The sequence below is a fragment of the Pan troglodytes genome, chromosome 10 (genome assembly GCF_028858775.2).
Source record: "Pan troglodytes isolate AG18354 chromosome 10, NHGRI_mPanTro3-v2.0_pri, whole genome shotgun sequence".
NCBI lineage: Eukaryota > Metazoa > Chordata > Mammalia > Primates > Hominidae > Pan > Pan troglodytes.
Genome location: NC_072408.2, coordinates 127,426,318 through 127,496,959, shown reverse-complemented (window position 1 = coordinate 127,496,959; position 70,642 = coordinate 127,426,318). Strand labels below are relative to the sequence as shown.

General features: G+C 49.4%; 2 protein-coding genes and 1 pseudogene across 5 annotated transcripts; 2 read left to right on the top strand and 1 right to left on the bottom strand.

The window, feature by feature from the left end:
- Window positions 1-14,869: 14,869 nt before the first annotated feature.
- Window positions 14,870-41,508, bottom strand: CABP1 (calcium binding protein 1). 4 transcript variants are annotated; one of them, XM_009426403.4, is made up of 7 exons: window positions 40,775-41,508; window positions 25,908-26,087; window positions 22,285-22,315; window positions 21,854-21,997; window positions 21,353-21,462; window positions 20,975-21,122; window positions 14,870-15,319 (listed from the first exon to the last, which is right to left on the bottom strand). In XM_009426403.4, exons 1-7 carry the CDS (start codon window positions 41,426-41,428, stop codon window positions 15,294-15,296), a joined length of 1,293 nt encoding a protein of 430 aa, XP_009424678.2. In that variant the 5' UTR covers window positions 41,429-41,508; the 3' UTR covers window positions 14,870-15,293. The 4 variants fall into 4 exon arrangements, with proteins under 4 accessions (XP_009424678.2, XP_003314020.1, XP_016779877.1 ...); XM_003313972.6 differs by lacking the exon at window positions 40,775-41,508 and adding an exon at window positions 31,428-33,232; XM_016924388.3 differs by lacking the exon at window positions 25,908-26,087 and having other exon boundaries at window positions 40,775-41,503.
- Window positions 41,336-52,497, top strand: LOC134807412 (uncharacterized). Its single transcript, XM_063785113.1, has 2 exons — window positions 41,336-42,064; window positions 51,612-52,497. Exon 1 carries the CDS (start codon window positions 41,404-41,406, stop codon window positions 41,809-41,811), a length of 408 nt encoding a protein of 135 aa, XP_063641183.1. The 5' UTR covers window positions 41,336-41,403; the 3' UTR covers window positions 41,812-42,064; window positions 51,612-52,497.
- Window positions 52,498-69,547: 17,050 nt separating this feature from the next.
- Window positions 69,548-70,642, top strand: part of LOC101058439 (large ribosomal subunit protein uL5-like) — an 18,621-nt pseudogene continuing 17,526 nt past the window's right edge.

Here is a 70,642-nt window from a genome sequence, read left to right as displayed (position 1 = left end):
TGTAATCCCAGCACTTCGGGGGGCCAAGGCAGGTGAATCACCTGAGGTCAGGAGTTCAAGACTAGCCTGGCCAACATGTCGAGACCCCACCTCTACAAAAATATAAAAATTAGCCAGGCGTGGTAGCATGCGTTTGTAGTCCCAGCTACTTGGGAGGCTGAGGCAGGAGAATCGCTTGAACCCAGGAGGTGGAGGTTGCAGTGAGCCAAGATCATGCCACTGCACTCCAGCCTGGGCGACAGAGTGAGATTCTGTCTCAAACATATATATATATATATATATAGACTCCTCAGAAGAATTCAACTAAGGGGCAAAAGGCAGAGAAAGAGAGAGACAGAGACAAGTTTTAGAGCAGGAATAAAAGGAAGTAAAAGGCCAGGCACAGTGGCTCATGCCTGTAATCCCAGCACTTTGGGAGGCCAAAGCAGGCAGATCACCCTGAGGTCAGGAGTTTTGAGACCAGCCTGGCCAACATGGAGAAACCCCGTCTCTACTAAAAATACAAAAATTAGCCAGGCGTGGTGGCGTGCGCCTGTAGTCTCAGCTACTAGGGAGGCTGAGGCAGGAGAATCGCTTGAACTCGGGAGGCAGAGGTTGCAGTGAGCTGAGATTGCACCACTGTACTCCAGCCTGGGTGACAGAGCAAGAACCCGTCTCAAAAAAAAAAAAAATTGCGCACCTGAGGTGGTATCAGGAGTAGGACCCCCATCTTGTACTGTAGAAGGCTACTAGATCTATGCCTTTTTTTTTTTTTTTTTGAGGCAAAGTCTGTCTCTGTTGCCCAGGCTGGAGTGCAGTGGCGCAAACTCGGCTCACTGCAACCTCTCCCTCCTGGGTTCAAGCAATTCTCCAGCCTCAGCATCCCGAGTAGCTGGGACTACAGGCATGCTACCACATCCAGCTAATTTTGGAATTTTTAGTAGAGACAGGGTTTCACCATGTTGGCCAGGCTGGTCTCAAACTCTTGCCCTCAGGTGATCCACCCACTTTGGCCTCCCAAAGTGCTGGGATTACAGGAGTGAGCCACTGCGCCCGGTCCTTTTTTTTTTTTTTTTTTTTTTTTTTTTGAGACAGGGTTTCCCTCTGTTGCCCAGGCTGGAGTACAGTGACATAATCCTGGGTCACTGCAGCCTCTACCTCCCGGGCTCAAGGGATCCTCCCACCTTAGTCTCCCTAGTAACTGGGACTAGATGCATGTGCCACCATGCCCCACTGAATTTTTTTTTCTTTTTTTTGTAGAGATGAGGTCTTTTGCTATATTGCCCAGGCTGGTCTCAAACTCCTGGGCTCTCCTCCTGCCTCGGCCTCCCAAAGTGCTGGGATTACAGGCATGAGCCTTGATAGGGTTGGGGGCAGAAGACAAAAAGGTCAGAGTCAGGCTAGAGGGCCTGAACCCAGGGCAGGATTATATCCAAAAGCACTGACCCAGAGGGGTCCCCAGATAACCCCAGGTTTGCTCTCAGGATGGACCATGCAGAAGGCATGGAGTCTGAGCCCTGGGAAAGCTGAGAAGAGTGTCAGTCCCCAGGTGGCCCTGGACCCAGGCCATTTCTCTGTAGACAATGAGGAATTTGGGCTCCAGTCTCCCATTTCCCCTCCCTGCTGTGGAAGGTCATCCCCATCTGAGAGCCCAGAAACACTTGGGGCGGCTGCATTCCCACCTCTTTCAGCTGGGGCTGGTTTGCTGCAAACATTTCTGCAAATCCTCCAGCACTCTCTCAGGATGGAGGACTTGCCCTCGTTAGAGTAACAGGAACCAAGATTTGGGGGACAGACAGAGCTGGGTTCAGTTCCTTCCTCAGCGGCTTCCCGGTCACATCACTTCCTTTCTTGCTGAGTCTCCTTTCTCCTGAAACGCACACCACATTGATGTAAGGACTAAATAGGTAGTTCTTAAATGGGCAGCAGTTATTTCTCTCTGTGGAAGAAAGATACACTTTTTGTAGAAAATGCAGACGACATGGAAGAGAATTTTTCTTTTTCCCATACAGAGTCTTACTCTGTTGCCCAGGTTGGAGTGCAGTGGTGTGATTTCTGCTCACTGCAGCCTCTGCCTCCCGGATTCAAGCAATTCTCCTGCCCCAGCCTCCTTGAGTAGCTGGGATTACAGGTATGTGCCACCACATCTGGCTAATTTTTGTACTTCTAGTAGAGATGGGGTTTCACCATGTTGGCCAGGCTGGTCTCAAACTCCAGACCTCAAGTGATCCGCCCACCTCAGTCTCCCCAAGTATTGGGATTTCAGGCATGAGCTACCATGCTGGCCAGAAGAGACTTTTTTAAAGATAAAATTTGCCATAATTTCTTTTTTCTTTTTTTTTTCTTGCTTTGAGACAGAGTTTCGCTCTTGTTGCCCAGGCTGGAGTGCAATGGCGCGATCTCAACTCACCGCAACCTCCACCTCCCGGGTTCAAGTGATTCTCCTGCCTCAGCGTCCCTAGTAGCTGGGATTACAGGCATGCACCACCATGCCCAGGTAATTTTGTATTTTTAGTAGAGACGGGGTTTCTCCATGTTGGTCTTACTGGTCTTGAACTCCCGACCTCAGGTGATCCGCCCACCTCGGCTTCTCAAAGTGCTGAGATTACAGGCATGAGCCACTGCGCCCAGCCCAAAATTCACCAAAATTTCATCCAAAACTGATATAAGGCATATAAACCCAGGTTCTGACAGAGCAGCTTCTCAATAATCATTGGTTCCTACTTATCCGATGCTCTTAATGACCTCAAAATGTTGGAAAACTAGGTCATGTTCCCTTTTTTGCAGATGAGAAGCTAAAGCTCAGAGAGTTGAGGGATTTGTCCAAAGTCACACAATGAACAGCCAGAATCCAATGTTTTGGCATCTAATATACTTCTTTTCCTTTGAGCCTGGCTATGTAGCAAACATAGTTTGGTGCAAATCACAGCTCTGCCATTAGTCACTGTGTGACTTTGGGTAAATGAATTCACCTCTTTGATCCTTAGTTTCTTCATTTGTGGGATGGAGAGAATAATTGTGCCCACCTTGTAGGACTGTTAAAAATAAGAAAACATATTTTAAATAAACAAAAAATTAAAGTTTTTTTTTTTTTTTTTTTTCTTTTTGGAGATGGTGTCTCACTCTGTCACCCAGGCTGGAGTGCAGTGGCGTGATCTCATCTCACTGCAACCTTGGCCTCCTCAGTTCAAGTGATTCTCCTGTCTCAGCCTCCCAAGTAGCTGTGACTACAGGCGTACACCACCACGCCTGGCTACTTTTTGTATTTTAGTAGAGACAAGGTTTCACCATGTTGGCCAGGCTGGTCTCGAACCCCTGACCTCAAGTGATCTGCCCCCCCCCCCCTCAGCATCCCAAAGTACTGGGATTACAGGCATGTGTCACCACGCCCGTCCAGGATGTGGTTTTTAAAATTAGCATTGTGGGACCATTGAGCACGTAGCTAAGTGATCAGTAAATCATAGTCGTGGGTGTTTGGGGCATAGAGACCTGGATTTAAAGCCTAGCTCCACTTCTTAGAGCTGTGTGGCCCTTGGAAAGTCGTTTCTCCTCTCTGGGCCTCAGTTGTCTCACTTGTACAATGGATATAATTAGAAGACCTACCATGTGGGGCTGTTAGGAGCCATTCACAGCGTGCCTGGCCCATAGAAGTCCTCAGTGCACAGAAGCTATTAATTACGTATGAAGAAATAATTATAACAGGTACCGCTGGCAATCTGATAAATAGAAAAGACCTTGATGAAGTGCTGAGGCTAAGGAGAGGGAAATACCCTTCTCCCCAAGGGAGAAAAAACCAAAGGGAACCAGAGTTCAAAAGGGGAAGGTGCAGCAGCTGTGTTTGAGCCCCGAGAGGCAATTTCACCTTGACCCATAAAACTGAAAAGGGTTGTGTCTTCCTGTCCAGATAAGGATCAGAAGAACAAAGCGTACTATTAATTAAGTCCTGCCTATTTTTAAGTTTATGGGATATTTTTCCCCCTTAAAGATAAACTCACAACAAAAGTTCAAAAGGCAAACACAAGGCAGGGGTGGGAGCCAGTCCTGCCAGCCCTGAAACTCTGAGGTGGGTGGTTTGGTCCCAAGACCAAGTTTGCTCACCTTGGGCCTCTGGGAGTTAGACCACAGAGGGACCAGAGCCATCCAGAGAGGTGGGGAGCCAGCCCACCATGTCTGCTGGTCCTGGCCCCCAGGGTGCAACTCGAACTGAGAAACCTGGCCGGGTCCCCAACTTCACAGGAGGGAGAATGGACTTGGTGTGTCTTCATGTCCCCCAAGAGGATATGAGTCACAGCGAAGAAGCCAGCCAGGCCCAGTGTGCTCATTGTCTAGGCAGAGAACAGAAAAAACAAGTGCCTTCCCTTCTGGGTGGCCTTGGACAAGTCATTTCCCTTCTGCACCTTGGTTTCCTCATCTGTGAATGAGATGGTGATAACTTTCAGCCTCCTAGGGTTGCAATGAGTACGATAGAAAGCAACTTCAGCTGGGCGCTGTGGCTCACGCCTATAATTCCAACACTTCAGGAGGCTGAGGCAGGTGGATCGCTTGAGCCCAGGAGTTCAATACTAGCCTGGGCAACATCGTGAGACACCCCCCACTCCCATCTCTACAAAAAATAAAAACAATAGCTGAGCATTGTGGTGCATGCCAGTAGTCCCAACTACTTGGGAGGCTGAGGTGGGAGGATCACTTGAGCCCAGGAGGCAGAGGCTTCAGTGAGCCAAGATCGTGCCACTGTACTCCAGCCTGGGCAACAGAGTGAGACTCTGTCTCAAAAAAAAAAAAAAAAAAAAAAAAGAAGGCTGGGCATAGTGGCTCATGCCTGTAATCCCAGCACTTTAGGAGGCCAAGGCAGGCAGATCACTTGAGATCAGGAGTTCAAGACCAGCCTGGTCAACATGGTGAAACTTTGTCTCTACCAAAAATACGAAAATTAGCCAGGCATGGTGGCAGGCGCCTGTGGTCCCAGCTACTTGGGAGGCTGAGGCAGGAGAATCGCTTGAGCCTGGGAGGCGGAGGTTGCCGTAAGCTGAGATCATGCCACTGCACTCCAGCCTGGGCAACAGAGTGAGACTCTATCTCAGGAAAAAAAAAAAAAACCCACAAACTTCAAGAGAATGCCTTACAGACTTACAGAGTCTCACTATGTTGCCCAGGCTGCACTCAAACTCCTGGCCTTAACTGATCCCAAGTAGCTAGGATTACAGACGTGTACCACTGCACTCGGCTTGTTAGCTGCCTATATCATCATCTCCCAGACTTTTTACATTGTGTTAAGGACACAATTGTTGAGTCAGGAATGCCAGGAGGGTCTTTACTATCCACTGTCAGTGTAAGCTTGGCAAGTCACATTCCTTCTCTGAACCTAAGTTTCCTCACCTGGAAATGAGGTGTAAAGACAGAGTGAGATGGTGAATAAAAAGGACTAAAGTACACATACTCAGAAATAAATAAAGCTGACCGGGTGCGGTGGCTGATGCCTATAATCCCAACACTTTGGGAGGCTGAGGCAGGCGGATCACCTGAAGTCAGGAGTTCAAGGCCAGCCTGACCAACATGGAGAGACCCCCATCTTTACTAAAAATACAAAATTAGCCGGGTGTGGTGGCGCATGCCTGTAATCCCAGCTACTCAGGAGGCTGAGGCAAGAGAATCGCTTCAACCCGGGAGGCGGAGGTTGTGATGAGCCGAGATCACATCATCATGCTCCAGCCTGGGCAACAAGAGCAAAACTCTGTCTCAAAAAAAAAAAAAAAAAAAAGAAGAAGAAGAAAGAAAGAAAGCAGCTGTTTTATTCTTTTCAGTTTCTTTCCTAGATCCAGACACATTAGGGAGGTAACGAGTCCTATAGCCACACCTGCACGTTGGATTATAAATGGCCAGGTTACTTGTCAGCTGCCCCTCCAGACAAGAGCATTCTGCCATGATGGGAAGGTAGTCTATCCACACCGCATGTGCCTATTGAACAGGTGATATGTGACTGGTATGTCTGGGGAACTAATTCTTTGTTTAATTTTAATTCATTTAAATAGTCACATATGGCTAGTGGCTACCATATTGGACAGCAGAGTCTAGACTATTATCTCCATGAGACTAGGAATCAAGGCTGTTTTTTATTTTTTGAGATGGAGTCTCCCTCCCATCATGCAGACTGGAGTGCAGTGGTGTGATCTCAGTTCACTGCAACCTCCACCTCCCAGGTTCAAGCGATTCCCCTGCCTCAGCCTCCCAAGTAGCTGGGATTACAGGTGCCCACCACCACGCCCAGCTAATTTTTGTATTTTTAGTAGAGATGGGGTTTCGTCATTTTGGCCAGGCTGGTCTCGAACTCCTGACCTCAGGTGATCAGCCTGCCTTGGTCTCCCAAAGTGCCGGGATTACAGGTGTGAGCCACTGTGCCTGCCTGATACAATAAATCATTGCTAAGTGCCTACTAGACACTGAAGACGCTATGCTGGACAAGGTAGAAATGGTCTCTACCAACATGGAGCTTACATTCTAGTGAGGGGGAGGGAGCCTCAAACAATAAGCAGATACAAACATATTGTCGTATAATAAATATGTCAGGCCAGAGATTTCATGTGTGCTCTGAAGAATACAAATGAGCTGTGGTGGTGACTTCTGTCCTTCCTTCAAAAGATAAGTCAAGAAAAAGACATTTAAGTTCAACCCCAGAAATGAGAAGGATCTAGCTATTCAAAGAGTGCAAGGAAAAGCACTCCAGGCAGAGGGAACAGCATGTGTGAGGGCTCTGAGCCAGGCCCTCCACTAAGCATTATGCAAGGGTTAATTTCTTCACATCCACCCCACAGGGTAGATAATTTATTATCATTAATAACAGATAATGGCCGGGGGCAGTGGCTTACGCCTGTAATCCCAACACTTTGGGAGGTCAAGGCGGGTGGATCAATTGAGGTCAGGAGTTTGAGTCCAGCCTGGCTAATAGGGTAAAACCTCATCTCTACTAAAAATACAGAATTTAGCTGGGCGTGGCGGTGCACACCTGTAATCCCAGCTACTTGGGAGGCTGAGGTGGGAGAATCACTTGAACCCAGGAAGCAGAGGCTGCAGTGAGCCGAGATCACACCACTGCACTCCAGCAGGAGTGACAGAGTGAGATTTTGCCTCAAAAAACAAAAATCTAATGTTTAAAAAAACTAAAACTAAAAATAAACAGTGAGGGACTCCCTTCACACATACATCCTATACATGTACATCCCTTAACTCCCTTAAGTGGCAGAGCTGGGGTCAGAAACCAGATGCTTGGTATTTTTGGTGTTTTTTTTTTGGCGGAGGGGGGTGTTGGCAGAGAGAGTCTCTCTCTGTTGTCCAGGCTGGAGCACAGTGGCGGGATCTTGGCTCACTGCAACCTCTGCCTCCTGGGTTCAAGCGATTCTCCTGCCTCAGCCTCCCGAGTAGCTGGGACTGCAGGTGCGCACCACCATGCCCAGCTAATTTTTGTTGTATTTTTAGTAGAGACGGGGTTTCACCATGTTGGCCAGGCTGGTCTGAACTCCTGACCTCAGGTGATCCACCCGCCTTGGCCTCCCAAAGTGCTGAGATTACAGGCGTGGCTACCCCGCCCTGCCAAAAAACATGTGCTTGTTAACACCAGAGCTCATCCCTCAATCATGATACTCAGACCCCTGTCCCCTCTGTAGGAAAGACAACCATTAGCTGGAGTGCAGAAGCAGGCAGCAGGCACCTCCAGGGAGATGAAAGGATACTCCAGCCCTGCAGTTCCTGCTACAGGCACAGCAGGATCAGGGCTGCCTTGCAGATAGCCCCTCCCTGGTCTAGAGCCAGATCCCAGATTTAAGCTGTGATTATCTTGTCACTGTCAATAAGAGGTTCTGCCATAGCCATTCAAGAATGCCATGCCCAACTTTCTCTTCTCCTTTTCTTGAGAAGGAATCGCTGAGGCGTGATGACACATGGGAGAGAGTGGTAGGCAACTGGAGAATAACAACCGACAAGAATGATAGTGAATACTTCTATTGAATTTTTTGTTTTGAGATATGGCCTCGTTCCATCATCCAGGTTGGAGTGCAGTGGCATGAACATGGTTCACTGCAGCCTCAACTTCCTGGGCTCAAGTGATCCCTGTGCCTCAGCCTCCTGAGTAGCTGGGACCACAGATTCCCACCACCATCCCTGGCTAATTTTTAATTTTTTAAAATAGAGATGGGGTCTTGCTGTGTTGCCCAGGCTGGTCTCAAACTCCTGGGCTCAAACAGTCCTCTCACTTTGGCCTTCCAAAGTGCTGGAATTACAGGCATGAGCCACCACACCAGGCAGCAAAAACATTTACGATGCTTACTGCGTGCCAGGCACTATTCCAAAGGCTTCACATAGAATAATTTGTTTCATCTTCAGAACAACCCTATCACATCATCCCCCTGGTCAGGAAGCACTGGTGGTTTAGTAGTAGAATTTCTGCCTCCCTATAACATCATCTCCATTTTACAGATGAGGAAGCTGAGACCTCAAGAGTCTTATAACCTACCCAAGATGACGCGGCTGATAAGTAGTAGAGCTCAGATTGGAAACCAGATAGCTGGCTCCTGAACCTACACTTGGTTTTTTTTAGACTTTTTTTTCTTTTTTTTGAGATGGAGTCTCGCCCTGTCACCCAGGCTGGAGTGCAGTGAGTGGCACGATCTCGGCTCACTGTAAACTCCGCCTCCCGGGTTCAAGCGATTCTCCTGCCTCAGCCTCCCGCGTAGCTAGGACTGCAGGTGCCTGCCACCATGCCCGGCTAATTTTTTGTATTCTTAGTAGAGACGGGGTTTCACCATGTTAGCCAGGATGGTCTCGATCTCCTGACCTCGTGATCCTCCCACCTCGGCCTCCCAAAGTGCTGGGATTACAGGTGTGAGCCACCACGCCAGGCCTTTTTAGATATTTTTTTATTGTAAAATAAGACACAGAAAACCACACAGAACAATTGTACAACTTGATGAATTATCATGAAGCAAGCACTCTTGTAATCACCTTACTTGTTAAGAAATAGAACTTTGTCAGACACCCCAGAAGCTCCTCTCTGTGCCCCTTTGCAATCATAGCTTTTTCCCTCCTTCTCTCTAAAAGCAACCACTTTCCTGACTTTTATAGTAATAATTCCCTTGGGTTTCTTTTTAAAAATCTTTTTCTTTTTTTCTCTTTTGCAATGGAATCTCGCTCTATCGCCCAGGCTGGAGTGCAATGGCACGATCTCGGATCACTGTAACTTCTGCCTCCGAGGTTCAAGCTATTCTCGTTCCTCAGCCTCCTGAGTAGCTGAGATTGCAGGCGCACACCACCATGCCTGGCTAGTTTTTGTGTTTTTAGTAGAGACGGGTTTTCGCCACATTGGCCCGGCTGGTCTTGAACTCATGACCTCAAGTGATCCACCCACCTCAGCCTCCCAAAGTACTGGGATTACAGACGTGAGCCACTGCGCCTGGCCTCCCTTGGGTTTCTTTGTGGGTTTTTTTTTTTTTTTCACCCAAGTGCACATCCCTAGATACTATCATTTAGTCAGGCCCACTTTTTAAAACACGATACTTTTTAGTCTCTTTTGATCTATAAGTTCACTTTTTTTTTTTTTTTTGGAGTGCAATGGCGCTATCTTGACTCACTGCAGCCTCCGCCTCCTGGGTTCAAGCAATTCTCCTGCCTCAGCCTTCCAAGTAGCTGAGATTACAGGCCTGTGCTACCACGCCTGGCTAATTTTGTATTTTTAGTAGAGACAGGGTTTCTCCATGTTGGTCAGGCTGGTCTCGAACTCCCGACCTCAGGTGATCCACCCACTTCGGCCTCCCAAAGTGCTAGAATTACAGGCGTGAGCCACCACGCCCGGCCCATCTCTTTCTTTTTCTTATAATTTGCTTTGAAGAATATGAGCCATTTGACCTGTATTGTTTTTCCCAGTTTGGAGTTTGTGGATGTCAAAAACTGATGTCCTCCTCATGGTACAGCTCAACATGTTTCTCTGCCCCTGGATTTTTTGCAAATTGCTGGCTGGATCTCAAGGCATGATCAGATTCAGATTTGATCCCTTCAGCAACCCCAGGGGCTGGTGTTGTGTTCTCTCATCAGTGGTATCTAATGTCTGGCTTTCTGGTATTTTTGTTTGTCTGTCTTTGAGATGGGGTCTCACTCGGTTGTCCAGGCTGGAATACAGTGGCGTGATCATAGCTCACTGCAGACTCAAACTCCTGGGCTCAAGCAGTTCTCCCACCTCAGCCTCCCAAGTAGCTGGGACTATAGGTACATGCGACCACATCTGGCTAATTTTTAAAATTTTTTGTGGAGATGAGGTCTCACTATGTTGCCCAACCTGGTCTTGAACCCCTGGCTTCAAGTGATCCTCCCACCTCAGCCTCCCAAAGCACTGGGATTACAGGTGCAATCCACTGCACCCAGCCTAGCTCTCTGCTTTTTGATCAGAGCTCATGCTTTTAACCACACTGCTATGGGGACGCCTCCTGGCTACCCTCAGCTGCCTGGGTTTTCTTCTATCTTCTGGACAGATTTGTCCCCAAAGGCGAGCCCTTCATAGCACCAGCGTTTCTGTGGCCGTGGGCCTGGCTAATGCCAGAAGGCAGCCCCTCAGAGTTCCCATCTGAGCCTCTCCACACTCCAAGGTCTGCGGAGGGATGGGGTCCTGCCTCCCTGTTGAGCGTCACCTCTCTGCTCCTCTCTCCAGCCCAGTACATCAGTTAGACAAAATTCCACTTAGTTTCCCAAAAGGGCCACACTCTCCCTTACCTCGGGGCCTTTGCATATGCTGTTCCCAGACCAGAAATAGTGGTTGCTATTTCTTGCTCTGTTGCCCAGGCTGGAGTGCAGTGGCACAATCTCGGCTCACTGCAGCCTCTGCCTCCCAAGTGATTCTCCTGCCTCAGCCTCCCGAGTAGCTGGGATTGCAGGCACACACCACCATGCCTGGCTAATTTTTGTATTTTTAGTAGAGACGGTGTTTCACCATTTGGCCAGGCTGGTCTCGAACTCCTGACCTCAAGTGATCCGCCCGCCTTGGCCTCCCGAAGTGCTGGGATTGCAGGCATGAACCACCATGCCCACCCCACCTGCCCACCTCTCCTAACTAAGCACTGCTGATCCTTGAGGTCCTAGTAGATCTGTCCATTCCTCCCCACACCCACCCACCAGATTGAATCGGGTGCCTTTTACGTACCTCCAGGGCTCTAGGCTAACCTAGTGGGTACTACTAATATGTAGCACTTAGGCCACTAGATTACATTTGTGTGGTTTCTGATCTGTTTGCCCTGCTAGAGTCTGAACTCCTTGAGGACAGGAAGTCTTGCATGGGGCCTGGCACATAGTAGGAGCTCAATAAACATCAAGTGCATGTGTGCATGAATGAGCAGACAAATTGGCCTTTATGAGTCAGCAGGAGGCAAATCCAGGTGCAATAGAAGAGCTTTCAGACAAAGAGCTTTTCTTTTTGGTTTTTGAGACAAAAGTCTCACTCTGTCACCCAGGCTGAGTGCAGCGGTGCAATCTCCGCTCACTGCAATCTCCGCTCACTGCAACCTGTGCCTCCCGAGTTCAAGTGATTCTCGTCCTTCAGCCTCCCATATAGCTGGGATTACAGGCATGAACCGCCACATCTGGCTAATTTTTGTATTTTTAGTAGAGACGGAGTTTCACCATGTTGGCCAGGCTGGTCTCAGACTCCTGACCTCAAGTGATCCACCCATCTCGGCCTCCCAAAGTGCTGGGATTACAGGTATGAGCCACCTCGCTCGGCCTTAGACAAAGAGCTTTTCTAAGGTGACACACCCAGAGCTCCCCAGCAGGGAAGGTAGTGGTGCGGGTTGCAGAAAGAACTCTTGGCTAGGAAAGTGCATCTCAGTCCTTGAAAAGTCTCAGAGCCCTTTCTTCAAACAGTCATACTAGGAACCCCAAAATATAAGACAAGTTGCTGGGCACTGTGGCTCACGCCTGTAATCCCAGCACTTTGGGAAGCTGAGATGGAAGGATCCCTTGAGGCCAGGAGTTCAAGACAGCCTGGACAACAGATTGAGACCCTGTCTCTACAAAAAAATTTAAAAATCAGCTAGTGTGCATCTGTAGTCCTAGTTATGCAGGAGGCTGAGGCAGGAGGATCGCTTGAGCCCAGGAGTTCAAGACTGCAGTGAGCTATGATCCCACCACTGCACTCCAGCCTGGGTGCCAGAGTGAGACCCTGTCTCTAAAACAAAGAAAGAAAGAAAGAAAAAAATCGTTTCCTGGCGGGAGCCAAAACCAAAAGCAAATAAAAATAATTTTAAAATGAACAAACCAACAAAAAGACAAATTACTGGGGAGGAGTCCTAGCTTCAGCAGGGGAGGAGGCAGGAGGCCTGCCCTGGGCCTCCCCTTACCCTGAGCGTTAAGGGGCATCTGAACAGTAGCCTGGCTACATTCTCCATTTCCTTTATCACAACTGGCATATCTATGATTCTTTTTTTTTTTTTAGACAGAGTCTCACTGTGTCACCCAGGCTGGGGTGAAGTGGCGTGATCTCGGCTCACTGCAACCTCCGCCTCCCGTGTTCAAGCAATTCTCTTGCCTCAGACTCCCTAATAGCTGAGATTGCAGTCATGCCCCACTACGCCTGGCTAATTTTTGTATTTTTAGTACAGACGGGGTTTCACCATGTTGGCCAGGCTTGCCACTTCTTTGATTTTAGGCAGCCACACACTGGGGACAAAGAAGTCCTAGTTTATCCCTAAGTCTATCCTGAGTGGTGTTCCTCGGGGCTCACGCTGCCAGCCGATAGAGATGTCTACAGAAGCCCTCTTCCCGCAGGTTGCCCTCCAAGGCCACTGTGTTTCTGAAACAGTGAAACTCTGGAGTCTCTGGGCGGAGCCAAGCTAGTACAGAGGCAGGCAGGGCTGCAGGCTTGCCTAGCAGGGCACAGAGCCAAGGGCTTAGTCTCAGAATTGGATTATTAGAGTGAATTTGGAGCTCCCAGCCCCACTGACCTCGGGAACGTGAGGATTACCCGGGCCTCTGGCTGGGGCCCACGATCCTGCACATTCCCTGCCAGGTCTGAGAATAAGGATCCTCCCTCTGCGGCAGCACAGCGGGCAGCGGATGCTCTGCCCACCTCCCACCCCCAGCCATCAACCCCGCAGCCTCCCCTGGCTGCCTGGAGGCACACCAGCCTCCCTTGTGTCTGGGGTTTACAGCAGTGCTATTCAGGTTGTTGTCCATGGACTGGCAGCATCAGCATCCTCTGGGAACTTGTAAGAGATGCAAATTCATGGACTGCACCCCAGACATGGGATCAGAATCACTGCGGGGGTGGCCCAGATCTGGGCTTCACAAATGCTCCAGGCAATTCTGCTGTATGCTAAGATTTGGGAACCAATGGCTTGAGGTACACCAGCCACCCCAGACACCTGCCCAAGTACGCTCCAAGCCTGTCTAAGACTCGACGACTTCTACCCACAAATTTCTCCTTTGGGCTGCTTTAAGACTTCACTTATAGAAACGAATTACAATGGGTCTTTTCAATTGCATGATTCCACTGCAGTCTGAATAGCAGTCCCTGGGGTGTGCCGTGTGATGCAATGCCCTGAGGGCACTTGCTATGCACTGACCCCCATCCTTTATCATCCCCACATTACACAGGAGGAAACTGAGCTTCAGAAAGGGGACGCGACTGGCCCTAAGTCACACAGCAAGCAAACCCTGGGCCTATTGGCTACACATCTTCCTCCCACTCAGCAGAGAGGATGGCAGCTATTTCTTTCTTTTTTTAGACGGAGTCTCACTCCGTCACCCAGTGGCGTGATCTCGGCCCACTGCAGCCTCTACCTCCTGGGTTCAAGCGATTCTCCTGAAGCTGGGACTCTAGGTGCATGCCGCCACGCCCGGCTAATTTTTCTATTTTTGTAGAGACAGGCCACGTTGGTCAGGTTAGTCTTGAACTCCTGAACTCAAGTGATCCTCCCGCCTCGGCCTCCCCAAAGTGCTGGGATTACAGGCATGAGCCACGGCGCGCAGCCAGTGGCAGCTGTGTCTATATCTGTCTGTCCGCACACACTGGGACTTCCTCCAGAGCAAAACCCTTGACATCACTTCACTGGGCAAGCCTTTTCTGACCTCCCTACAGGAGGCCAGGCCTCCTTAGTATATCCTGCCAAAGGTCCCTATATTTTTCCTCAATAGCAGTATCACAATTTGTAATCCTATATGATGTGTTTCTCTCATGCCTGTCTCTCCAACCAGTATGAAAGTTCCACAAAGTCAGAAGTGATACAGACTCTGCTGGATGCTTCTCTTCTTATAGAACCTGATTTTGTTTGGGGAAGCTGAGTACCCAGCTAAATAACTAACTACATTCTTCAGTCTCCCTTAGCAGTCCCAGGTTCTGGCCCAAGGATGAGAATGGAAGTCACTGAGTACATAATAGGTACTCAATAAATGCATGTTGGCCAGGCATGGAGACTCATGCCTGGAATCCCAGCACTTTGGGAGGCCAAGGCAGGCAGATCACTTGAGGTCAGGAGTTTGAGACCAGCCTGCCCAACATGTGAAACCCCATCTCTACTAAAAATACAAAAATTAGCCAGGCGTGGTGGTGGGCGCCTGTAATCCCAGCTACTCGGGAGGCTGAGGCAGGAGAATCGCTTGAACCTGGGAAGCAGATGTTACAGTGAGCTGAGATCACGCCACTGCACTCCAGCCTGGGTGACGGAGCTAGACCCTGTCTCAAAACAGAAAACATAGGAAGGTCAAAAGAACCCTCATTTGACTTCGTCTCGAAATAAATAAATAAACAAATAAAAAATGCTGAATGCAAAAATGATCAGCAGGTTCTGGGCATGCAGTTGGTACTCAGGAAATGTGAGGGTCATCTAACCAGGCCCAAGGAGGAAAGACCATCACGGCTGTCTTGCTCTTGGAAATATTTTTATTGGTTCTGAGATAACAGGGCTGAGGCGAGCTGGGACGGGCGCAGAGCGAAGGTGGGAGGCTTTGCCCTGGGGCGGACATGCTGTGTGGGGTCTGCTGGCGGGCTCCCTGGCCCACCCAGCCAGCAGCAGCTGGGCACATGGCCCTTGGCGCCTGGCATGACCTCTGCCGGCTTGGCGCGGTGGCCTCCTCGTCGGCGGGCGCCCCCGCTTTCCAGTTGCAGGAGTTAGTCTTTCACAGTGCGGAGGGGTGGGGGTCCGGGGTGGGCGCCTCCCCGGGGTGCAGGCAGGCCCCATCCGCCAGTACATCCTGGGCTCTCGGCGGCTACAGCGGGTGAGGCAAGCTCTAGCTCCTCTTAGCCCCGCCTTTGGGAGCTTGGCAGTCCTGGAGGGGCCCTCGCGGCCTCAGCGGGACATCATCCGGACAAACTCTAGAAGGGTAGAGGAGCAGCTGGGGAGCAAGCAGCAGCCAGAGGCCTCCCCAGGTGGCTGCCTTCAGACCCCACCCCATTGCCACTGCCCCAACTCTGTGCTGGTCCCCCATCCATTCTGCCCTCTCCAATCCATGGACACAGCAGCCAGCGAGAGTGTTCTAATCTGCGGATCTGACCGCTGCGGAAACCTCCCACAGCTCTCCACTGGAAAATCTCCAATATCCTGACACAGCCTCATGGCCCTCCCTGATCTGGCCCCAGCTGACATCTCCAGCCATATCTCTCGGGCTAACTCCCAACCTCTGTGTTCCAACTACACAGATCTTCTTTTCAGCCCCTCAAGTGCAGCTGGCGCACTCCCTCTCTCACCTCTCAGCTTTTTTTTTTTTTTTTTTTTTGAGATGGAGTCTTGCTCTGTCACCCAGGCTGGAGTGCAGTGATGCGATCTCAGCTCACTGAAGCCTCCACCTCCTGGGTTCAAGCGATTCTCCTGCCTCAGCCTCCCTAGTAGCTGGGATTACAGGTGTGCACTACCACGCTTGGCTAATTTTTGTACTTTTAGTAGAGACGGGGTTTCACCATGTTGGCCAGGCTGGTCTCCTCTCAGCTTTTCTGAAAGCAACCTGTACCCCCTCCTTTCTTCTTCCTTTTTTTTTTTTTTTTTTTTTAAATGTAGAGACAGAGTCTCCCTCTGTCGCCCAGGCTGAAGTGCAGTGGCATGATTATAGCTCACTGTAAGGTCAAACTCCTGGGCTCTAGCAATCCTCCTGCCTTGGCCTCCCTAAGTGCTGGGATTACAAGTGTGGCCACCGTGCCCATCCCCTTCTCTCTCTCTCTTTTCTTTTCTTTTTTTTTTTTTTTGAGACGGAGTCTCGCTCTGTCACCTAAGCTGGAGTGCAGTGGCATGATCTTGGCTCACTGCAAGCTCTGCCTCCCGGGTTCACGCCATTCTCCTGCCTCAGCCTCCCGAGTAGCTGGGACCAGGAGCCCGCCACCATGTCCAGCTAATTTTTTGTATTTTTATAGAGATGGGGTTTCACCATGTTAGCCAGGATGGTCTCGATCTCCTGACCTCGTGATCCGCCCACCTCGGCTTCCCAAAGTGCTGGGATTACAGGCGTGAGCCACCGCGCCGGGCCTCTCTCTCTCTTTTTTTAAGGGCAATTTTAGGTTTATGGCAAAGCGGATTAGAAAGTATGGAGATTTTTTTCTGCAACCCCTGTCCCCGCATACGCATAGCCTCCCACACCAACCACATTCCACACAGAGTGGTGCATTTGTTGTAAGTGAGAAACCGACACCGACACGTCGTTATCACCTGGAGACCACAGTTTACATCAGGGTTCATTGTTGGCGATGTACATTCTATGGGTTCGGACAAATGTATAATGACATGCATCCTCTGCTGTTGTATCATACAGAATCGTTTATTTTTATTTATTTATTTATTTTTGAGACAGGGTCTCACTTTGTCACCCAGGCTGGAGTACAGTGGCACAATCTCGGCTCACTGCAGCCTTGACCTCCCGGGCTCAAGCGATCCTCCCACCTCAGCTCTCCAGGTAGCTGGGACTACAGGCATGCGCCACCAAGCCTGGCTAATTTTTTTTGTATTTTTAGTAGAGACGGGGTTTCGCCATGTTGCCCAGGCTGGTCTCGAGCTCCTGACCTCAAGTGCTCCTCCTGCCTCAGCCTCCCAAAATACTAGGATTACGGGCATGTGCCACTGTACCTGGCCTCATACAGAATAGTGTCACTGCCCTAAAAATCTTCTCTTCTCTGCCTATTCATCCCTCCCTCCCCCCAACCCCTTGCACCCACTGATCTTTTTACTGTCTCCATAGTTTTGCCTTTTCCAGAATGTCATATAGATCAAATCATATGGTATGCAGTGTTTTCAGATTGGCTTTTCACTTAGTAATATGCATGTGTGTCCCCTCTTCACCATGTCTTTTCATGACTAGATAGCTCATCTCTCTCTCTCTCTTTTTTTTTTTTTCTTTTTGAGACAGAGTCTTGCTCTGTTGCCCAGGCTGGAGTGCAGCAGTACCATCTCAGCTCACTACAACCTCCGCCTCCTGGGTTCAAGCGATTCTGTGTCTCAGCCTCCCAAGTGCTGGGATTACAGGTGTGCGCCACCACACCCCGCTAATTTTTTTTGTATTTTTAATAGAGACAGGGTTTCACCATGTTGATCAGGCTGGTCTCAAACTCCTGGCATCAAGTGATCTGCCCACCTTGGCCTCCCATAGTGCTGGGATTACAGGCATGAGCCACAGCGCCCAGCCTAGCTCATCTCTTTTTAGCACTGAGCAATATCCCATTGTCTGGATGTGCCCCCGTTTATTTATCCATCACTTACTGAAAGGACACCTTGGTTGTTTCCAAGTTTGGACAATTATGAATAAAGCTGCTATAAGCATCTATGTACAGATTTGTGTGGACATAGGTTTTCAACTCATTTGGGTAAATACCTGCCCTTCCCTCTCACCTGGTGGCTCTTCCCATTTTGGGGGGCTCTAATTATTTATAACCTCCTCCAGGAAGTCTTCCCTAATCCCTCCCTGCAACTTGGCACAGGCGCCCCCTCTATAGCAGCCCCCTGTGCTTCCGCCAGCACACATGGATTATGCTATTGTTTTCTCTGGTTTTCTTGCTGGTCTTGAGCTCTTCGAGGCAGAGACCAGATCTTAGCACACAGCAGATGTACAATGCATCCTCGTAGGATGAATGGGGGATGCCAGGCTTTCAAGAGCAAGGCTGTCATCTGTGGTGGGCGCTACCTGGATACAGGGAGACCTGAGATTTCCAGATCTGGTGATAACAAAGCCTTCTCTCCAACTATCCACGCTCCCTGGCCTTGAAGGCCGACTGCTTCTGAGAGAAAACCTCCCAGCCTTTGTGTTCTGGACACTCACGGTCTCTGGCACATGCTTATCTTGTCTTTCTGCTCAGAATGCAAGTTCCTGGTGTGCAGAGTCAACATTTTACCCTTTCCCTGTATCACGTAGTGCCTCACATGGCGTCATGCACAAGACTGCATTCTGCTGTGATTTCAGGCCTGGGGCTGTGCCCCAGCTCTGCCTCTTAGTAGGCAGGCAATCTTGAGCTAGTTATATTACTTCTCTGAGCCTCAGTTTCCTCATCTGTAACATAAGGTTATAATAATGCAATCCATAGAGTCATTCTGAGAATTAAATGTAAGAATATGTGTAAAGCTACTTAGTACAATGACTGCACATAAGTGTACAGTAAATTATAACTATTATGATTACTATTGATTCTTTAAAAAGAAAGTCTTTGAGGCTGGGCGCGGTGGCTCACGACTGTAATCCCAGCACTTTGGGAGGCCAAGGCGGGTGGATCACTTGAGGCCAGGAGTTCAAGAGCAGCCTGGCCAACATGGTGAAACCCTGTCTCTATTAAAAATACAAAAAATTAGCCAGGCATGGTGGCGCACCCCTATAGTCCCAGCTACTCGGGAGGCTGAGCCACAAGAATCACTTGAACCCGGGAGGCGGAGGTTGCAGCGAGCCGAGATTACGCCACTGCACTCCAGCCTGGGCGACAGAGCAAGACCCTGTCTTAAAATAAATAAATAAATAAATAACCTTTCACTGAGCACTAGCTGTGTTATGCAAGAAATGCAGTGATTAAGAAAATAGGGTTCTTCTTTCAAAGTTCAGAGTCAACTGGGAAGACAACTCTAACCAGCAGTTAGGGGACAGTGTGAAGAACAGGTGAGCCTGACGTGCTGTGAAAACCCAGAAAAGAGGAAGTTCAGTTTGAGGAACCAGGGAAGGGTGCTAGAAGGAGTCCCACTGTCGAGTCATGAAGAATGTCCCTTGGGCTAACAGAACTTAGCCCAAGTAAAAAACAGGATAGGCCAGGTGCAGTGGCTCACACCTATAATCCCAGCACTTTGGGAGGCCAAGGCGGGCGGATCACCTGAGTTCAGGAGTTCCAGACCAGCCTGGCCAACATAGTGAAACCCATCTCTACTGAAAATACAAAAATTAGCTGGACGTGGTGGTAGGCGCCTGTAATCCCAGCTATTCGGGAGGCTGAGGCAGGAGAATCGCTTGAATCCAGGAGGCAGAGGTTGCAGTGAGCTGAGATCATGCCATTGCACTCCAGCCTGGAGTACAAGAGCGAGACTTTGTCTCAAAAAAAAAAAAAAAAAAAAAAAGAACAGGATAAAAGCCCTCCTGGTGGCCAGGCACAGTGGCTCACGCCTGTAATCCCAGCACTTTGGGAGGCCGAGGCGAGTGGATCACTTGAGGTCAGGAGTTCAAGACTAGCCTGGTCAACATGGTGAAACCCCGTCTCAACTGAAAATACAAAAATTAGCCGGGCATGGTGGTGGGCGCCTGTAATCCCAGCTACTTGGGAAGCTGAGGCAGGAGAATCGCTTGAATCTGGGAGGCGCAGTTTGCAGTGAGCCAAGATCCTGCCACCACACTCCAGCCTGCGCAACAGAGTGAGACTCTGTCTCAAACAAACAAACAAACAACAACAAAAAAGCCCTCCTGGCAAAAAGATCAGTGTATTCAAGAGGGAGCCTAGCAGCTTCACTGATCACAAATATTTTGGTGGAGTGTGAATGAAGGACTGTTGAGTTGTGGCTGGGGAGGTGAGCTGTGGTCAGATCTTAGGGAGCCTGAGTGTCCATTTGAGGAATGTAACTTTCAGAAAACACCTACCGTGGATGGATGCATGCGTGGGTAGACAGATAAATGGTTAGAGAAGGATGGGTGCAGATGGACACAGGGATGGGTGAATGGATGAGTAGATGGATATAGATGAGGAAATGACTGAACAGATAGATGGATAGATCAATGCAAGTATGGGTAGAAGTATATGCAGACAAAGAGACATGAATGTGTGAATGGAAGTATAGAAGTGTGAACACATAGAGAGATCTATATGAGTAGATGAATACATAGATAGATTCATGGGTGAATGTAGAGAAGAATAAATAGATGCACGAATGGACAGATAAATGCATGGATAAATTGCTATAGGAATGATTGCTTAGAGGTGGAGGAATGGATAAATAGGCATCTGGACAGATAAGGAGATAAACAGATGAAAAAATGGAGAGATAGATATGGAAAGATGGACAGATAGATGAATAGGTAGATGAATGGATGGACAGATGGATGGATAGGTGGATGGATGGATGGATGGATGGATGGATAGATATGTAGACGAATGGAAGGATGGATGGATGAATGGATAAATGGATGGATGGATGATGGACAGATAGATAGGTAGATGAATGGATGAATGGATACATGGACAGATGGATGGATAGGTAGAGGATGGATGGATGGATAGATGGGTAGATAAATGGATGGATGGATGGATGATGGACAGATGGATAGATAGGTAGATGAATGGATGGATAAATGGACAGATGAATGGAAAGGTAGAGGATGGATAGATGGATGGACAGATGCATGAATAGATGCATGGGGAAGGGATGGGAGATGGATTAGACAGGGGCATGGACGGAGGGATAGGAGGATGAAAGGGCTGGGGGTTGGAAAATTAGGGCGGATTGATGGTTGCATGATGGATACACAATTGGAGGGCTCCATGGATGGCCACTGCTGGCTTGCTTCTCTCCCACTTTCAAGCCCCACTTACCTTCAAAGTCCACTCGTCCATCCCCATTGAGGTCCACATCTCGGATAATTTCCTCTATGTCTCGGTGTCCCACCTGATGACCCAGGAGCTTCCTCATAGCCTCTCGCAGCTCACTGGTGCTTATTTCCCCATCACCATTGGTGTCAAACTAGAGAAGGCAGGAAGGAAGGAGAGGTCGCCCCAGCATGGCGATTGGCAGCAGCAGATCCCAAAGTTGAGCTCCTTCTCCAGTGTCATTGCCCCCCTTTACCAGAGACCTTTCTCTGTCCAAGCTCCCTCCCCTGATCTGGGACTTGAGGCTCAGGCTTCTTTTGAAGTATTTATACTGCAGATAGGATTCCAATAGCCGCCCCATGCCTGCCTGCCTCTGTCTGTTACCTCTCGGAAAGCATCTCGCAGTTCCTTTACACCAATCATATCTGCTGTCTCTGCCAGGAGTTTAGGCCCCATTAGCTCCACGAAGTCATCAAAATCTACATGGCCACCCACTGGAAAAAGAGGAAAGGGCTAGGTCATCCCCGATATACCCATTCCCTGTCTCCAACTAGACAACTGACAGAATGGACAACCCCTCCTTGACCTGCTCATCAGATAGAGACAAACTTAATAATAACAAGAGCCCTCTGTTCAGTTCTTCCTGTGAGCCAGTTATTGGGCTGTTTTACAGATATTCCCTAATCTACTTTCTGGGCTCCACTCCTCCAATTCGGCCCTCATTTTACAGGTGAGGAAACTGAGGCTCAGAGAGGGTAAGTGGTTGGCCCCAGATCACAGAGCTGGTAAGAGGTGGATGCAGAATTTGAAGCCAGTCCTGTCTGACTGCAGAGGATGGCAAGGGTGAGGACCGAAGGGACGCAGATGCCTGGTAGAGGGACTCACGGTTCATGTTGATCTGCTGGGACAGTTCGATGAGCTCCATCTCGGTGGGCATGTAGCCCATGGTGCGCATGCAGTTGCCCAGATCCCGGCAGTTGATGTAGCCATCCTTGTCCTTGTCGAATTCTCTGAAGGCCTCTCGGAGCTCTGGGGAAGTGAGCAAAGGTGGATGTGGTCAGGGGTAGGACCCGCAGAGCCTCTGTGGGCAAAGGCAGCCCAAAGGCCCACCGGCATGGAAAGAGAGGCCCAGGAGCTTCCCAGGATGCTGGGGCATTTCTCTTGCCTCCTGTGCACACCTTCAGCAGCTGGTTTCACAGAAGATACCCCGCGTTGCACCAGGCCCCATTCCCAGGGGCCTCTCTTCCCATCAACCTCCCTTCCCACACCTTCCTAGAGGGCTAGGCAGTCCTTTCCCCCAAGGGGCCAAGTTTTACCTTCAATTTCCTCTGGTCGCAGTGATCTATCCTGAAACAAAAGAACATGTCCTATTAGCCGCAACAAGGGACCTGGAAGTCACAAAATATCTAACCTGGGGGCCATCCACGTGGCAGCAGGCACTGGGTAGGAGGTGACGAGGATGCAGCACAGGTGTGCCTGGATCAGGTCCTTGAGGGGAGAAGAAAGCCCCACATCTCCCTTAGACATAGAAGCTCCTGGGCCCCTAACAGGAGGTGCCCAAGAAGCCACCAGCCCCACCAGCCTGGGCACAGAACCTCTGTGCCTCCAGCCCCTTGTTCCAGATACAAGAATGGGTCAGCAGGAGTTTGAGGCTGTAGTGAGCTATGATGGTGCCATTGCACTCTGTCACCCTGGGCAACAGAGTGAGACCCTGTCTCAAAAAAAAAAAACAAAAAAAGAATGAGTCAGAGAACAGAGCTTGCCTGGTGGCAAAAACCTGCAAATAAAACAGAGTCCACGGAGGTCACAACAGGGAAAAGACAGCACCACCCAATGAAACAGGAAGAGCAGGGCGACAGAGGCTGCAAGACAACAGAAGAGGCGCAGGAGGGGAGGGAAGGCAGGGCCATCCTGAAGCGGGGGTAGGAGGACAGGGAGGAGTCAGGAGGAGACGTGGCAACAGAATGGGGCTGTGACTGCTTCGCAGGCACTGCCCCACCTTCTCCAATTTGACCCCCATCCCTGTACGTTCCCCTGTCACAGGATCACAGGATACCACATAGGACCCCGGGGGCCACCAGTGCTTCTGGCTGCAGCCAGGGTCCAAAAAGCACGTCTCCAGCCTCAAGCAGTGCCCAGGTGTCCTGGGCAATCAAGGCAACCCTGAATCTAGGCGTCAGAACAGATGGCAGAGACATCTCCAAGGAGCAGGCCTGGAGGAAGCTCAGGTTGGTGAGCTGCCAGTTGCCCTGGGCCTGCCCAGGAGGGAGACAGACTGGCATGAAATGGATACAGGTGCCCAGCTGGACCTGGTTAGTAGACTCCAAAAGTGGTCTTCAGCGTCCAGCCTCCCGCATGTTGCAGCTCTTTGCCTTTGGGCAGGGAGGACACCAGGCAGTGCCCATCCTGAAGAGGCTCACACAGGTATGGCCATACCTCCCATGAACACAGACACGCAGGCATGCCACAGTGAGCGTGTGGCACCTCCACTGTGCATGCAGGCCGTTCCAGCCAACGGGGCCAGGATGAGTAGAGACAGCCACTCCAAACTGGCCCCAGGACAAAAGACGACAACACCAGAAAATCTGCAGATCATCTAGAAAGGGAAGGGCTGCTGAGTCACATCTCACGGGACAACCAGGTGCATAGGACCAAGAGCTCAGAGGTAGCTCTGTGTGGCAGGACAGCGTTGAGAGTGTGTGTGAGCTTGGAGGGAGCAGGCTGCAAGCTCCCAGCTCCGCCAGGCTGGGGGTAGGAGTCACCCATAGGGAGGCGTGTCTCTGAGATGACTGCATGGACGTTCACCTAAAAAGCTCGCCATTGGCCAGGCACGGTGGTCCACGCCTATAATCCTAGCACTTTACGAGGCCAAGGCGAGGGGATCACTTGAAGCCAGGAGTTCGAGACCAGCCTGGGCGATATAGTGAGACCTCGTCTCTACCAAAAAACCTTGTTTTAGTTAGCCAAGCATGGTGGTGCACGCCTGTAGTCCCAGCTACTCGGGAGGCTGAGGCAGGAGAATCACTAGAGCCTGGGAGGCAGAGATTGCAGTGAGCCAAGACTGCACCACTGCACTTCCACCTGGACAAGAGAGTGAGACTCTGTCTCAAAAAAAAAAAAAAAAAATGCTGGTGATGGTGCCTGGCTTAAGGGTAGGTCACAGCCATTCCAACACAAACCCATATGTTCGTAGACGTTTTTGGGTGACCAAAAAGGATGTTTTGTGCAATGGGTCATACCAGCAGTCTGTGAAAGCGAGTAAGCACACGTGTGTACACATACATGCAGAGCACACGCCCTAGGACCAGCTACTGAGACCCAATAAATCCTTTCCCACGCATCAGGCCTTAAGCAGCCTCCCACTTCTCCAAGGCCCAGTTCTGCAGGACTCGGGAGGAACAGGCATTGCTGACCCCATGGCAGCCCCTTCCGTTCCTCCTGTACACCCAAAGCCCCAGGGGCAGCAAAGCCAGATGCCCCTTCACGGAGTGTGCCCGCCACCAGAGCTGGTCTGCTGAGCACTGATGGCTGGTCCTTGGATCACACTCCCCGTGCACAGCAGTAGCTATGTGTGTTCTCTGCCCTGGAGTAGAGCCAGGGATGCCCACTAATGTGCCAGGAAGATCACGTGCAGCAACTCAGGGTCAGGTGGAATGGGGTGCAGGAACACGCCTTTCTCCCCAATACATGTGGCTGGGGAGACGCACTTGGGCTCTAGAGGCAGACAGACCTGAGTATGAAGCTCAGATCTACTTCCTCAGGCAGGTCACTCTGCTGTTTGAGCCACAGTCTCCTCATCTGTAAAATGGGTTAATACCAGTACCCACCTCACAGGGCCTTAGTGTGCATTCAGTGAGACAAGATATTAAAGTGTTTAGCATGTGGCATTCAATAAATGCAACCTACAAATGTTTACCTCTATAACATCCTCATTAGTCCTCTCCTCTCTTTGAACTATTTAGCTACTTGTGGAAAGCTGGCCAATTCACTAGCCGCTAGCCACATGTGGCTATGTAAATTTGAGTAAGAATAACATAAAATCCATAATTCAGTTCCTTAGTTGCACTAGCCACATTTCAAGTGGTCAATAGCCACACGTGGCTAGTGGCTACTGTATCGGACAGCACGGAATTTAGAATATTTCCATCATTGTAGAAAGTTCTACCGGATAGTGCCATGTATACAGAGTTGTCATTAGGAGCACAAGAGGCTCTTGAGTCAGACTATCCAAGTGTGAATCCTACCTCTACCACCAACAAGCTGTTACCTCGAGCATGTGACCTCTGCACGCCAGTTTTCTTTCTTTCTTTCTTTTTTGAGTTGGAGTCTTACTCTGTCACCCAGGCTGGAGTGCCATGGCGTGACCTTGGCTCACTGCAACCTCTGCCTCCTGGGTTCAAGCGATTCTCCTGCCTCAGCCTCTCGAGTAGCTGGGATTACAGGCACCCGCCACCATGCCCAGCTAATTTTTGTATTTTAGTAGAGATGGGGTTTCACCATGTTGGCCAGAGTGGTCTCAAACTCCTGACCTCAAGTGATCCACCTACCTCGGCCTCCCAAAGTGCTGGGATTACAGGCGTGAGCCGCTGCGCCCAGCCCAAGTCAGTTTTCTCATCTGTAAAATGGGGATGATAAAAGCACCTACCTCTTAGAGCTGCTCTGAGGCTTAAATGAGGCAATCCGCCAACACACTAGGCACAGTGCTCACCTAGTAAGTGCTCAAAACAATGTATCTGATATTATTATTATTATTATCATCATCATTATTTTGCTGGTGGATATGGACTCACCAGCACTTTGTAGCCATGAGTGGAAAACTTTGGGGATCAGATTCATAAGTTGGGGGTGTGAGCTCTGTATAGACCCCTTCTTCATCCCAGCACCTCCTCACGCCCTGTGAAGCCGAGTTCAGCGGGCTCCACTGGGCCAACTTACGTACAGGCTGCCTGTTCTCAGCGAAGCCCTTGCGCAGGAAAATGCAGGCAGGGCCCAGCAGGTTGTGCATGACTGCGCAGTTCTGGGCCAGCATCAGGAGCGGTCCCGGGAGCTCGGCGTCGGCCGCCAGCCCCTCCTCGCTCGTCTGCACCACCATGTAGCTGGTCTGTTCCTCCTGGCACATCTTCAGCCAGCACCAAGCAAATGCAAAAGAGAGGCAGGGTGTCACCTCCCTGCCCAGTCTGGCTCCTGGTCCCGGGAGGGGCTTTCCGCAAGAGGGGACCCTGAGAGTCAAGGAGCGGGGTTCAGAGAGCCCTGAGCGTGCACAGGCATCAAATTGGTCCAACAGACAGAGTCTCCAATCCTTGACAGAAATGGTGGTTCCGGGGAGAGCTGAATGTGATGCCCTCTGTGTGGCACATGCACACACACATACACACACACGCACGCACTGGCACATACATATGCACAGAATCACACACCCAAGTGCATGAAGAGACAGGGGCAGCGGGGGGCTTCTATTCTCACCAATGGGAAGTGTTCACTCAGAGCCTAATGAGACAACATCCTTTCCCAAAATGCTCCCAACCTCCCAGTTCAGTCAATCTCCAGGGCTAAGTCATTCCTCCCAGCTCCCAAACAGACTTGTCCTACCCCAGCCAGATCCCCGCTGGAAGGCAGTGAGGGCAATCGGAGCTGGCAGCATGGAGACCAGGCTTGGCTGGTCTGCCAGACCAGAGGTTGCACATGCAGGTGCCATTGCTGACATAAACGAAGCAGGCAGGGTGTGAGAGGTGGGGACTGGGGCAAAGTGGAAACATGCCCCCTCCTTTTTTGTGTGTGGCTAGTGCACTCTGTCGCCCAGGCTGGAGTGCAGTGGCGTGATCTCGGCTCACTGCAACCTCTGACTCCCGGATTCAAGTGATTCTCCTGCCTCAGCCTCCCGAGTAGCTTGGTTTACAGGCACCCACCACCACACCGGCTAATTTTTTTTTCCATATTTTCAGCAGAGATGGGGTTTCACCATGTTGGCCAGGGTGGTCTCGAACTCCTGATCTCAGGTGATCCTCCTGCCTCAGCCTCCCAAAGTGCTGGGATTACAGGCGTGAGCCACCGCACCTAGCCTGAGATGGTGACCCCTCTGAAGAGGTAGCACTACTTAACTCCAGCCCAGTGTAACCAGATCTGATTTAAAGCACCCGGTGGGCCACACAAGGCACATCTGTAGGTAGGATTCCACCCAGTTTGTGATTTCAAGACTAGACACTCTCTGCCATCCACCAGTTCTCCTTTTCCTCAATCCCGCCTTCCCTGGCTCCCTGCCTGGCCCAGAGTGCCGGACCTCTAGAGGCTAAGGCAGGGGCCTTCTCTGCTTACCTAATATAGCTGTGCTCCCAGGCCCTGACCAGCCGATCCTCCGCCCTGAAGGTTCCCATGCGGCTATAAAAAGTCCGCACTGCCCACAGACCTTCCCCTTAGGACAACAGCAGCCTCCAGACACAACATTCAGTTCTCCCCGGCCTCCCGGGATGCCCAGTGCCTCTACAGAATCCAGCTCCTGCACTCTGCCTTCGGCCTGGAGCTTACATACCTTCCTTCAATGTGGGGGGATTTAGCTAGAGTAGGACCTTCCCAAGGAGCGACAGGAGCTGAAACCCTGAGGGCTCTTTGTCTGAGAAGTGCAGGTCTGCGCACCCTATCCTTCCATCCTACTGCATTCTACTTGCAGTCAGATTCCTCCAGGGCAAAGAAGGCCCTGCTTAGGAGAACATCCCAAGACCCAGGGGCAGCCTGTCCTTCCAGGTTGAGACTCAGAACAACCCCCTGCCCACCGTGTCCTCTCCTGCTTCCTCTCCCCAAAGCCCTGTGGGACTACAGACCAAGACTCCCTTCCAACTTCCTAAGCCCCTTCCAGGCCTAGAGAGGGTGGTGCAGTATTCTGGTTCCTCAAAGGGGAAGCAGCTACTCAGGCTGGAGGTGAAGGAACTCAGTCCCAGGGTCAAGTTTGATGAGTGCAATAAATGTCTGTTTTAGGTGATCCCAAAACTTGAGGGATGTCAGACAGGCCAAGAGCCCCTCCTGGTTTGATATCCCAAAGAGTTGTGATTCAGAGCCTCGGCTTCACTCACTCAGACTTCTGGGACCTAGACTAGAGCGAGGCAAGACTAGAGCGAGGCAGAACAAGAGAGACCTTCCCATCTGGGAGAGTGGATCAAAGCATGCCTGAGATGACAGTGACTGGCCGAACCCCAGGAACCAGTCTCAGGAGATGTCTGCAGAGAGTCAGCATTTTTGTTTCTGGCTGAATCTTCTGCACTTGGCTCAGAGATAGCATAACCCAGGAAGGCGGGGAGGTAGCAGGTGGCACAGAACTCCAAGAGGCGGGCCGGGCGTGGTGGCTCATGCCTGTCATCCCAGCACTTTGGGAGGCCGAGGCGGGTGGATGACCTGAAGTTGGGAGTTCAAGACCAGCCTGCCAACATGGCGAAACCCCGTCTGTACTAAAAATACAAAAATTAGCCGCGTGTGGTGGCGGGCACCCATAATCCCAGCTACTTGGGAAGCTGAGGCAGGAAAATCACTGAACCCAGGAGGCAGAGGCTTCAGTGAGCCGAGATGCGCCACTGCACTCCAGCTTGGGTAACAGAGCGAGACTCCATCTCAAAAACACAAAAAAACAAAAAACAAAACAAAACAAAAAAAAACTTTAAAAGGCAGTTTAGCCTGCTGGCTTTGGGCTCAAACAGTCTTAGGGACAAATTCTGGCTCTGCCACTTGCTTGCTGTGTGACCTTGGGCAGGTCATTTCACCTCTCTGTGCTCCAGTTTCCTTCTCCATACTGTGGGAGATGATCATGACTAGTCACAGGATTCCTGCGACAAGTAATGAGTTATACACATAAAGTGCTCTGCATGGTGCCTAGGGCATGGCAAGAGGAGGTGAATAAATAGAGTTGCCATAGTGATGGCAATGATGGCGATGATGATGGTGGTGGCAGTGATGTAATTTAAGAGATGCTGGGTGCCAGAAGGCATTTACTTCTGGCTGCAGCGGAAGTGGGGGAGCATCTGCCAATCAGGAAAGAAATGAGAAGGATGGAGAGGAATTTGCTCCCATGAAGAATGGAGAGTGGTAGCTGGGGAATTTCCACTGCATCTCTTGATCATAATACTGCCTAGCACCAAGTTGCCCCAGAGGCTGCAATTCTTTTCTGGCCAATGATGGCACCTGACAGCCTGGTCCTGCCCAGCTCTGAGCCTGGTGCAGGCTGCCTCTCACCATTTCCAGTTCCCCAGATACCGCTCAGGCAAGTGGGCAGCAACCCATGGACCGACAATTTCTCCTGGCACCAAGGCAACGTCTCCTAAGTGTGGCACGGCAACAGGAGGGGCAAGTGTGCCTCATGACCTAACAGCTTTCTAATAATACCAGCTGGCCAAGAGTATGCACATCAAAGCTCCCTCTTGCCGAATGAATGTCTTCAAGGAGAAGCCGAATGAGGGAGTGCCTGGTGAGCGGGGAGGGGACTGATGCGCTGAGCGGGAATTTGGACTAGACGACTTCTAAGGTCAGATCCAGAAATCTATGAATAACATTTCTGACAGCAGGGGAAAGAGAGAGGCAGCCTCTCGTAGAGGAAAAAATAAAAATAAAATGCCAGCTCTGATTTTACACAGACCAGGGTTTAAATCCCAGCTCTGCTTCCTATCGACTGTGTAACCTTAGGAAGGCTCTATCTCTGAGTCCAGCTTCTTTCTCTATAAAACAGCCAAAAGAACTATGTAGCGGAAAAGAGAAAATGAGATAACAGACATTAGGTATGTTGCAGATATTTAGAAAAAAAAAGCAATTATTAATACTATGATAGAAACACGAAATTGACTGCAGTAAGTTTTTTTATCTTTTACTCTGCGGACTGAAAATCTCTCCTATTTCCTGTTTCTCCTCCATCCCACTTCTCTAAAACCCAGAGTGGAACAATTATGGTTATGATGACAAGAATACTAACATTTATTGACTACTATAGGCCAGGCACTGTGCACAGCACTTTATTTCATTCCCAGAATCACCTTAAGAGGTGGATATTAGTATGCCCAATTGATGGATGGACAAGGGAATCGAGGAACAGAGAGGTTAAGTAATCTGTCTAAGGTCACATGGCCAGAAAGAGGAGGCCTGTGTAATCTGACTCTTAAGCATGCTGTTGTGTAAGGGAAGATGGGTGGGACAGAAGGATAATCCTTGTTCTTAAGTTCACTTCCTCAAGCTCTGGATGGAACCTATTACAAGGGCTAATTCAGATCACTTTCTGCTTCTCTGGGACAGCGCGGAGGGCACTTCCGATGCAGAAGACTCCCCTAAGAAGATACCAGATTATGGGGGAGGCGTGCATGGAAGAAACAACAAGCCCTTGGAAGGATCCAAGGAACAGCGAAGATTAGAAGGAATTTGATGTGAGCAGCTTAGCCAAATGAGGAAGACGACAGGCAGAAAAGCCCAAAGTGTCCTAAATTGAGAGGCTGTTAAACTGACCAAGATAGGATGGGGTTGGGGATACAGACGCCAATAGCTCACCCGAGGCCATAGGTAAGTCACTTAACCCCTCCCTCTGAATGTCAATCAAGTTCCTTGTCTGGAAAATGGAAGAATTGGAGGAAAACAACCCCATCATTCCCTCTACCTTTAAATAATATCTGAGTCTCTTCTATGGCCTGGCAACAGAGGGCTAGAAAAATACGCAGAGCCCACCTAACCCAAAACCCTATAGGTGCAAACCCAGCCTTGCATGAAAGATGCTTTAGAGATGATCATTTTCTTTCTAAAAGGAATTTTTGCAAAAACAAAAACAAATCCAAGTGTATGGCGATAAAGCCACCACAGAGAGTGACTTACATGCAACCCCTGCTCAACACATCACCCGGGCAGCCTACTTCTTAATGGAAAAACTCCTGGGCCCTAAAACCACTCGGGTCCTATTTGAGATACTCTGACTTAACTCAAGAATTATTGGGGAAGAATTATTGTTTGGTTCCTTTCAGTAGCAATGGAATCTACTTCAAAATCCACAATTCTGAAGGCTTAGAGGCCACCAGAGAGGCTCACAGACCCTCAAAGGATATGAACGAGTCCCTGCCCTTGCTGCTGGGAAGGGTCTTCAGATTCTGCCGGTTTTAAGGGACTTGGCCAGTCCCTTGAATGACTGAGGTGCCAGTCAAGTTCACTGACATCTTAAGCATCCACCCTTTTCATTTTACATCCCAGAAACCCCAAAGCTACACAGTTTCTTTCCTAAGCCTTGTGCAAATTCCCAAACACAGTTTCACCCCGACCGCCATGCCCAAAGCCTGGGACACAGAAAACGGCAATAGGAGGGTGTTTGGGGTAGAAGCAGGGAGGCAGCCCTGGACAGAACCCCTGGGAAGGATAGCAAGCTCCAGCCACCCTTTCTGTGCCCAACCTCTGAGACAGATGGTGAGATACCCCCAATCCCCAGCCCCAGATCTTGGAAACTCCAAAAACATACCTTCCTTGAGAGATTTCTCAGTGGAGACTTGACACAGTTGCCCATCCTAAGTTGAGGCAGCCCCTCTTGGGATCCCCGGGTCCATGAAGGAGGCTCCTGGGGGACTGAGGGACTTCCGTCCCAGTCTCTGCCAACCCCAGCCTCCCTCCGTCTGTGCCGTTCTTCCTCCAGGACGGATGTGAGCCCTCTCTTGCGCGCGTGCTCTCTTACTCGTTTGCCTGCTCCTGCTCTCCGATTTTTTTTTTTTTTTTTTTTGGGTGGATTGTGTGTGTGTTTGTGTGTGGGTTTAACTTTCTGGGCACTTTCTTAAGGAGATGAAAGCAGAAGGGGAGAGTGCAGGGCACAGGGAAAGTCACCTGGAGAGCTGATGGCAGAGGGGAACCAAGCTGGAGAAGGCTGCCGGATCATCTACATCAGATTAGCGCTCAGTCCTGTCTCTGGTTCTCTCCCCTTCTCTCGGCCCCTCCTTTCCCCGCTGCCAAATCTGCAGGGAGATGGCCTCAGGGAGGGGGGCCCAGAATGGCAGCTGCGGCTGGGAATTAGGCCAGCAGGCCCAGAAAGGGAAGCTGGCTAGTTTGGGTTCCCGAAGCCAGGGTGCCTGCCGCACAGCTCCCAGCCTTGTGTGTGTGTGTGCGCGCGCGCACACACACACACACGTGCATGCACACACACGCGCGCGCACAAACACACACACACATGCATGCACACACAAGCGCTCAGGGAGATGAATGCCCCTTCCAAAGAGCAGTGAGCTGGACAAGCACTCACTGCCCCTGGCAATTCCAGCTGCATTGAGAGCTGCGGCTCCAGTCGAGAGCCTGGGAGGTCTGGTGACGCCTCCATCGTGCTCCATTTTTCACACTTGCCTTGTCACTGAAATGGGACGAGGCTCGGGGGCCGGCAGTGCAGATGAGCCAACAGTCAGATCAGATCCTTCTGCTCTGTGTGCAATTTCTCTGACCCAAAGGAAACCAGGAGATGGCCCCGAGGGGAGCATGACGGAGGCAGCGCAGGCAGAGAGGGCATGAGCAAAAGGTCTCTGAACCTCCTCCTCCTCACCCCCTGCCTCATCCACAGCAAAGACCTCTCCCCAGCTTCCTTGGGGTGCCGGGCAGAGAAGAAGCCCTTTACGAAGCGCTCTTCGAGGTCCCACAGCTGGAGCTTTTTAGATGACTGGCTCTTCCTCGTCCCTCCAGGGTCGGCTTTGATATGAATTCATCTCACGCCTCAGATGTCCGGTTTGAGACCTACAGCCCCAGCCAGATTCCCCGCGTGCAAGTGTCCCTGTTTCCTGCACCCAGCTTTTTCCAGCAGGGGGCACCAGAGATAGACTGGAAGCAGAACTCCTCCCAAGCCCATTCTTGCACGCTAGCTCAGTGTTCAGCCCGGAGAGGCTCCTTTCCCAGGAACTTTTCTCCCGTGTGGGGTGGCTGCTCAGAACTCCTGTTAGGAAGATGGGTGGGGGCGCTGCCCAGAGGGTGCTCACTCCTAGGGAGCTGGGAAGGAGGTCCCTGGATAACTCCTTGACCTCCCCGGTGCTGCTGCTGACAACCACGCAATGGTTTAATCAGGGGAGTTACTCAGCAGCCTTGTTTGGGCCAAACCTCTGGAGGGGGAGATGGAGGAGGAGGAGCCTGGGGGGCGGGTATTGATGACTAAAGAACAGAAAAGAGGGTGATGATGCGTGTCTCCTGGAAACAGCATGAATGAAGCAGGCCCAGGCAGGGGTCAGTGGACTCCAATGAATGGGAAGGACGGGGAGGTCTGGGGTTGAGTCTAGCTCTGCCAGCTTCTTTTTTTTTTTTTTTTTAGACAGTGTCTTGCTCTGTTGCCCAGGCTGGAGTGTAGTGCCGCAATCTCAGCTCACTGCAACCTCTGCCTCCTGGGTTGAAGCGATTCTCCTGGCTCAGCCTCCCGAGTAGCTAGGATTACAGACGCACACCTTCATGCCTGGCTAATTTTTGTATTTTTAGTAGAGATGGGGTTTCACCATGTTGAACAGGCTACTCTTGAACTCCTCACCTCAGGTGATCCACCTGCCTTGGCCTCCCGAAGTGCTGGGATTACAGACATGAGACACCATGCCCAGCGCTGCCAGCTTCTGACTGGGTGGCTGCCTCCCATTCCTGAACTTCAGTTTCCACCACTGGAAAATGGGGCTTTTCCTAGCTTGCTTATATAGCATACATGAGAAAGTGTAAGACACCGAATAGCTACTGGATCAGTAATTATTTAAATGGAAGAAAGAAGTATCACTTGTCCAGTGGAGAAATGTCAGGCACCGTGCTTGGCTCTGGGAACGTTGTTGGGGGATAAGAGAAACACAGTTCCTGATTTCAGGGCGCTTACATTCTAGCAGGTGGGCAGGAGATTAGAGCTGGGACATAGTTATCTGATTACATTTCAGATAAATGCTATGAAGGGAAAACACAAAAACTCTGGGAATGTGAGTGAGGGGAATCTGTCTGAGTCTAGGGGATCAGGAAAGACTTGCAGGCAAAATCTAGAAAATAGACCATATGTAGGTTCCTTTGAAACAATAGTGCTCACTAGGGACCCCAGAGGGAAGCTCAGGTTAAGGTCCAGGTATGAATGGGTGGATATATGTAAAGGCCAAAACAGCACAGCATAAAGCAGAGATTCTCAATGCTGGCTGTAGACTGGCATAACTGGGGAGCTTCCCCAGAAATTCTAACTTAATTCTGTCTCCAATGGGCACTGGGCATTGGTGTTGCTTAGTACTCCCAGGTAATTCTAACCTGCAGCCGGTGTCGGGAAGCACTGATGTAGAGGCTAAGAGCTTGGGGTGGGGCATGGTGGCTCACGCCTGTAATCCCAGCACTTTGGGAGGCATAGGCAGGTGGATCACCTGAGGTCAGGAGTTCGAGGCCAGCCTGGCCAACGTGGTGAAACCCTGTCTCTACTAAAAAAAAAAAAAAAATACAAAAGTTAGCTGGGCGTGGTGGCAAGTGCCTGCAGTCGCCGCTACTCGAGAGGCTGAGGCAAGAGAATCCCTTGAACCCGGGAGGTGGAGATTGCAGTGAGTCGAGATCGCGTCATTGCACTCCAGCCTGAGCGACAGAGTGAGACTTCATCTCAAAAAAAAAAAAAAAAAAAAAAAAAAAGGCTTGGACTGAGGAGTCACGCTGACTTGGATTCAAATCATGTCCTGGGCCGGGCATGGTGGCTCACACCTGTAATCCTTGGAGGCCAAGGCAGGAGGATCATTGAGCCCAGGAGTTCGAGACCAGCCTGGACAACATAGTGAGACCTCATCTCTATTTAAAAAAAAAAAAAATCTTGTCTGCTGCTCAGTAACCATGTGGCCTAGAGGACATGTTGATCTTTCTCGGCTTCAGTTTCTTCATTTATAAAATAGGGATTCTAATAGCACCTCCCACAGGGCTCTTGTGAGGAGCTAATGAGATAATACATGCAAAGGGCTTGGCACTGTGCCAAACATCTAGAAAGCGCCGTCTTCCCCTGCCCAGCATTGGTATTAAAGGGCCAAGCGTGGCATCCATTTATTCAGCAGGGCATCAACTCAGTCAAATCTGGTGGTTCCTGCCCCCTGCAGGCAAGTCCGGGCATAGCACCCTCTTGTCGACCTTGGGATATGCCTCTGTCCTTGGAAACAGGAGACAGGAGCCGGCAAAACCAGGTCCCTATGGAAAAATCACACACTTTGAAGAAATCCCATCCTGCTTTGGGGTCAGGTGCAGGAGCTGATACTACCTTGAGGTTTGAGGATAGCAAGGGATCCAGGGATTTCGACGTGCTTTAAAGCTTACTTAAGCTAACTTGAGCCGGGCAGATAGGCAGGAGGGACAGATGGCTCAGCCTTCAGTAGGAAATTTTAAAAGGGCTCAACAGCTGGGTATGGCGGCTTATGCCTGTAATCCCAGCACTTCAAGAGGCTGAGGTGGGAGGATCAGTTGAGGCCAGGAGTTCAAGACCAGCCTGGGCAACATAGCAAGACCCCATCTCTATTAAAATTTTTAAAATTAGCCAGGCATGGCAGCTGTGCCCCTGGTCATAGATACTCAGGAGGCTAGGGCAGGAGGATCACTTCAGCCCAGGAGTTTGAGGCTGCAGTGAGCTATGATTGTACCCTGCACTCCAGCCTGGGTGACAGAGCAAGACCTTGTCTCTTCAAAACAAAACAAAAAACAAAAAAGGCTGAACGGTGGGGGCTTCCTGTAAGGAGTGAAGCATGTTGTATGCCCTCACCTCCCATCTCTATCCACTGTGGCAGCAGCCCTTGGGCCTCCGGAAGCCCTACTTTGAGTGCTGGAATGGAATGATAGGATCAGAGGGATGAGAAGGATAAACTCATTGCTGATTATTCCTGATTAGAAGGGAGGTTGGCCTTTGGCGCTGGTCAGTTCTATCACCAGCATTTGAACTATCACCAGCCTTTGAACTTGGATGACAGCCCGGTACTAAGACACTCAGGGAAAGCTGGACTGTAACGTGAGAGGTGCTTTGCAGATGCTTCTGACGAACAGGGAACACACTTATGTGACCTCCCACCAAAGCAGCATGGCACACACAGAACAGGCAGGTATTTTCGGAGGCAGGCAGACCACAATTCTCAGCACAGTCCTGCCACCTACTTATTTACTTATTTTTAGAGACAGGGTCTCACTCTGTCACTGTGGCTAGAGTACAGTGGTGCAATCATAGTTCACTGCAGCCTCAAAGTCTTGGGCTCAAGCAATCCTCCTGACTTGGCCTCCCAAAGTGCTGCAATTACAGATGTGAACCACTACACCTGGCCCTGCCATGTACTTACTATATGACCTTTGGACAAGTCATTTCCTCTCTCTTGAGCCTTCCTCATTTCTTTTTTTTCCAGACAGAGTCTTCCTCCGTCACCCAGGCTGGAGTGCAGAGGCACAATCTCAGCTCACTGCAACCTCCACCTCCTGGGTTCAAGCAATTCTCATGCCTCAGCCTCCCGAGTAGCTGGGGTTACAGGTGCCCACCACCACACCCAGCTAATTTTTGTATTTTTAGTAGAGACGGGTCTCACTGTGTTGGCCTGGCTGGTCTCAAACTCCTGACCTCAAGTGATCCACCCACCTTGGCTTCCCAAAGTGCTGGGATTACATGTGTGAGCCACTGTGCCTGGCCAAGCCTTCCTCATTTCTAAAATTGTTGTGGTGGGGTTGGGGGGAGTTGATGATGCTAACCTTCACAGGTAGCTGTGAAGATAAGAAGACACTTTGTCCACTGTGCAGTGGGCTCTAGACTGAGGCCTCAAGTGCTACTGTTGCCTCTCAAAAACAGCTGGAGGTAAAGGCTGACCTCCTGGAGGCTCTCACTGAACTGACTCCAAGCCACTCCTATCACCTGTGGCTGATGTTAACCACAAGCTGACCCTCACTTTCCCTCTCCCCAGGCCCCAGAGAAAGTCTATAGGGGCTCCAAGCCCTCTCAGAGAGAAGGAGGGAGACACATGACTGGAGTAGGAGTGAGGAATAGACACAGCCCTATCTTAGGAACCTAGGCTTAGTGCAATTAAATCCATGACCCAAACCACCATGGCCTCTCTCCCCATCTCAACCACAGGAACTGGCCGGGCGTGGTAGCTCACTCCTGTAATCCCAGCACTTTGGGAGGTTGAGGCGGGTGGATCACTTGAGGTCAGGAGTTCGAGACCAGCCTGGCCAACGTGGTGAAACTCCATCTCTACTAACAATACAAAAATTAGCCAGGTGCGATGGCAGGCACCTGTAATTCCAGCTATTCAAGAGGCTGAAGCACGTGAATGGCTTGAATCTTGGAGGCAGAGGTTGCAGTGAGCCAAGATCATACCACTGCACTCTAGCCTGGGTGACAGAGTGACACTGTGTCTCAAAATAAACAAACAAACCACAGGAGCTAAGGAAGCCTCTGAAGTCCGGAGGCTGGTGATACCATTCATTCACTCATTCATTCATTCATTAAATACTGTGATCCTGCTATGTGCAAAGCAGTATGGGAACAGGGATAGCCTATCTGTATTAGGAGACATGTTTCTACAGCTGGAAAAATGGGAAGGATGGGACAGAGCTGTGGGTTTTATCCACATTTGCCTCCTCCACAAGGCATGTTTCTTCTCAAGCTCAGGGTAAGGAGCAGAAAGCCTGTTTCTTAAAATAGTCTTCCAAGACCTAAAGCCCCATGTCATCATGCCTCTGCCGAGTTAATTTCTGACATCACATCTTCTCTAGACAGCTGGGTGGCATGTCCTTAGCTGGCCACAAAGAGGGAGTACGGAAGATCCTTTGACATTCAGCTCCTTCCCTTAATAGCCATCCTCACCTGGCTCAGAATCAGCTTTCAAAGTACCTTACCCAGGCCCTCATTCAATTACCCTATTAATAATAGCAATAACATTAATGAAGGCTGCCCTTTATCCAGCACTCACTATGAGCCAGGCATTTGATATCCTTAATCTTGTGTAAGCCTCCTAATAACTGCAAAGCAGTTTTTGTCAATCTCATTCCTGGATGAAGAAACCAAGACCAGAGAGAGAAAATAACATGCCCAAGGACACAGAGATTGAAAGTGACAGAGCCAGGATTATAACTTGCATCTCTGCTATCTCCCAAGCCACCATTCCACACCTTAGCCTCAAAACCACGCTGTCTCCATGCATATGCAATAAGGATGCTCTATGAGGTCACTGGGAGAGTTTTCATCCCTGTTTCCTTTAAGGTAGGAATTCATCTTTGTGCCTTCAGTGTGATTCTGAACACTGGCTCTCTGAGACTATTACAAATGAAAAGGAAGAAGGCCTTGGTAGTTAATCAACAATAACAACAAAGAAGAAGAATAACTAACACTGATAGAGTTAGCAAGGGCTCCGTGCCAGGCCTGGGCCAAGCTCTCTCTATCTCTCCGTATCTCATTTAATCTCCCAAGCACCCTGATGATCCCTACATTGCAGGTAAAGAAATAGACTTGGCCAAGCACGGTGGCTCATGCCTGTCATCCCAGCACTTTGGGAGGCTGAAACAGGTGGATCACTTGAGCCCAGGATTTCCAGACTGCCCGGGCAACATAGTGAGACCCTGTCTCTATTATAAAATATATATTTTTAAAAAGAAATAGACTTAATGAGGTTAAGCAATTCACTTAAGTTAAAAACAAATGAAACTTGGGGAGACATGAAAAATATACTTCCCCAGGGCTGTATTTTTCCCTAAGCAGATCTTAACTAAAAGTTTCTGTATTCAGAACCCCATCTGCCTTCTCTTGGTTCTGACCCTGCCTCTAAGGACAGAAATCTCAATACGGAGAAAAGGGAAGAAAAGATTAATTCCTCTCTGTCACAGGAGACTGGAGGCTCTGACACGAAAGTCCCAGCCTGGGTTTGCTGTTGTTGCTCACGTAGATGACTTGGAGGTGTCAGATGGAAGCCCAAACTGAATGTGCTGGGCTTTAAAGTAAAAGCCCGCAGCTCTGAGAGGCAAGAGCTTCCACAGGGAGGTAGTAAATATTTGATGGGAACTTCCAGCTCCTCCTGACTCAGGTGACCCTGGTGACATTTCAGAACATTGGGCCGGAGAATTCACTTAATGACTGAGAAATTAGAAGGAGAAACAAAAGCACGTCGCTACAATGCTCAGAGCTCAGAAAGGACTCATGCAGGCAAATTCTGCAAGACAGGAAAGAAAGGACTCTTTTTTTTTTTTTTTTTTCAGGAGCTGAGTCAGATCAGCTGCAAACTGAGTAACCAGAAAGTGTATGATTCTAGGCCAATGACCTACCCTTCCAAACTGCTAGGTACAGCCAGGGCCCTGGCTATCTGGTTCACTGTTGTCTTCCTGGTGTCTAGCAAATGTCTGAACAAACAAACCACAGGAACTAAGGAAACCCCTGAAGGTTTCCTTAATAAATGCTCAAGAAATAATTGATAAATGAACGAATTGGTATCACCCATTCAACAACCCAGCACTCCTGCTGCAACCCAGCCCCAATCCAAAGACCACTCGTGCCCTGGCAGCCTACACCTCCTCATTAACACAAACCACTGCAGTGAACTCCCCTGACACATCGCCTCACTAACTCTCACGGCTCTGCATCCACATCTCTACTCCAGAGAACTGTTTCCAGCTAACTCGGCTAACGAGGGCTCCCTGCAGGAACAAAGCCACACACCACTGCCCTATGGCCCCACCACAGCAGCCCCACGCAACCCAAATCCATGTGCGGCTGCCTTCATGTCAGACCTCCACCAGCATCAGCCACTGCCGAGTAGTATTTTGAAAAGAAATGTGCAGATCTGAAGCAAAACACACAGGGCCTCCTTGGAATTCTGATCCGGCGTGGCAAGCCAGGAGCTTGAAACAGCTTCTTTATGCTAGATCTCAGCACAGAAAGGCACAGCCCCCCCTGTTTCCCTACAAACCACGCAAACGCTCTAATCAGACCTCTGCATGACACCTCTCGGAGGCTGCCACAGAACTGTCTCAAAGCTGTGCCAATGAGTTTGACTTGATTACAGACTCCGAACTAGGGGAAACCCTGGCTTTTTTGCTCAGGAGTTCAGAGGTTTCCTTCTACTGAGCCTGTTTCCCCAGCAGCACAGCCTCAAACTGTAGACCTATATTGTGACTACGGAGCTGCTTTTAAAGGGCAGGCTCCCAGGTGCCTGGGACTCTTGAGGGAAAGCCCTGAGGGAACCACTGATGACCTCTTCGTGGCCTTTCTCACCCTTCCAATGGCATCCCTAGAGTGACAGCCTCCTTAAACCACCCCAAAGTTCCAGTTTGAGCCACAGCTCTGCATGCCCCTCCATGCCTACCCAGACACCTCTTCTCTTTCCTCATATTTTTGGATCTCCTAACTTTTCTCAGGCCTTCAGGGACATGATAGGCAGTGGCCAGTGTCCCTCGCCCTCAAGTAATTCTGTGTTCTCTGAGGTCCCCTCTCTTGACCCCCAGACTCCAAACCGCTTGCTCTCCTGAGTCCCTCCCTGGCGGTACTGGCCAGAGGCCAGAGGAGTGGGTTTGGCGCCACCTGCTCGGAGCGCCCCTCCTTGACCCCCGCAAATCTCCAGGACGGTCGTAGAGGTCGCTGTCTTCCAGGACTGGCGGGTTCCGGCGGGTATGAGGGAGGCTAGCGGGGAGGGCCTTGCCCCAAGAGGCCCGGAGCGTGGACAGCGCACGGGGTGCTGAATCAGGCACGGGGAGGAGGAGTGCCGGCAAGGGCGCCGGCCCGGGGAGGACGAGGTGAGCCGAGGTGTGACCCGTGGGGGACCACGGGCCGCGGGAGGAGGCTGTGGACGCGCAGCCGCGGCCGGCAGGGTCCCGAGCGCCTTTCCCGGGAGCGCTGACGGGAGGCGCGGCCCTTACCTGGCCAAAGGCGGAGCTGAGCATGGGGCGCAGCCGGTGGAGGAACGGGTCCGCCTCGGACGCGGCGGCTGGAACGGAGTCCCCGCGGCCCCGGGCTCGCAGAGAGCCCCGGAGGCCGAGCGCCGGGGACAGTCCCCGTTCCTCCCCATCCCGCCCGCGGGCCGGCGGCAGCGGCGACGACGGCGAAGGTCGGGACGCCGCGGCCGGCAGCGCCTCCCGGGGCCTGCAGTGCGCCTGGGAGAGCACACGCTGGCTCCCCCGCGCGCCCTCCTCTCGCGGCGCCGGCCGGCACAGGGGCCTTCGCGAACTGGGGTCCCCGGACGACTGCGGCGTCGCCGGGCAGGAGCCGGGTAGCCGGCGGCTAGGCAGCCCCGGGTCCCGGGCAGGGCCGTGGCGGGGAGCCCGGCTGCCCCCGCTCGCCGCCGCCGCCGCCGCCTTCAGCAGCGACGTCTTGGACTCGCTTTTGGCGATGTGCGAGCTCATCGCGGCGGGGCCCGCGCTCGCATGGCCCGGCGGGGGCGGCGCGGTGCGGCGCGGCGCGGGGCCCCCGGCGGGCAGAGAACGGGGCTCCCGGCGGGAGCCAAGCCCGAGGACGCGCTGGAGGCGGGCGCCGTCCCCCGGCCGCTTAAATGCGGCCCCGTCGCCGCCGCCCATGTGACAGCGCAGCCTCTACGCCCGGAGCCCGGAGCTCCCGGCGGCTGGCGGTGCAGATCTGGGGGCGCTGCCGGCTGTCCCCGGAGAGCCCACCCCCGGCTCCCTGGCGGCCCAGGTACCGCCGCGCCCCGCCCCTTGCCCCGCCCCGCCCTGGGGGAGCCCCGCTTCCGGGCGGCCCCTGGCGGCGAAGGGGACGCTGCAACGCGGAGCGGGAGCACGAGGAGGGAAGGGGCTTGGCAATGGGCCCCAAAGAGGCCGAGACCCCGGGAGTGCCGGCAGCGCTCTTTATCACGCCTGGAGGCTCCTGCAGAGCCCCGGAACCGCCCGAACCTCCAGAAATGCAGGCAGGGTGCACTCCCCAGGGGGTACAACTTTGGCAATGAGGACTACAGAGGTCCGGGGAGAACCGGAGACCCGAGGAGCATGAAGGCACTCTGTGACACCACTGCCTACAAACGCAGGGGCCGGAATGCAGTGACAGGACACTGCTGGGAGGAAAGGCTCCCAGCGCCTCCGTGTGGGGCTGCCTCCACTCCCAATACCGTGCGGGGGGACTAGGACGACCCTGGTAAGTCAGCCACAGGATATCAGTTCTCAGAATAGAAGAGAAGCCAGGTCTGGCAGCACCTGATGATGGTAAGTCTCAGGTAGGACCCATTTGCTGCCCCTCCAGCTCTTGTCCCCTCTTTCACCTTCCTGCCTTTCTAGATGCTACAGAAATTCCTGCTCTCGGTGGGCAGCCAGGGAGCCTCCCAGGCCTGATCTGAATCTCAAATCCCAGCTCTGCCACCTACCATCTGGGTAACTTGGGCAGGTGTCATCAACCTCTCTGAGCCTTGTTCTCCTCTTCTGTAAAATGCAGATGATAAGCATAACTAATTTGTTGGTAACAGCAGACGATACTATGCACACAAAAGGCCTAGCCCAGTGCTCGGACAGGGGACCATCCAGTTAAGCCAGTTCCCTTCCCCCTGCACATCCTGAGTCCCCATCTACCATTCTTCTTTAGTATCCGGTGCTTGAGCTTTGCGGGGGGGCTGGAGGGGTTCCTCCCAGGCTCTCCCTGTTCTGGTCCCTGGCCCCAATGCCATCCACAGTCTGGTCACCGCTCGGCCTCATTAAAAGGATACACGAGGCCGGGCACAGTGGCTCGCACCTGTAATCCCAGCACTTTGGGAGGCCAAGACCGGCGGATCACTTGAGGTCAGGAGTTCGAGACCAGCCTGGCCAACATGGTGAAACCCTGTCTCTACTAAAAATACAAAAATTAGCCAGGCGTGGTGGTGGGCGCCTGTAATCCCAGCCACTTGTAGGCATGAGAATAACTTGAACCCGGGAAGTGAAAGTTGCAGTGAGCCGAGATTGGGTCACTACACTCCAGCCTGGGCAACAGAGTGAGACCCTGTCTCAAAAAAAAAAAAAAAAAGGTACACAAACAGATTGCCGATATTACACTTCACTCATGCCAAGAGTTCATCCTTCTCTGCACTGTCTGCTTCTTTACAGAGTCTTGCTCTGTCACCAGGCTGGAGTGCAGTGGCACGATCTCGGCTCACTGCAACCTCTGCCCCCCGGGTTCAAGCGATTCTCCTGCCTCAGCCTCCCGAGTAGCTGGGATTACAGGCACCCGCCACCACACCCAGCTAATTTTTTGTATTTTTAGTAGAGATGGGGTCTCACCATGTTAGCCAGGATGGTCTCGATCTCCTGACCTCATGATCTGCCCGCCTTGGCCTCCCAAAATGCTGGGATTACAGGCGTGAGCCACCGCGCTGGGCCCTGTGTGCCTCTTTTACTTATCCATAGGCAAGGAATTAAGGAAAATGGATGGGCTGGGAAAGCAACTGCCCAGAGGCTAAAGTAAACTAGGAAAGTGTGGCAAATTGTTCCCCAGATCAGCTACCCTTAAGGGACTGAATTGCCATATCAAAGCCACTCAGGTTCCTAAAGCCCAAATCCTGAAGCAGCCTGGGGCGTTGCAGCCCTGAAGGCTCATTGCAGGGTCCTCTGGGATATGCAGGGTGTAATGAGTCCACCCTTTGAGTTCGAGGTCAGTCAATGTCTTACCTGCTCCAGCCCTCAGAATAATCAGTGTTTGGCAGGATTAAAAACAAAGGCACATTCAATATAAATCACAAGAGATAAAGAACCTTATCAGAAACCCTCAGGAGCCAATGAGAGGCAGAGGACTGCTGGGTATTCTAAATCCCTGCTGTGCCACTGTTGGTAACCTTTCTGAAATGCCCTAAATATTTTTGGGCAAGACCTCGGTCACCAACTAGTTTTTGAAAAACTGAAGAATCTGATTATGTTACCTATGATTACTAGAGTAAATAAATAAAAATTATGTCCATGAAGCAAATGGATGAAACACCTTCACTCATATCCCAGATAATCCTGGATGTATGCCAGAATTCCATTTCATTTGTAAAATGTATTAATTTGGTCACTTATTTGACAAATATGTATCCAACCAGGCACTGCAGTAGTCATCTTGGATACAAAGATTGATCCATTCATTCAACAAATAATTGAGTGCCTGTTATCTGCCAGGCAGTGTTCTAGGTACCAGGGATATGATAGCAAACAAAATGGTCTCTATCCTCAGCAACAAATAAACAAATACATAAATGCATGGAAAAGTAATGGTGACAAACTGGTGGTGTTTCTGCCATGGGGAGAAATAAAGCAGGTAAGAGACTAGGGTTTAACGGGCGGTGCTATTTTATTTATTTATTTAATATTTTTACATAGAGACAGGGTCTTGCTATGTTGGCCAGGTTGGTCTTAAACTCCTGACATCAAGCAATCTTCCCACCTCGGCCTCCTAAAATGCTGGGATTACAGGCATGAACCACTGTGCCCGACTGAGGGTGCTCTTTTAGAGAGCGATTAGGGAAGGCCTCTCTGCAGAGGGAATATCTGAGTAGAAACTCAAATGAAGTAAAGGAGGAAGTCATGTATATATCTGGGAGAAGAGCTTCCCTGGCAGAGGGAGGCTGTTCAAAAGCCCTGAGGAGGGAATAGCTTGGCATGTTCCAGGAGAAGCGGAGATAAAGGAGGCTGGAGTGAGCGAGGGGGAAAGTAGGAGAGATGAAACTGGAGAGGAGGCCGGGCACGGTGGCTCAAGCCTGTAATCCCAGCACTTTGGGAGGCCGAGGCGGGTGGATCACGAGGTCAGGAGATCGAGACCATCCTGGCTAACACGGTGAAACCCCGTCTCCACTAAATATACACACACAAAAAAAAAATTAGCCGGGCGTTGTGGCGGGCGCCTGTAGTCCCAGATACTCGGGAGGCTGAGGCAGGAGAATGGCGTGAACCCAGGGGGCGGAGCTTGCAGTGAGCCGAGATCGCGCCACTGCACTCCAGCAGCCTGGGCGACAGAGCGAAACTCCGTCTCAAAAAAAAAAAAAACAAAACAAAAAAAAAAAAACAGAAACTGGAGAGGAAAGCAGGGGCCAAAAATGTCAAGGCTTTGGGTTTCCTCTAAGTATGAAGGGAAGCCACTGGTGGGTTTGCAGCAGTGGGTGGCATATGATAGTTGACATTATTAAAGCACCACTGGGGCCAGGTACAATGGCTCATGCCTGTAACCCCAGCACTTTGGGAGGCCAAGGCAGGAGGAATCGCCTGATGTTAAGAGTTCAAGACTAGCCTAGGCAACATGGTGCAACCTCATCTCTACCAAAGAAATATATACAAAAATTAGCCGGGCTTGTTGGCATGAACCTGTAGTCCCAGCTACTTGGGAGTCTCAGGTGGGAAGATGGCTTGGGCCCTGGAGCCAGAGACTGCAGTGAGCCAAGATCCCACCACTGCACTCCAGCCTGGGCAAAAGAGCCAAACCCTGTCTCAAAAAAAAAAAAAAAAAAAAAAAAAGGCAGAGGGTCAGGGGAGAAAACCAACTAAACTATAATGGGAAACGTGTAATAAGGGGATTATGAGCTAAGTTATATGGGAGAACCCTAAGGGGAGCTAGAGAAAGCATTAGAGGATGTCACATTTGAGCTGCTTTTTGAAGAATAAGTGAAATTCCATCAGATGAATAAGGAGGGCCAAAGGAAGGTCATGCCAGGCAGGGGACATAGATTAAGTCAGGGTTGGGAGTGTGAACCTGCACGGCGTGCTTGGGAATCATTTGGCGATTGAAGGGGGAGGGAAAATGAGGGCTGGGAAATGGGCCTAGAAAGGTGGTTTGGAACTAGACCATGAAAGATCTTGAGTGTGACATTCAGCAGTTTGTACTTTATTTTATTGGCAATGGAGAATGCTTGAAGGTTTTGTGAGCTTGTGTAGGATGCAAGCAGAACTGTGTTTTTGAAATGATGCTTCAAAATGCAATGCAAAATGCAAGCAGAACTGTGGTTTTTTTTGGTTTTTGCTTTTTGTTTTTGAGATGGAGTCTCACTCTGTCACCTAGGCTGGAGTGAAGTGGTCCAACCTCCGCCTCCCAGGTTCAAGCAATTCTCCTGCCTCAGCCTCCCGAGTAGCTGGGATTATAGGTGCCCGGCACCATGCCCAGCTAATTTTTTTTTTGTATTTTTAGTAGAGACAGTTTTTCACCAGGTTGGCCAGGCTGGTCTCAAAACTCCTGACCTCAAGTGATCCGCCCACCTTGGCCTCCCAAAGTGCTGGGATGACAGGCGTGAGCCACCGCGCCTGGCCCAGAACTGTGTTTTTGAAATGATGCTTCAAAAATGCAATGCAAAAAATACATTGTCAGGTGGGCTGGAAGGAGACTGAAGGCAAGACCAATGAGGTTCATTCGCTTAACAGAAATTACTGAATGCCCACCAAGGACTAGGCCTCAGGAATAGAATAGTTAACAAGTGAATATTATACCTTTCTTCATGGACTTTAAGTCTGGTGGGGAGAACATGAGGACTAATTTCAGAGGCTGGGTCAGATCCAGGAATATTCCAGCAATGCCATCACTAAGACATGGAAAATCCTGAATGTGGAAAATGAGAATGGCTTGCCTCACTGATTGTGAGATACAGCGGAAATCCAGTTGCTTCAAAGTATCCTGCCATGTAAAAACGATTTTAAAAGAATCTTTTTGGGTTGTATATACCTTTACAGCTTTAAAAGCACTTTCACGGCCAGGCACGGTGGCTCGAGCCTGTAATCCCAGCACTTTAGGATGCCAAGGCGGGAGGATCACCTGAGGTCAGGAGTTCGGGACCAGCCTGGCAAACATGGTGAAATCCTGTCTCTACTAAAACTACAAAAATTAGCCGGGTGTGGTGGCGGGTGCCTGTAAACCCAGCTACTCCGGAGGCTGAGGCAGGAAAATCGCTTGAACCTGGGAGGCGGAGGTTGCAGTGAGCCAAAATCGTGCCATTGCACTCCAGCCAGGGCGACAGTGTGAAACTCCAGCTCAAAAAAAAAAAAAAAAAAAAGCTCTTTCACATAAAGCCTCTCATTTGCCTTTAGGTGTTACACAAATTGTAATTATTAAATAATTACCTGTTGTTATATTATTTGACTGTATAATCATTGGTTAAAACTAGGCAGAAAAAGAGCTGTTTTGCAGCACTGGAAAGGCATCTCAGCATACAAGGGCAGTGAAACAGAAAAGGTGGGTTTGGGAGGACTGCATCAGTGCAGAGTGTTTAGCTGTCTTTATGCCTCATTTCTAAGAGAATCCATCCAGGAAGAGTAAGAGCAAAACTCCTAAAATGTACCTGGATCTCTCATTTAACAGATCGCAGTTTGATGATGCCATGTCCCTGTAGCAAACTCCTCTAAACATTGTTGTTTCCTCACCAAGACTGTATGTCATGTTTAGAGTCTTGAAAAAGGTTGTGGAGCATTTACACGGTGGTGCTTGAATTCATTCTCTGTGACGTTCTTTGTCTAACTTGTTCCTTTCTGCTATTGTCACAATCAAATTTTGCACTTAATCTCCCCTTGTTTTCAGATGACAATATCTCTGTTATGTTTCAGAAAGCTGGGATTACAAAATGTTCTTAGAGTTTTAAGTCCTCTGTGTGATTGGGAAACTCAGGAAAGGATTGGATGAGATTTTAGAGGGTGGGGGTAATGGGTCAGTGGACTACATAGAGGATTCTTTTCCAGTAATCTGCCCTTGGACCCAAATGTTCATCACTTGAGAGGATGTCAAGATTTTTATTTTTCAAGACAAAGCCTCACTCAGTTGCTCAGGCTGGAGTGCAGTGGTGCCATCATAGCTCACTGGAGACTTGACCTCCCAGGCTCAAGCATTCCTCCCACCTCAGCCTCCCAAGCAGCTGGGACTATAGGTACATGCCAGCATGCCCACCTAATTTTTTTATTTGTAGTAGAGATGAAGTCTCACTCAGTTGCCCAGGTTGGTCTCAAACTCCTCAGCTCAAGCAGTCCTCCCACCTCAGCCTCCCAAAGTGCTGGGATAACAGGTGTGAGCCACCACGTCCAACCTCCAAGATTTTTAAAATAAAAATGAAAAGGGTTTTTATGGGTTACAAGAATTTATGCCTGGGACTAGGCGCAGCAGCCCATGCCTGTAATCCCAGCACTTTGGGAGGCCAAGGCGGGTGGATCACTTGAGTCAGGAGTTCGAGAACAGCCTGGCCAACATGGTGAAATCCTGGCTCTACTAAAAATACAAAAATTAGCTGGGTGTGGTGGCACATGCCTATAGTCCCAGCTACTTGGGAGGCTGAGTCAGGAGAATCACTTGAACCCAGGAGGCAGAGGTTGCAGTGAGTGGAGATTGTGTCATTGCACTCCAGCCTGGGTGACACAGCAAGACTCAGTCTCAAAAAAAAAAAAAAAAGCCTGGATCAAAACTGAACTGTACACTTAAGACTGTACATCTTACTGTGTATAAATAATAATTCAATAAAAAGAAAAATCAAACCATCAGGACAGATAGAGCAAAAATAATTAATACTGACAAGTACAACGGTTGACTGGACCTAATTTTTTTTTTTTTTTTTTTTTTTTTTGAGACAGAGTCTCACTCTGTTGCCAGGCTGGAGTGTGGTGGCTCGATCTCGGCTCACTGCAACCTCTGCCTCCTGGGTTCAAGCGATTCTCCTGCCTCAGCCTCCCAAGTAGCTGGGACTACAGGCACATGCCACCATGCCCAACTAATTTTTGTATTTTTAGTAGAGACAGGGTTTCACCATGTTGGCCAGGATGGTCTGGATCTCTTGACCTCATTATCTGCCTGTTTTGGCCTCCCAAAGTGCTGGGATTACAGGCATGAGCCACCGCGCCTGGCCTAATTTTTTTTTTATTTGTGGTAGAGATGAGGTCTCGCTCAGTTGCCCAGGCTGGTCTCAAACTCCTTAGCTTAAAAGATCCTCCTACCTCGGCCTCCCAAAGTGCAGGGATTACAGTCATGAGCTACTGTACCCGGCCTCCATTTTTAACATAAAAATGAAAAGGTGTATGGGTTGCAAGAATACATGTATGGGTCAAAACTGAACTATACACTCAAGACTGTACATCTCACTGCATATAAATAATAACTCAATAAAAAGAAAAATCAAACCATCAGGACAGATAGAGCAAAAATAATTAATACTGACAAGTACAACGGTCGACTGGACCTTCTTAGGGGCATGAATTATGATTTTGGTGACTGAACTCACTTGGTTACTGAGGCAAAGGAGGGAATAAGCATTGATGAAGGAAATCCTGTCCCTTACAGATGACTGATGGGTCAGAAGTTACCGTCTTTTAAAAACAGTACACTTGGGGCCGGGCATGGAGGCTCACGCCTGTAATCCCAGCACTTTGGGATGCTGAGGCGGGCGGATCACCTGAGATCGGGAGTTCGGGACCAGCCTGACCAACATGGAGAAACCCCATCTCTGCTAAAAATACAAAATTAGCCGGGCATGGTGGCGCATGCCTGTAATCCCAGCTACTCAGGAAGCTGAGGGAGGAGAATTGTTTGAACCCAGGAGGCGGAAGTTGCTAAGAGCCAAGATCGCGCCATTGCACTCCAGCAGCACACTTGGCCAGGCACAGTGGCTCATGCCTGTAATCCCAGCACTTTGGGAGGCCAAGGTGGGTGGATCACTTGAGGTCAGGAGTTTGAGACCAGCCTGACCAACATGGTGAAACCCATGTCTACTAAAAAAACAAAAATTTGCCACACGTGGTGGCAGGAGCCTCTAATCCCAGCTACTCGGGAGGCTGAGGCACAAGAACCGCTTGAACCCGGGAGGCAGAGGTTGCAGTGAGCTGATATCCTGTCACGGCATTCCAGCCTCGGCGATAGAGCGAGACTCTGTCATAAATAAATACATAAATACATAAATACATAAATAAATAGCACGCCTGACCTCCAAATGTTAGAACCTATCATCTCCATCATTCCTCATTCAGAATATTCCCCCCTATCTTTGCCTAATCCAGAGCAGTTCACAACCTCTCGGAGATCCTCAATGGATGCAGGAAGTGGTCACCCCCTATGCTTTGCACCTTTAATACTGGTGCCATGCACCCCAGTGCTCTAACAGGGTAGATACATTCGATAAGTTGACCACACACCAGAAGCCACCCATGACATCTATGCAGTTTCCATGAGGCGAAATGCAACCCATGTTCAGATGACCCCACCACATTCCAGCCACCGTGGCCTCCTTTATGGTCTGTCTTCCCACATCCCATTAAACTATATGTTCCATGAAAGCAGAGACAAGCTCTGATTTATATACATCCTGCACTTAGCACAGTGACCAAAACATAATAGCATGATAGGTGCTCACATGATATTATTTAGTGAATGAATAACAAATTTTTAAAAAGAAAACCATTATTGCTTTTTGTTTGTTTGTTTGTTTTGTGATGGAGTCTTGCTCTGTCACCCAGGCTAGAGTGCAGTGGTACAATCTCGGCTGACTGCAACCTCTGCCTCCCAGGTTCAAGCAATTCTCCTGCCTCAGCCTCCCAAGTAGCTGGGATCACAGGCGTGCACCACCACAGCTGGCTAATTTTTATATTTATATTAGAGACGGGGTTTTGCCATGTTGACCAGGCTGGTCTCGAACTCCTGACCTCAGGTGATCCACCCACCTAGGCCTCCCAAAGTGCTGGGATTACAGGTGTGAGCCACCACACCTGCCCATTATTGCTTTTATAGAAATGAGTCCTCTATGCCTGGACCCAGTGCATGGGGGAGGGTGGCCATAAAAGAAGATGCTGCAGGGGCTCTGGTTCTCCTTCAGACAGCTCATTTCTGCTGTGTGCAAATACAACCTGGATCCTGAGTGACAGCAAGCATAAAGGTGTATGTGACCTTTAAGGACCAGGCATGTTTTCGCCACATGCAGGAGGGTTCTATGTTTTAATTGCCTGGAGGTTCCATCCAAAAGCAGTCAGGCAACAGTGCAGTCTGTGAGCAGCGCGGTTACATCTGTGGCACTGGGAGTGGTGCCTGGCCCTGCACCAAGAAGACCTACTGGTACTGCACGGTGAAAGCAAACTGGGTTCAGCAAAGGAAGCTCCCATTGCTGCATGGACAGGTAGAGCTCCTCATGAAATTGAATAAAATAAGACCCTCTCAACAGACTTTAAGTATTAGCAGAGGGACGGGAGCATGGGGAATTCAAAGATCCAACTCTTTACCCAGTAGTATGGAAGTATTTCAATATTTTAACAATTGAAAAGCAATACCAGAGCATATCAGCCACTTTCCAGTCCTAAATATTAGAACTCTGCCCACCACTCCTTTCCTTTGGATGCTGCCACTTCCAGATTTTTAAACAAGATGTATAGGCAGTACCTTTACTAGGACATCTCAGCATTGTGGTTCTGGCTGACAGGGCCTTGCCAGGAGGCTCCTCACCTTACAGAGTTCTGAGATAATTTTCCCTTCGTAAGTGACATCACCGACCTGAAGGTGGACTCCAGATAACTGCCCTATCTGGGGAACAATCATTTCTGAAGATATGTGACTCGCTGTTGGAGAAATTCAGAGACCTTATCAAGCAGATCTCTACTCTCCCAGCTCTGACACAGCCAGCCCTGTCCCTGTGCTGTGTGTAACCCAGCAACAAAGATGTACACAGGGACCAGGCTGAAGGAGGGAGTCACCATTCTGAAGCTAAAAATCTCCAAAGATGCTCGGCCTTTAACGGAGGAGGGCTTTTAGAAAAAAATCCAGCAAATTCTCTGCCCTTTCAACTTCACTTTCTGTTCTCTTTTTATCTGCTTTCAGCATTTCCAATTAATCTTGGAATGAGAGCCGAGGGCAAGAAGCCAGCGGTGCCTGAGGGATGCTAAAGAGCCAACCGATCCAGGGAAACAAATGCCAGCGAGGGACCCCACAGCAAAGAGACAGACACTGTGAGCAACTCTCCTGTTACCATGAGGCTTGCGAGGCGTGTGCGCGGGTCTCCGCATTGGCACCATCTGCCAATTCCTCAGGAGGACAGAACAAACCAGTGAGGCATGAAGATTAGATTATGTAACGCTCGAGGATTGCTGTTTTCAAAGAGGAAACAAATGGAATGAATTGATTTGCTTGTCAAAGTCATGTCACTAAAGGAGATCTATTCCCTCCCCTTCTAAGAGGACCTCATTAAAGAGTGGAATGATTTCACAGATTCAGAAAATGTGAGACCACAATCCACTCCATTCATAAGAGCAAGTCCACTTTCCAGAGTCACACTCACACATTCTATTCTGGTCCCCGGGCCTGAAAAAATGTCTATCCAGCTACAACCTAAAGGGTACTGACCTGGTGAGGAACATAATTGTCAGCTGCTAGCCATAAGATTCAGAGCCGGAGGCCAGGCGTCATGGCTTATGCTGGTAATCCCAGCACTTTGGGAGGCCGAGGTGGGTGGATCATGTGAGGTCAGAAGTTCAAGACAGCCTGGCCAACACGGTGAAACCTCGTCTCTACTAAAAATACAAAAATTACCTGGGCATGGTGGCACACACCTGTAACCCCAGCTACTGGGGAGGCCAACGCCTGAGAATCACTTGAGCCCAAGAGGCAGAGGTTGCAGTGAGCCAAGATCACACCACCGCACTCCAGCCTGGGGGACAGAGTGAGACGCTGTCTCAAAAAAATAAAAATAAAAAATCAGAACCTGTGAGTTTTGCCTGAACTTTCTTGCTTCTGGGGAAGCAGTGTCTCGTTCTGAGACCAGTGGGATTGTATTCACTATTCAGAGCTCTAAACAAGTGCTCTTGATAGAGGAGGGGTGTGTTCTTAAAAATATATACATCAGAAGAAAAAAAAAAAATATATATATATATATATATATGCATCAGGAAGGAAAATGCATTGATTTCTCAGAGTGCTTTGCCATTGCTGGGCTTCTCTCAAATGCCCAGCACAATACTTTTTCTAGTATCCTCAGGAGATCTGAGGAATGAACAAATGAGAACCCTGAACCTGCTGCCATAGTTCCATCCCTTAAGGTTTCACAGCCTCCCTAAGATACCAGGATTTAAATATCAAGTCTTTATCCAGCATGCAAATGAAGTCTCCTGTACCAGATAGTTTCCATTTGCCCTCCAGATCCACTCTTCCACCCTTCTCCGTGCTGCCCTTGGCCCTGGCGGTCTGACCTACATGGACTGCAGCAGCTCACTCTCCTGCCCTCTAGCTTCCAGGCGGGTACGGCCAATGGGAGCGGCAGCAGGAGATGGGAGGGCAGGAGGACAGCATGGGTGAAGTGTTTCTTTCCCCACTTCCCTCCTGCCAGATGGCCTTAGGTTGGTTGTGCCTTTTGATAAAAGGTCACCCCTCTTTCTCAAGGCAGCCTGCTCTACACAACTCTCTCTGGGTTCTGTCATTTCTCCCTCCCCTCAACCTTCAGATCTAAGAGTGGTAAAGGCCCCATGGCTACTGCACTATCCCTTATAGCTTCCCCACTTTCTGCTTCAACCTTGTAAATAGTCCATTTATTAAATATTCTTCTAATGATCTAATTTGAATGCACCATCTGTTTCTTATACAGACCCTGCCTGACATACCTTTCACATGTGACAGTCTATTCTAGGCCCTACACCACGTTAAAAAGAAAAAGTAGGGCTGGGTGCAGTGGCTCATGTCTGTAATCCCAGCACTTTGGGAAGCCGAGGCAGGCGGATCACGAGGTCAGGAACTCGAGACCAGCCTGGCCAACATGGTGAAACCCCGTCTCTACTAAAAATACAAACATTAGCTGGGCATGGTGGCGGGTGTCTGTAATCCCAGCTACTCGGGAGGCTGAGGCAAGAGAACTGTTTGAACCCAGGAGGCGGAGGTTGCAGTGAGCCAAGATTGCGCCATTGTACTCCAGCTTGGGCAACAGGGCGAGTCTCTGTCTCAAAAAAAAAAAAAAGAAAGAAAGAAAAAGAAAAGTAGCAAAATTAACAATACAATATGCTACCACTTCATGTAGTTATTCTCAATGTTCACCTTTTCCCAAGGCTATAATAACAACTTAAAGAAAAAACTTAATTCCCCTTTACAACATAATAGTGCAGTAGAGTTTGTATGAGCTAAATATAATTCAGAGAACAAGCATTCTCATGCCATCAAAATTCATGTTAACAACTATAAAGAGAAAACCCTAGAATTGAGGCCCCTGACTTTCAATGTAGCAGAAAATATATTTCAGTATTTAAATCTATCTAACAGATATTTGAAAGTCTACTATATGTCCAGCAAGGTGGTGATCTTACAGTGGGGGAAAAACATGGACGTGGCCCCTGCCTTTTTGAAACTCAGTCTTGTTTTCTAAAATAAATATGCTTCTAGGGTGGGCTCAGTGGCTCACACCTATAATCCTAGCACTTTAGGGGTGCTGAGGTGGGAGGATTGCTCAGGCCCGGAGTTTGAGATCAGCTCAGGCAACATAATAAGACCTCATCTCTACTAAAAATAAAAAATCATCCAGGCATGGTAGCGCATGCCTATGGTCCCAGCTACTAGGGAGGCTGAGGTGGGAGGATTGCTTGAGCCTGGGAGATCAAAGCTGCGTGAGCTATGATCATGTCACTACACTCCAGCCTGAATGAAAGAGCAAGACTCTGTCGCAAAACGATTTTTTTAAGTAAATAAATGTGCTCCTAAAAAGTTGAATGTAAATTGCAATTCCATAAATCAAATAATATGTTGTATGCTCATGGGGAGCATACTATTTGAATAATAATTTGTAAAATAATTACCCTTTAATCTTTTGAACCAATCAAATTTTTCATCCACCCAGGTACTTCAAATGAAATTTATCTTTAGTCTGTAGGGAGGATTGATCTCTTTCAATGCTCCTGGAATGGTGCAAATTGTGGAATGGAATTTAGAGGAGAGATAGGGAATTACCATTTATAGACCACATATAGAATGCTAGGCAATTTGCGTCTTTTAGCATATTTAACCCTGAGAAGAAACACATAGTCCATCGTTCTCTTCTTTTCTATTTCTGAAAATAAAGTCTTAAAAATTAGTATGGCAGGTGTGGAATTCAAAATCCATTTTTCTGAATGAGAAAGAAAAGCAAAATGATTCAGTGCAGGACTCTAAAGATTACATTATTCCCCAACTTCAGTGGCTTCCTGATGCTCTTAGGATCAAGTCCAAAATTCTTCCCAAGGCCACTGTTCCCACGCCCATCAGTTCTCGAGACCATCCAGGCTCATTCCCCCTTGAAAGCTTTTACCCTCCTCAATGTCCCTGGTCCGTCTGCAACCTCTTTCTCTCCCAGCTCCCCCAGATTAACTCGGATGCATCCCTTCAGTTTCCACTCAGTTTCTACTTCCCAGGGAAAGTCTGTCTCCCCAGCTGGGTCCTTGTCACGGTATCTTTAGTGCTGAACACCAGGGAAGGGCTCATTTGTTACCTGGGTGAACGGATGAGGAAGGGCTGCCCAGAAGGGCTGCCCTGCCTCAGGCCAGCCATTTCCCTGGTTGGTTTCCTTTGGTCCCAGGGGCCTGGGAAAGCCTCCCTCAAACATGGAAAGGGTGACTGGGAGCACCTCCTGTAATCCCAACACTTTGGGTGACCAAAGCGGGCAGGTCGCTTGAAGCCAGGATTCCAGACCAGCTTGGACAACAAAGTGAGACCTCCTCTCTACAAAAAAATTTTAAAAATAACTTGGGTGGGCCGGGCGCGTTGGCTCATGCCTGTAATCCCAGCACTTTGGGAGGCCGAGGCAGGCGCATTGCCCGAGCTCAGGAGTTCCTGAGACCAGCCTGGGCAACACGGTGAAACCCCGTCTCTACCAAAATACAAAAATTAGCCAGGCGTGGTGGCAGCCGCCTGTAATCCCAGCTACTAGGGAGGCTGAGGCAAGAGAATCGCTTGAACCCGGAGGGTGGAGGTTGCAGTGAGACAGGATCGCGTCACTGCACTCCAGTCTGGGAGACAAAATGAGACTAGGTCTCAAAAAAAAAAAAAAAAAAATAGCTTGGGTGATTGTGCGAACCTGTGGTCCCAGCTACTCAAGAGGCTGAAGCAAGAGGATCCCTTGACCTGGGAGGCAGAGGTTGCAGTGAGCTGTGATCGCACCACTGCACTCCAGCCTGGGCAACAGAGCTAGACCCTGTCTCAAAACAGAAAACATACGAAGGTCAAAAGAACCCTCATTTGAGGTTCTGGAAGGTCTTTGCCTTCTCTCTCAGCCCTTCAAGTGCACACTCGGGTGTTCCAAGGACCCCAAGCTCCAGCCGAGGTGAGAAGAAAGCTGTCCCAAGGGTCCCCATTGACAACAGAAAGTTCCTGAGGCCTCGCCCTTGAGGACTTGGGTGGCGTCAGGCCACGTGACTCACTGCGGCTGCGCATGCGCAGGGCGATTATTCAGCAGGCTCTCTCCAGTCCCGCCCCGAAGTTGCGAGGGCAGGCAACGGTGCAGCAGTGGGGCTGGTCGGCGGTGAGGGGGGGTGGGGGGTTCCAGATATCACCTGAAAGGTCAATGTGGGGTGGGAGTGTATTGAGCACCACCCGGTGGCAGGCATTGAACTGCATTTTCTCACTGTAACTCCCACAGGCTCTGTGTAAGAGGGACGCACACATTGGTGTGTCCATTTTACAGACAGAAAAACTGAGGCCCCATTGTCTTTTTTGTTTGTTTGAGACAGAGTTGTGCTCTTATCGCCCAGAATGGAGTGCAATGGCGCGATGTCGGGTCACTGCAACCTCTGCCTCCCAGTTTCAAGCTATTCTCCTGCCTCAGCCTCCCAAGTAGATGGAATTACAGGCACGTGCCACCACGCCCAGCTAATTTTTGTGTATTTTTAGTACAGATGATGTTTCACCATTTTGGCCAGGCTGGTCTCGAACTCCTGACCTCAGGTGATCCACCCGCCTTGGCCTCCCAAAGTGTTGGGATTGCAGGCATGAGCCACCGCGCCTGGCCCCTGTTGTCTTTAGAACTTGTCCAAGTGCACAAGTGCAGTACTGGGATTCCAAAGGCGCAAGCTCTCTTAAGTCCTCCCATATTCACAAGTAAAGTTTGTTTTCCCAAATTGTAGCCACCACTGGGACGGAGTTCCTTCTCTTCTTTTCTGGTAACCCCAAGCCAGCTGCCTGCATAGATTTATGTCCTGGCTGTGTGACCTTGGGCCAAGTCATATCATCACTGAGCCTGAGTTTCATCATCTGTAAAATGATGATGTAAGCCCGACGCGGTGGCTCACACCTGTAAACCCAGCACTCTGGGAGGCTGAGGCGGGCGGATCACGAGGTTAGGAGATCGAGACCATCCTGGCTAACACGGTGAAACCCCGTCTCTACTAAAAAATACAAAAATTTAGCCAGGCGTGGTGGCCTGGGCCTGTAGTCCCAGCTACTCAGGAGGCTGAGGCAGGAGAATCGCTTGAACCAGGGAGGCGGAGGTTGCAGTGAGCCAAGATCACGCCACTGCACTCCAGCCTGGGCAACAGAGCGAGACTCTGTCCCAAAAAAAAAAAATTGATGACATAGTCAAACACTGTGGCACACGCCTGTAGTCCCAGCTACTTGGAAGGCTGAGGTGGGAGATCTCTTGACCCCAGGAATTCAAGGCTGCAGTGAGCTATGATCACACCACAGCACTCCAGCCTGGGCGACAGAGTGAGGCCCCACCTCTTAAAAAAAAAATGGGCTGGGCACGGTGGCTCATGCCTGTAATCCCAGCACTTTGGGAGGCCAAGGCGGGTGGATCACAAGGTCAGGAGATCAAAACCATCCTGGCTAACATGGTGAAACCCCGTCTCTACTAAAAATACAAAAATTAGCTGGGCGTGGTTGCGTGCACCTGTGGCCCCAGCTACTCGGGAGGCTGAGGCAGGAGAATTGCTTGAACCCAGGAGGCGGAGCTTGCAGTGAGCCGAGATCGCGCTACTGCACTGCAGCCTGGCGACAGAGCGAGACTCTGTCTCAAAAGAAAAAAAAAATGATGACAATATTGCCTGTCTCTCATGACTTATGAAAACTAACTCTTCCAACAAAAATCTAGTGATCCCTACCAGATGCTAGGTAGTATGCTAGTCCCAGGGAGTGCACCATAAAAAGAAGAGAAAACAAGAGATCATCTGGCAATTAAGCCAGATAGCGTGTGAACATGCTAATAAACTCCAAAGCCCTGTCAGGGATTGTTCTAGAAACCTGGGCAAGATTGGACCCATTTCTCATTAAGAACAGATGAGATCTAAAAATGGGCTTGGCATCCCCATTGAAGCCTGCAGTTCTCCTGCAGGCTTCCCTTGTTGGAAGGTGGGCAGTTCTGCTGTGGGTTTCTCACAGCTGGCTCCTGAGGAAGTGGAAACAGCCTGTTACAGGTGTGGGGAATCACAGCCAGCAGGCTCGTCCCTTACATCTCCAGATCAGTGGGCGTTTCCATTGATTCATTAGAGAAGGGTCCGCGGTGCCCTTGGAGATTTCTACTTTTTGCTCCACTGCAAACAAAAAGAAATAGAAAGACAGAATTTGGGCCTATGCTGACATTTTGCTGGAATGTCCCGTCTCACCCAGGTTCTCAAACACATTTAGAAGTTCAGTCACACAAATGCATCTTGTCAAAGCCCCTTACTCAGATACAAGAGTGCTGGCATGTGCCTGGCTCAAAGTCTAGCCTAGGAGAAAAATATCAAGCCAGGCCTTGGCCAGTTCTCCTTTTAGCAGATATTGTGGGGAGAAACAAAACAAAACAAAACAAATAAACAAAAACCCTTGAGTGCCAGGATGAAGAGACAGAGCCCCAGGATGTCTAAACTGGAAGACCAGTGAGTTCAACAGACTGAGGCCCAGAGAGGTGAGATTCACTACCCAGGGCCACACAGCAAGGCCGTGAAAATCCCAGCGAATTCATGGAGCCAACACCTATTTTTCTGAGTGCCAGCTATGCACCAGGCACTATTCTAGACCTTATGGAGAGAGCAGAGTCAAAACAGACAAAAACTCCTATCCTCTTGGAGCTCACGTTCTGGTAGAAGGAACCAGACAATAAAAAGATGAGTTAGTAAGATACATAGTATGCTGGATGACAATAAATGCGACGGAGAAAAATGAAGCTGGAAAAGGGAATAAGGAGTGTATATTGCATGGGTGTGATTTTAAGTAGGGTGGTCAGGGAAGGCCTCCCTGAGAAGTTAGCATTTGAGCAAAGACCTGAAGGAGGTGAGGGACGAAAACATGCCAGTATCTGGGGGAAGAGTGTCCCAGGAGAAGAAAGCAGAGCAGAGCCACAAGGCAGGAATGGACCCAGTGCGTTCCCAGGGGCAGCAAGGAGACTGCGGGAGTGAAGTGGGTGAGCAGGAAGATAGGACGAAGAAAGGGGCGGGGACCAGGCACAGTGGCTCACGCCTGTTATCCCAAGCACTTTAGGAGGCCGAGATGGGCGGATCACCTGAGGTCAGGAGTTCAAGACCAGCCTGGCCAACATGGTGAAACCCTGTCTCTACTAAAAATACAAAAAGTAGCCGGTGTGGTGGTGCACACATATAATGCCAACTTCTCGGGATTCTGAGGCGGGAGAATCGCTTGAACCTGGGAAGTGAGGATTGCAGTGAGCCGAGATCGTGCCACTGCACTCCAGCCTGGGTGATAGAGTGAGACTCTGTCTCACACACACAAAAAAGGAGCAACAGGAACCAGGTCATATAGGAGCCTCGTAGGTCACTGTAAGAGCTTTGACTTTTACTCCAAATGAGATGGGGAGATGGGGAAGCATTGAAGAGCTTGGGGCAGAGACATGACATGATCTGACCAGATAAAGCTACTTCTATTTCATTAATTCATTCATTCACTCATTCATTCATTCCTCTTAGGTGCCAGACACTCTGCTGATGACAAGCTAGACAGCCCCAGAATGACCCACAGGGCCCTTGATGTGCATTTTGTGCTCACTGGAGAGTCCACAGCAAAGAGAAAGGAGGGTCAGCCACGGCCTTCTCCTTGGCCGCCAGACACCCTCCACCCCGACATCCTGCTCCTTACTCCCCTCACCCTACAGTCCAGGAAGAAGGGCCCCAGGTAGCTGCAGGGCTCTGTGCTCAACAGGATGCTAGAACCTGCAGGTTATAAATAGCCTCTCCTGCCGCAGGGAATCAAGCTGCTCTGTCCGAATGAGTCAGAGGCGCAGAGCCACAGCCCCCCGAATTGCAGCATCCATCCCCCACCCCACCTTGGGCTTCCTCTTTGTCCTCTTCACCAAGGCCAGGCCTCCACTTCTCTTCTCACCATGACCCTTTCTGACCTCTTTACTCCCCGCTTATGCCAGGCTCTAACTCCTGAAACACCAGACAGCCCCACTACTTCCTTAGTTCTGAGACACAGGATTGGATTATATATATATATTTTGAGATGGAGTCTCGCTCTCTCACCTAGGATGGAGTGCAGTGGCATGATCTCAGCTCACTGCAGCCTCTGTCTCCTGAGTTCAAGCGATTCTCCTGCCTCAGTCTCCCAAGTAGCTGGGACTACAGGCGTGTGCCACCATGCCTGGCTTTTTTGTATCTTTGGTAGAGACGGGGTTTCGCCATGTTGGCCAGGCTGGTCTGGAACTCCTGACCTCAAGTGATCCGTCCACCTAGGCCTCCCAAAGTGCTGGGATTACAGGCATGCGCCACTGCACCCAGGCAGGATTGGATAATATTTGAAAGCCCAGGATCTGCGTTGGGTTTGCCTGGATTTCAGGCCCAGTTCTGTTGCATCTTGGCTGTGTGACCTTGGGCCAGACACTTCACCCCTGAGAGCTCAATTTTCCTCATTCATAAAATGGGGATAACAATAATAATAGTACCTACTTCATGGAATTAGTATGAGGATTCAATGAGATAACTCACATAAAATGCATAGCCTAGAGCTTGGCGTACAGTAGCTGCTCAATTAATGGAGTGATGGTCCCTGTGCTCAATTAGATTATAATCCAAAGAGAGGTGATAATAAGTAAGAGAAGAACAGTTTCCATCTGTTCTGCTGAGCATCTACTGTGTCATGTGCTTGGAAGTTTTTTTGAGTTCCCAATTTTTTTTTTTTTTTTTTTTTTGAGACTAAGTCTCACTCCATCACCCAGGCTGGAACGCAATAGTGTAATCATAACTCACTGCCGCCTCAAACCCCTGGGCTCAAGCGATCCTCCTGCCTCAGCCTCCCAAGTAAATGGAACTACAGGCACGCACTACCATGCATGGCTAATATTTAAAAAATTTTTGTAGAGACAGGGTCTCACTGTGATACCCAGACTGGGTCTCAAACCCCTGGCCTTGAGCAGTCCTCCCAAAGTGCTGGGATTACAGGTGTGAGCCACCGTGCCTGGCCTAATACAGCATTTCTAATCTTCATAGCCAAGCAAGCTTCAACAGCCCTGTCTTACACAGGAAGACAATGAGACACCGAGGGAGCCACATGACTTGTCCAAGGTTATGCCTTGGATATCCCTGGTGAGGCAGCACCTGGTGTCAGCAGGAAGACATACTCACATCACTGGGTGCCCCAGAGACCTGTGCAGCCACTTAGCCCAACACACTCCTGACTCACCACTATGTGCAGAGGTAAAAGAGTAAAGATTCAAGGAGTGGCAAGGCGGGGCAGGTAGAGGTGTACAATATGTGCTTCCTCCAGCCATCCCTTCCAGTTCCTAAGGTGAGAAGCCCTCTGCCACCTCCCCAAAACCTAGACTAGCTCTCCCTTGGGTAGCACTGTGTAAAACTCTCACTATGGAATAGCCCCCACAAAGGAGATCTGTCTGTGGAACCATTTTTATATGATACACACATTGCTTAAGGATGAGGGTGATGGTAACATTTGGCTTCACTGACCCACTACCGGGGTTGTGCCTGATCATCCCCCAAAATTCCAAGGTTCAATAGTGATCCCCTTCAATCCTCTTCTCCATCATGCCGGAAGCCTTACAAAATAGAAAAAAAAAAAAAAGCATGCATTTGGAGATCAGACAATCAGACAAATTTGGGCTTCCCCCTGAATTCTGTCATTTCCTAGTTATGTGACCTTAGGCAAGTCCCTTCACCTCTCTGAGCTTCATTCACTTATCCATTCGTCTAGCAAATACATACTAAGCAGTATCTACCATGTGCCAGGTACTGGTCTAGGTCCTGGCCTTACCGCAGTGAAGGAGAGAGACAAAGTCTCTGGGTTTGTTTGTTTGTTTTTTGAGACAATGTCTTGCTCTGTCACCCAGGCTGGAGTACAGTGGTGTGATCACAGCTCACTGCAGCCTCAACCTCCTGGGCTCAAGCGATCCTAAGGAGCTGGGACCACAGGCATGAGCCGCCACATCCAGCCAAAGTCTCTGCTTTCATAGGGCTTTCATTTTGGCAGGGGAAGCGGGGAGACATAACAAAGCAAGCGAATAGTTTTGGAAATGATATCTTAATGAAGAAAATGAAACAAGGGAATGTAATCCTGACTGGCCTGGGTGTGGGCTCTCTTTTCCATAAGGTGGTCAGGAAGGAAGTGACATTTATTCTGAGACCTGAATGATGACAAAGAGCTGACTGTGAGACCTAGGGGGTACACAGACCTTGAGGAAGGGATGAGTTTGGTGTGTGGAGCCTCAGTAGTGGGAGTAGAGTGAGCTAGGGAGAGAGAGGGAGGAGATGAGGTCAGAGAGGTAGGCAGGTGCTAGATCACAGAGCTCCAAGTGACGAGAATCCTGACCGCATTTGGTGAGATGATGCAGTAATCTGGCATAAAACTTGGCATACAGTAAGTGCTCAATATGCAGGAACTATTCTATAATGCGCAGTAACTATTATGATGACAAGCCTTCCCTGTCCTCCTCCTCTTCCTCCCAGGGACACTCATGCCCCTCCCCGTTCTCCTCCACCCCTCTCTGCACCACCTTCTCTCCCTGGTCCAAGGAAAAGAATCCCTGCAGAAAGAAGGAAGCATCCCCCACTCTCCCTCCTCCCCCTCCCCTTCCTCCTGCAAACCCTCCCACCGCAGCCCAGTGATTTTCCTGCCTCTCCCAAGGCGATTTTATTAAACATCTCGAAAAAATATTCTCTCACTCCCTCTCTCTTTATTTATAAAAATCAACTTAACACCCTGCTCCTTTGTTCTATTTGGAAACTGGAACAGCCTGGTTTATATTTAGCTGAAATCCTGCTCCTTTCCCCACAGATTCCGGCACAGCCCGATGAACTAGAGGGGCTAAGGAAGGAGGAGGGGGAAGAGGGGGCTGAAGGAGGAAAGGAGGATTCGAAGGACAGGGAGGAAGGCACTGTCCCCCAGAGTCTGAAGCACCTGGCAGGGGAGGCAGTGAAAAGTCTTTCCCAAGACATCAAGGTGTCCCAAGTCCGGGCTTTGCTACATTGACCATCATTTGGTCACTCTCTAGTCCCATCCAAATGTCCCTAGCAAAAGAGAAACAGGGGATTAAGAATACAGAGTAGCAAGACCCAACCCCTAATTTGGAACCAGGCTTGGAGGAGTAGTATAAGGTAGTCATTAGGGCTGTGGATCTGGGTTCAAATTCAGGTTGTCCTCTGCCCCTCACTGGCTGGACGCCCCTGGGAGGTTAACATGCTCATCGTACCGTGTGGCACAGGAAGGTGCTTGATATACGGTGGCTGTTGTTAGTAATCATTGTGGGCTGAAGGAAACTGCTCAACTCCTCTAGCTCTGAGGTGCTACTCAAAGCTGCTTCCTCCATGAAGCCTTCTCAGATTAAACTCATCTATTCAGCTAACAGCACTGGGCTAGACACTGGAGCTATGGAGATGAATGAGCAGGACCTCACAAGACCCCGTGTGATCTGAGATGGACATACGCAATCACCACAGAGAGTACTAAGTTCCAGAAGAGACTTGGGTTCAGTTTGAGCAAAACCAGTTCTCTGTTCTTCTCCACTGTATGTGCAGAACTAAACACAGCACCTGGCATATAGGGAGACAGCACAGAATAGTGGTTAAGAATATACCTAGGGCTGAGCGAGGGGGCTCACACCTGTAATCCCAATACTTTGAGAGGCTGAGGCAAGAGGATCATTTGAGCCCAGAAGTTCAAGACCAACCTAGGCAACATAATGAAACACCATCTGTACAAAAAAATTAAAACAAATTAGCTGGGCATGGTGGCATTTGCTTGTAGTCCCAGCTACTCAGGAGGCTGAGGCAGGAGGATCGCTTGAGCCCAGGAGGTCAAGGCTGCAGTGAACTGTGTCTATGCCACTGCACTCTAGCCTGGTGTATTAATCTGTTCTTGCACTGCTATAAAGATACTACCTGGGACTGGGTAATTTATAAAGAAAAGAGGTTTCATTGACTCACAGTTCCACTATGGCTGGGGAGGCCTCAGGAAACTTGCAATCATGGCGGGAGGTGAAGTGGAAGCAAGGCATGTCTTACATGGCGGCAGGCTAGAGAGGGCAAGAAGAGGGAAGCACCAGACACTTATCAAACAACCAGATCTCCGCCAGGCATGGTGGCTCGTGCCTGTAATCCCAGCACTTTGGGAGGCTGAGGGAAGGGTGAGAGGATTGCTTGAGCCCATGAGTTTGAGACCAGCCTGGGCAACATGGCAAGACCCTGTCTCTTCAAAAAATACAAAAAAATTACCGGGCATGGTGGTGTGTGCCTGTAGTCCCAGCTACTTGTGAGGCTGAGGCAGGAGGATTGCTTGAGCCCAGCAGGTTGAGGCTGCAGTGAGCTGAGATCACACCACTGTCCTCCAACCTGGATGACAAAGCGAGACCTTGCCTCAAAAATTAAAAAAAATAAAATAAAATAAAACAGATTGCATGAGAATTCACCCACTCTCACAAGAACAGCATGGGGGGAACCATCCCTGTGATCCAATCACCTCCCACCAGGACCCTCCCTCTACATGTGGGGATTACACTTCGAGATGAGATTTGGGTGGGGACACAGCCAAACCATATCACCTGGTATACCCCTACAGTGATGGAATAGTATTCAGCCATGAAAATGAACTAAGTAGCCCAGGCACAGTGGCTCACACCCATAATCCCAGCACTTTGGGAGGCCAAGGTGGGTAGATCACTTGAGGTCAGGAGTTCAAGACCAGCCTAGCCAACATGGTGAAACCCTGTCTCTACTAAAAATACAAAAATTAGCCAGACATGGTGACACACACCTGTAATCCCAGCTACTCAGGAGGCTGAGGCAGGAGAATCTCTTGAACCCAGGAGGCAGAGGTTGCAGTGAGCTGAGATCGCACCACTGCACTCCAGCATGGGTGCCAGAGTAAGACTCCATCTCAAAAAAAAAAAAAAAAGAAAGAAAGAAAGAAAATGAACTAAGTGTTGACACATGCTACAACACAGATGAACCTCAAAAACATGATGCTAAATGAAAGAAGCCAGACACGAAAGGCCACATATGAAATTATCCCATTTATATGAGGAGTCCAGAATAGGCAAATCCATAGAGACAGAATGCAGATTAGAGGTTGCCAGAGGCTGGGAGGAGAGAGAAATGGGGAGTGACTGTTTAATGTGTGTGAGGTTTCCTTTGGGGTGATAAAGATGTTTTTGAACTAGGTAGAGGTGGTGTTTGCTGAATCATTCACTTTTATTTTATTTATATATTTATTTATTTAGAGACGGAGTCTTGCTCTATTGCCCAGACCGGAGTGCAGTGGTACAATCTCAGCTCACTGCAACCCCCACCTCCCAGGTTCAAACGATCTTCCTGCCTCAGCCTCCCGAGTAGCTGAGACTACAGGTGCACACCACCACTCTTGGCTAATTTTTGTATTTTTAGTGGAGATGGGGTTTCGCCATGTTAGTCAGGCTGGTCTCGAACTCCTGACCTCAAGTGATCCCCTGCCTCAGCCTCCCAAAGTGCTGGGATTAGATTACAGGCGTGAGCCACCACGCCTGGCTGTTCATTTTTAAATAATTGTATGTTATGTGAATCTTGTCTCAGGTTTCTTTTTTTTAAAAAGAATACATCTGGGTTAACTGAGTAAACATAGGCACAGAAAAGAAAAAAGAATATATATCTGGGTTCACTCCATGGTCACGTCAATCAATGAGAAAAAACACTTGATAAAATTAACACCTTCTCTCGAGGCACAGTGGCTCACACCTGTAATCCCAGCACTTTGGGAGGCCAAGGCGGGTGAATCACGAGGTCAGGAGTTCGAGACCAGCCTGGCCGATACGGTGAAACCCCATCCTACTAAGAATACAAAATTAGCTGGGTGTGGTGGTGTGCATCTGTAATCTCAGCTACTCAGGAGGCTGAGGCAGGAGAATCGCTTGAACCCGAGAGGCGGAGGTTGCAGTAAGCTGAGATCGCGCCATTGCACTCCAGCCTGGGCGACAGAGCAAGAGTCCATCTCAAAACAAAAAATTAAAATTAACACCTATTCGTGGGTTAAAAACAAAAACAAACTCTAACAAGAGTTTAGAATAGAAGGAAACTTCCTCAACTTGTTAAAGGCTGCTTCAAAATATTAATAGTTTGTTTGCATTTTCATATACAATTTAGAATCTATTTGATAATTTCTACAAAAAAAAAGCCTGTTGGTATTTTTTTTTATTTTAGAGATGGGGTCTCACTATGCTGCCCAAGCTGGTCTTGAACCCCTGGGCTCAAGCGATCCTCCCACCTCAACCTCCCAAAATGTTGGGATTACAGGCGTGAGCCACTGTACCTGGTCGTATCCCTAAGTATTTCACATTTTTTGATGCTATCATAAACGTTTCTATACATTTAATTTCCCAATTGTTCATTGCTAGTGTAGAGAAGTACATTTTTATATATTGACCTTGTATCCTTTGACCTTGCTAAATAAAATTATTGGTTCTAATAATTTTGCTGTATTGTAAATGCCTTAGGATTTTCTACATGCATAATCATGTCATTTGCAAATAAAGACAATTTAACTTTGCCTTTTCCCACTCTTTTTCTTGCCTTATTGTCCTGGCTAGGACCTCCAGTACAACATTATTAATATGTAGAAGTAGTGAGAGCATATATTCTTGCCTTGTTCCCAACCTTAGGGAGAAAAGTGTTTAAGTGTTTAGACTTTCAGCATTAAATATATTAGCTGTAGGTATTATAGAGTAGCCAAAACAATTTTGAAAAACAGAACAAAGTTGGAGCAACTTGATTTCAAGAAGAATTGTAAATCTGCATTCATCAAGACAGTGTGGGAAGTAGCATAATGATGCTGTATATCATTAAACAGAATAGAGAGCTCAAAAATAGATCCACATACATACCATCAATTAATTTTTGACAAAGGTGCCAGGGTGATTCAATGAGGAAAGGAAGCTGGGACTGAAACATATCTGTATGGAAGGAACAAATGAATCATGACCCCTACCTCACATCATAAGCAAAAATTTAACTTAAAATGAATCAGAGACCTAAATGGAAAAACTAAACCTACAAAACTTCTAGAAGACCAGGCTCAGTGGCTCATGCCTGTAATTCCACTGCTTTGGGAGGCTGAGGCAGGAGGATCACTTGAGCCCAGGAGTTCAAGACCAGCCTGAGCAACATAGTGAAACCTTGTCTCTACCAAAAAAAAAAAAAAAAAAAAGAATTTAATTAGCCAGATGTGGTGGTGTGCACCTATAGTCCCAGTTACTTAGGAGACCAAAGCAGGAAGATTGCTTGAGCCCAGGAGTTCAAGACTGCAGTGAGTTATGGTTGCACCACTGTACTCCAGCCTAGGTGACAAAGTGAGACTCTATCTCTAAAACAAACAAACTTCTAGAAGAAAGCGAGAAAAAACCTTGGTAGTCTAGGAGTAGGCAGAGATTTCTTAGGACACAAAAAAAGCACAAGTAATAAAAACAATTGCCAGATAGCGCTTCATTAAAATCTTAATTTCTTCTCCCAAAGACATTGTTTTAAAAATGAAACTGTAAGCCACAGATCAAAAGAAAATATGCGTTATATAAATATGACAAAAGACTGAATATATAAATACTCAGTATCCAGAATATATAAATAATTCTTACAACTAAATAAGGAGAAGGCAGATAATCCAGTGTATTAGTCAGGGTTCTCTAGAGGGAGAGGACTAACAGGATAGATGTATATATGAAGGGGAGTTTATTAAGGAGTATTGATTCACACGATCACAAAGTGAAGTCCCACAATAGGCCGTCTGCAAGCCAAGGAGCAAGGAAGCCAGTCCGAGTCCCAAATCTTCAAAAGTAGGGAAGCCCACAGTGCAGCCTTCTGTCTGTGGCCAAAGGCCCAAGAGCCCCCGGCAAATCACTGGTGTAAGTCCAAGAGTCCAAAAGCTGAAGAACTTGGAGTCTGATGTTCGAGGGCAGGAAGCATCCAGCATGGGAGAAAGATGAAGGCTGGAAGACTCAGCAAGTGGGCTCCTTCCACCTTCTTCTGCCTGCTTTATTCTAGCCAGACTGGCAGCTGATTAGATGGCACCCACCCGGATTGAGGGTGGGTCTGCCTCTCGCAGTCCACTGACTCAAATGTTAATCTCCTTTGGCAACAAACTCTCAGACACACCCAGGAACAAAACTTTGCATACTTCAATCCAATCAAGTTGACACTCAATATTAACCAACACAAGTCCACTCCTTGTCAACTTGAACCCATACACATCTCCTGAAATCATACATAACCTTCAAATACAGACAATAATAAGGTCATAATTACACCCAACATAATATGGCTATCCTTTGTACAACCGGAAGCACGCTAATCCTTAACCTAAATGCTATCACATAAAGTTAACAACACTTAAATGCTGATATGAAGTCAGTAAATCTTACGTCACATGATAAAGGAAAAAGAAAGGAAATAAAATGAAGACATTTTCTTAGTACAAGTGTATACAGGCACAAACATATTCTTAACAAAATAAGGAGGATATTCAATATTCAATGCAATTACAGTCCTTGTTTCTGCCACCAGTCACGTGGTGGTAGTTGTATTATGACTACCTTCTTCTACTACCCAAACTGTATTCCCTTTGCCTTCAGCAAGCACCTCAGTGGGTTGTGGTTTTTTTTACCTGGTGGAGTGACCCAAACCTTCATTCCTGTAGGGTCTGGGCCATTTGCAGTCCTGCCTGGATTGGGTTGTTGTAGTTTCCCATTGACCTTAATCACAGGGCACGGGAATGCTAAGAGATGCCCTCTGGGATCTCCTGTATTTCACGCATACTCTTCCTTACCTCCATTGTGGAGCAGTAGACTGATTTCATCTTGATAGTCTGAGTCAGTCGCCCCAGCCAATACTGTAACTTTCTTCTTAGCCCGTTGACTTAGAGGCAGGAGGAGCCCAAAGTATCCAGGTGACAATCTTAACTTCCACTTTAATGGAATCATTGTTGTGTCTCCTGGTGGCAGTGTTCCTCCCTCTGGAACTAAGACCTCTAGGCTAGCAGAACATAATGTTGCGGGAACAAGAAGCAAAAATTTTGCTAGTGGGTCACTAGGGGTGTCGGTGATTGGTGCCACTTCCACTTCCACCCCTGGACCCATTAATCCTGGCTATGGGGGAAACAGTACCATATATTGGACACTGATTCAGAGCATACGTGGTCTTCTGGAGAACTTTGCCCCAGGCCTGCAAACTATTGTCACCTAGTTGGCACTGTAATTGTGACTTCAAAAGGCCATTCCACTGTTCTATCAATCCAGCTGCTTCGGGATAATGAGGAACATGGTAAGACCAGTGAATTCCATGAGCATGAGCCCAGTACCACACTTCTTTAGCTGCAAAGTGAGTGCCATGGTCAGAGGTAATGCTGTGTGGAATACCATGACGGTGGATAAGGCACTCTGTGAGTCCATGGATGGTAGTCTTGGCGGAAGCATTGCATGCAGGATAGGCAAAACCATATCCGGAGTGTCTATTCCGGTGAGGACAAACCACTGCCCTTTCCATGATAGAAGAGGTTCAATATAGTCAACCTGCCTCCAGGTAGCTGGCTGATCACCCTGAGGAATGCTGCCATATCGAGGGCTCAGTGTTGGTCTCTGCTGCTGGCAAATTGGGCACTCAGCAGTAGCTGTAGCCAGGTCAGCTTGGTAAGTGGAAGTCCATGTTGCTGAGCCCATGCATAACCTCCATTCCTGCCACCATGGCCAATTTTTTCATGGGCCCATTAGGTGATGACAGGGGTGGCTGGGGAAAGAAGCTGAGCGGTGTCCACAAAATGAGTCATCCTATCTACTTGATTATTAAAGTCCTACTCTGCTGAGGTCACCCTTTGGTGAGCATTCACCTGGGATACAAATATCTTCACAGTTTTTGACCACTCAGAGAGGTCCATCTACATACCTCTTCCCCAAATTTCTTTGTCACCAATTTTTGAATCATGCTTTTTCCAAGTCCCTGACCATCCAGCCAAACCATTGGCCACAGCCCATGAATCAGTATATAATCACACATCTGGCCATTTCTCCTTCCAGGCAAAGTGCACTACCAGGTACACCACTTGAAGTTCTGCCCACTGGGAAGATTTCCCTTCACCACTGTCCTTCAGGGATGTCCTAGAAAGGGGCTATAGTGCTGCAGCTGTCCACTTTGGGGTGGTGCCCGCATATCATGCAGAACCATCTGTAAACCAGGCCCTAGTGTTCTCTTCCTCTGTCAACAGATCATAGGGAACTCCCCATGAGGCCATCGGTGCTGGGTGGGGAAGAGAAGGCAGGGTGGCAGGAGTGGAGATCATGGGCATTTGAGCCACTTCCTCATGTAACTTACTTGTGCCTTCAGGACCTGCTCAAGCCCCATCATGTACATACTACTTCCATTTGATGATGGAATGCTGCTGTGCATGCCCAACTTTATGGCTAGATGGGTCAGACAGCACCCAGTTCTTGACAGGCAGTTCAGGTCACTTGGTGACTT

What these genes read in the sequence shown, in the direction of transcription:
- LOC134807412 (XM_063785113.1), top strand. Translation starts at nt 41,404, where the DNA reads ATGCGGCCCCGTCGCCGCCGCCCATGTGACAGCGCAGCCTCTACGCCC.
- CABP1 (XM_009426403.4), bottom strand. Translation starts at nt 41,428, where the DNA reads ATGGGCGGCGGCGACGGGGCCGCATTTAAGCGGCCGGGGGACGGCGCC. An exon ending in TGCGAGATGCTTTCCGAGAG is followed by an intron (nt 21,123 to 21,352) that starts GTAACAGACAGA and finishes TGCCTTCTCTAG; the next exon opens with TTTGACACCAATGGTGATGG. An exon ending in TGGACGAGTGGACTTTGAAG is followed by an intron (nt 15,320 to 20,974) that starts GTAAGTGGGGCT and finishes CTACCCTTCTAG; the next exon opens with AGTTTGTCCGGATGATGTCC.